The 71033-nt window shown below is 48.0% G+C and overlaps 1 protein-coding gene across 1 annotated transcript; it reads left to right on the top strand.

Annotated features, from left to right (window-relative positions):
- Positions 1–6305: 6305 nt before the first annotated feature.
- On the top strand, positions 6306–59690 carry SMOX (spermine oxidase). Its single transcript, XM_034064594.1, has 7 exons — positions 6306–6426; positions 35141–35375; positions 40867–41093; positions 49535–49708; positions 52891–53590; positions 58354–58514; positions 59241–59690. The coding sequence occupies exons 2-7, from the start codon at positions 35168–35170 to the stop codon at positions 59376–59378; spliced, it is 1608 nt and encodes a 535-aa protein (XP_033920485.1). The 5' UTR covers positions 6306–6426; positions 35141–35167; the 3' UTR covers positions 59379–59690.
- The last annotated feature ends 11343 nt before the right edge of the window (positions 59691–71033 follow it).

Below are 71033 nucleotides of genomic sequence, written 5' to 3' on the forward strand. Positions count from 1 at the left end.
ACAGAGAGCAGGGGCATAGACAACAACAGGGCTGTTTTGGTCAGTGAGAATGGCTGTAGACTGGGATCAGCCATCTGTGGATATCAGTGACCAGAGCGAAGGCATTCAGGGCTGCTGAAACTGGATGCTCTTGGAGCCATTCACTGCCCTTTGCAGGTATCCCCCCATTTCATGGGGGAAATTCCAGATCTGCAAGATATCGGCTGGAAGAGAGCTCTGTCAGCTGGAATTACTGCTGGCCAGTGATGGGGATTGAAACAAGACTCGCATTTTGCCACTGTCCTCATTGTGGTTGCTGTTGCTTGAGCTTTCCTCTGCTCCCTGCAGGGAGATAAGGCAGGAGCTGCGGCTCTGTCACCGGCAAAGCCTCCTCCCAGATTCCCACATTCAGCCCTGGTCCTTTGCACCTGGTGAGTTTTCATTTCCTGGAGTCCCTTGTGCTCAGAATAGCTGAAGTGATTGTGGTTCCATGCAACCTATGCTGAAATGGTGGCAAAGTGGAGGAAAGGTCTGTAACTACTTTAATAAGAAGGTACATTCGGTGAGCTAGGTCTGTCTCACTTATCATAGAATGGGTTGGGATGAAGGGAGCTTAAAGCTGATCCAGTTCCAACCCTGCCATGGGCAGGGACCCCTTCCACTGGAGCAGCTGCTCCAAGCCCCTGTGTCCAACCTGGCCTTGAGCACTGCCAGGGATGGGGCAGCCACAGCTTCTCTGGGCACCCTGTGCCAGTGCCTCAGCACCCTCCCAGGGAAGAACTTCATCTTTATATCTAACCTGAACTTCCCTGTTTAAGTTTGAACCCGTTACCCTTTGTCCTATCACTACAGTCCCTAATGAAGAGTCCCTCACCAGCATCCCTATAGGCCCCCTTCAGACACTGGAAGCTGCTCTGAGGTCTCCACGCAGCCTTCTCCTCTTCCTCTTTCCTTTTTAACCCTTTTCCCAAGGCTTCTGCTCTGTGCTGTGACTGGGTTCTGCTGCCCCTCCTGCTGTCTCTTGAACAGGACTTTCTCTAGGGTTTTTGAGAGACAGAGCAAGGGAAAAGAGGGAATAACGGCATGAAAAGCCAAAGCAGCATCTATGCACTCACAGCCTTCCCCACCTGATGATGGCAGGGATGAAGGTCCAGGAAGGAATTACCTCCTGAGCTCTTTCTGTCCTCCAGTACGGACAGACAACAGCTTTGACTGTACCCACTCATGTTGTTGCACCGTATACCCCAGAGTTCTGCAGCACTCACACAGCCCACGTAGGCCACTACAGTTATCCAAGCTCCTTCCCAAATCACCCAGATGCTGTGTACAAGGAGGCACTGGGACATATCCCAGCTGCAGGACAGGACAATCCCTGCCAGCACACAGATATGTGTCTGTGTATGAGACAAAGCCATCTTTGAACCTGTGCCCTGCCTGTCCTCCAGGGGATGTATCTCCAGCATTCCTAATCCAAATGGAACCAAAGGGGTATTTCAGCTACATGAACTTGCAGAAATGGAATCAAAGATGTTTAAATTTAGCAGAGAGAAGGCAAGAACAAGGTAAAGAATAAGTATTCTTTAAGAAGAATAAGAAGGCAAGAACAAGTATTTGGGACTTAAAGCTTGATGGATACAAGCTAGGAATAGCGACACATCTCAAGCATTCCGGGTGCATGCTCCCTGCAACAATTTATTGAGGAGTGCAATGGATCTTCCACATGGAGCTTCAGTTTTTCCATTGCTGAGACTGGATACTTCTTGCAGCAGCTGCATCCTTCCAGGAATCCACATAGGGAAGCGTTAGAGCCTGTGGCTCTCAGGATATTAGAAGCTATTAAATATAAGCTATTAGAAGCTATTATCTCAGGATATTGAGCTGCATCATTCTGGAAATCACCTTCCTAGAAGGCAATAAGGAAGAAACAACCCGTGAGGGGAATTTTGCCTGGGCTTGTTTCATTTCTAACCATAAAGGTGAGCTGGATGCTTGCTCTGTATCGCCATTGGTTATCGTGACAGGGTAATACATAGGATAGATCTCCTGTCAGGCAGCTTGTCAAATGATGACTGAATTGCAAACATTGCTATTACTCATTCCTATGATTTACTGCAGTGCCACTGGCATGAATGGGAGGTCACAAGGCCTTTTAGTCAAAGGGCAGACTCTCTGAAGTGACTTTTGAAACCATCTGTAGCCTGAGTATACTTTCGAAGGGAGGCTGCTGAGCTTCCAGTTTCCCTTTGGTGAAACCTTTTATTGCCTTATGGTCAGGGGATTGGGAGGAAAAGGGGGAAAACACTTACAAGAAGCAATCCTGTTTGATCTTTGCCCTTTCTCGCTGTGTTTACAATCAGTAGTTTTGCTTCAAATAGAACTTTCAGTTCTGTCTTTGGTCATAGAACCATAGACTGGGTTGGGTTGGAAAGCACCTTAAGATCATCCAGTTCCAACCCCCTTGCCATGGGCAGGGACACCTCACACTAAACCATGTCACCCAAGGCTTCATCCAACCTGGCCTTGAACACTGCCAGGGACGGAGCATTCACAACCTCCCTGGGCAACCCATTCCAGTGCCTCAGCACCCTCACAGTAAAGAAAGAGGCTTTTCTGCCTTGCAGGTAAAATGGATTAGTCACTCTCTAGTAAATAAACAGTGTGGAGGATGGAAAAGTCAGCTGGGCTCTTTGAAGCTGTTGGAATGCAATGACTTGACACTGGTGTTCCCAAACTGTACTTAGTGTACTGCTGGGGTAGCACGAGTGGCTCTGGTGTTGTGTGTCAGCCAACCCAGAGCAGGAGCCAAACTCAGCCCCTGGGTGCCCTTATGGTAGTGATTCCTGGGTTAGAAAATCAGGGGAGACCTTAGAGCAGCTCCAGTGCCTAAGGGGGCTACAGGAAACCTGGAGAGGGGCTTGGGACAAGGGCCTGTAGGGACAGGACAAGGGGAATGATTTTAAGGTGAAAGATGGGAGATTTAGATTAATTATTAGGGGAAAATAATCTTCATTATGAGGGTGCTGAGGCGCTGGCACAGGGTGCCCAGAGAAGCTGTGGCTGCCCCATCCCTGGCAGTGCTCAAGGCCAGGTTGGACACAGGGGCTTGGAGCAGCTGCTCCAGTGGAAGGGGTCCCTGCCTGTGGCAGGGGTTGGAGCTGGATGGGATTTAAACTCCCTTCCAACCCAAACCATGCTGTGATTCAATGAAAACCCTTCTGCTCAGCTTCATAGCTTGTGTTTGCTTATGATTTCAATTTTACCTTGACACGGGTCCTGCTGGATACCCGTGTGTGAGCAGATCCCCCAAAGCTCTGAGCCTGTGCCAGACTTCTGACATTCAAAGAGGCCTTTTGGCTGCAGACACGCTGTTAACGCCAGCTCCGAACCTGAGCAGGAGTGGGCAGTCTGTATAGCACAGCTCATGCTGCGGCTTGTATCAGACAGCTTGGCACTGAAGGGCTGCTGACTTGACATAGCAGCCTTCCAGTATCTGAAGGGGGCCTATAGGGATGCTGGTGAGGGACTCCTCATTAGGGACTGTAGTGATAGGACAAGGGATGATGGGTTGAAACTGAAACAGCAGAGGTTTAGATTGGATATAAGGCAGAAATTCTTTCCTGTGAGGGTGCTGAGGCACTGGAATGGGTTGTACAGGGAGGTTGTGAATGCTCCATCCCTGGCAGTGTTCAAGACCAGGTTGGACAGAGCCTTGGGTTCCATGGTTTAGTGTGAGGTGTCCCTGCCCATGGCAGGGGGTTGGAACTGGGTGATCTTAAGGTCCTTTCCAACCCAAACTATTCTATGATTCTATGACGTGGATCACAGTGCTCTCTTACCAGTGTTTTTAACTCTGAGGATGAAAAACACTGCATGAGAACAGTAAGAGGCAAAGCCTTTTGCTACTGGATTTCAGGAATGGGGGCGTTTTGGAGCATGGAGGGGCACTGCACGCTGCCTGGTTTTCCTTCCCATTCCTGCTCTCTTTCCCAGGCAGCTGGGTCTTGATTTTCCTACAGAAACCCCTTCATACCAGGCTGGATCCTCATCTTGTCTGACACTCCTAGGAAGGGGGCATTATGCTGGTCATTAGGAATCTAGAGGACAGTCCCTTAATGGCTTTAAACCATTATTTTGCTTGGCAGAAAGAAGGATCAATCCATCCAACAGATCCCCTTGGCACGCCCCCCAACCCATAAGTACAGCTTAATACAGTGTCATTGTACCCTTCTGCCCTCCTTGTACCCACCGTGAGCCCTCCTGACTTGTTTACTAGCCTCCCTTCCCCACCTGAATGTATGTGAGCTATTTCTATCTAGTGCAATAAACACAACAGCCCCTTCAGAAAGAGATCTTCCAGGCCAGGAGACCCTTTCATCTTCATGCTGATTGCATCTCTGGTTGCAGCTCGTGGCAATCTCAGGTGGGCTGCACAAGGACATCTTTCCCCCCAGTTACACTCTCTGGGCTTTCATCATTCAGTTTATGTTTCATTCATAAACCTGTAGTTCACAGCTTCTTCCCAGGAAGATGCTCTATTCACCAGGAGAGCCAGCTCTTCACGGACCAAGGGCCAACAAAACAAGCATCAGAGGCACAAAAAGGGCTCATTTTAGGATTTAATTGCTTTTCCTTGCAACTACGGCACCCACATCAGCCTTACCTGTCCTTTCCTCTTTCTTAATGCACTGAACACTGCATTAAACATGTGCTTGCCATCCGTTTCAGCTTTATTCTGCCACAGGTAATTGCATTTCTATGTAGCCTCCAAATGCCTTGCAAGGCTGCCTTTGGGCTGGCTGGGCTCTGCTGCCAAATTTAAACTGCAGAAAGAGGGTAGAGCCCAGGGGACCCCAGTTACTCAGAGCCTTCTAGATTTAGTTCAAACCCTTCCAACTGCAGCCAAGCGAGCAGGGAGTTAGTGCAGTGCTTGAGCAGGGATGTTTACTTGCTGCGGAGGAAATAGAAGTGCCATTCAGTCGGAATTGGCTCTCCAGCTTTCCCAGCTGCTGGATGACTAGCATCTCTCATGGGTCAGCTTCCCTGTGGGAACAAGGAGCACCAGTCTGTAATTCACCGTGGCTCCTCTTTGGCTATGGACGGACATGGCCTCGATTAGAGGCAGCCCCGGGGGCAGGTATTGCTCTGTGAGATGCTGAGTAAGACAGGCAGGAAAGCCCAGATTCCCATCCATCCCCTCCAGATCGGTGCTTTCAAGTTGCACCATCAAACTGAACCTGTTTCCTCAGCATCTCCGACTGGTCCGGTGGGAAAGGCTGCTCCTCCCAGCCAACATAACCAACCTCGATGCCAACTCCTCTCATTCCAGTTATAGCTGGTTTACAAGGGATATGGCTCTTTTCCCTGAAGTCCTTTAATCTGCAAAGCTCTGCTTCCATCTGTAGGCTCGGTGGAGACCCCGAGCTAAGGCTGTGACAGGGCAGAGCTGCTGCTTCTTAACCCTATTGGCACCTCACCATGCCCAGCCGTGCTGCCTGCATCCTGCAGCATGCCGGATGGGAACAGCCATCCTTAGGGTGTGTGGGATTGGGAACCACGTTTCAAACACAGTGGTTTGGGTTGGAAGGGACCTTAAATCCCATGAGCTTCTGCCTAAGAGCTCAGCTCAGCCTCCCCTCTCTTGGGCAGGTTCAAGCCATTCCCCTTGGCCTGTCCCTACAGGCCCTTGTCCCAAGCCCCTCTCCAATGTGATTTCCTTCTTAGTATTTGTTAGCATTTAATGTAATCTATTAGTATTTATTTCTTAGTATTCAGTTATCAGCCTTTATTAGCATTTAATGTAATATATTAGTAATTCTTAGTATTATCAGTATTTATTGGGATTTCTCAGTACCATTTAGTACCATTGGTATTTATTAGTATTTTATATTGGTAGCTTACTAGCATTTAATCAATTTCTTAGCATTTAGTCAGTATTTATTTGCATTTCATCGAATTTATTAGTATCTATTAATATTTAATTTACTTATTCGTATTTATTTATATTCATCCATACTTGTCCATTACTATTTCACTTCTTTATCCGTATTTATTCCCCATCACCCCGTGTTATGTATGTCCAAGGGGCACCACGGGCTACCCCCGCCCTCCCCAACGCCTTCCCCTACCAGGCCCGGCCTAAAGGAGCGGCCGAGGCTTCCTCCTCCTTGCCCGGCTCCGGCTCCTCCGGCTCCTCCAGCCCGCAGGCCCGAGGCGGCCGCAGGAGGAGGAGGAGGAGGAGGAGGAGGAGGAGCAGGAGGAGGAGGCGGAGCCGGGGCGGGCCGCAGGCTGTAAAGCAGGCCGGCGCTGGTTGAGCCCCCGCAGTGCCAGCAGCCGCCGCAGCCGCGCCGGGAGCCGCGCAGGGAGGGAGGGCAGCGAGGCGCTGAGAGGAGCCGGGCGGGCGGCCAGACCCCGGCCAGACCCCGTCCCCTCCGGCCACCGCACAGAGAGGTACGGGGGGGATATGGGGATGGGGTTACCCCTTCACCGGCGGCCACAGCGGCTCCTCCGCACGGCACGGCCGAGGAGGGCGCCATGGGGGGGGGTGTTTTTACCCCATCCCATGCACCCGGTGTCATCATCACCTCAGAACCGAGCTGAGCCCATGGGGAGCTCAGGTGGCAGCGGGAGGATGGGTTCGGCCATCCCTAATGGTGCTTTGGGGGGGTAAGGACCAGCACCTGGGTGCGGGGTGATGTGTGCGGCTGCTCTGGGGGTGTTTTCCCGTCTCTCATGTGTTTCTATCCGCCTATCGCCTCAGCGAAGGAAGGTTAGGTAGGGAAAAGTCCCCCTAACCTGGCCCGGGAGTTGGGATGTGGATTAGGGAGCCGGGAAGACCCGCGGGGGGTTCGGGTTTTGGTGCTGTTTGGTTATGCCAAGCAGCTACAGTCCCGAGGGCTTTGACAGCTCAGCCCCATCCAGTGCTTCCAGGCAAATCCATTGACTTCTCCAGGATTGCCTTTGAAACCCCTGCAGTGGGTGAGGGATTAGACCTGGGTAGCAAAATGGGCAAGAACCAGTTGCCGGTTACCAAACCTGACCTCAAAATGAAGCTTTCCAGTATCCTCAGCCATAGGAATAGAGCTGATGCCCACAGGTTCCTTACTCCCTGATCACCCCCAAGTATCCTTTGCATGGTGTATAGGTGTGCTGCCTCCAATACACGGTTGGGACCAGCTGTAATGGCCCTATTAGATGTAAACACGAGCTTTACATGAAAGTGAAACCATATGTATAAACTAACGTGTGTCCACGCTGCCATCCTGCACACCCGGAGCTCTGTCCTCAGCTCACCCTGTTGATCCACTTTTCCTTTAGCCTCGAACAGCATGGTCCTGTTCCCAGTTACCAGACAGGTTTAGCAGAGGATGAGGAATCAGCCTAGGAGTGTTTTCTGCCTGTTGTGCAAGAGCGCTGTGTGTTTTCAGCCTGTAACAACTGTTGTTTTATTGACTTAGCGATAACATTTTGCTCTCCGAGCTCCTTTTCCCCTTTCCAGATTAGCCCAGCACTTACTAATCGTTTATGGCACTGCTGTGGAACAGATGTACGTATGGTGCTTTGCAGTGAGTAGCAAGGTCTGTAGTTTCAGCTGGCTTGGCCTCTAAACCACCCAGTTCTGCCTTTCCCTTGTACCCCGGTCATGGAAGTGGGTAGCTGGATGGGAAAACCAATTTGGATGGCTACTGAGCTGGCGAAACACCAACACTCTTGGGTCTGACTCAGTTCCTGCATCCACATCGTTGCATTGCTGCTCAGATGTTTAACTGGGTAACTTTAGGTTTAGAGGAGCATCTAGCTGGTGTAGTGGGCAAACTGTATGTGGAGATAGGCACAGGGGTCTGGGTGTTTGAGTCCTGAGAATGCTGGCTAATGGCACTGTTGCTGCTTATCCTTCTCAGTCCTTTGGAGCAGCTGTACTGCTTTGTGCCACCCTTGGTTGAAACAGGAGAGTGGGTTGGAACACCACAAACACAGCACGTGTGTCCTGGGATCCCCTCTCCTAATCTCTGCTGTTGCTGAAGGTACTCATGTGTTGTCCTCTCAGGTTTTCCCTTTAAAGGGCTCTGTTGTGTCTCTCACACCAAAATGTGCTCAGTTGCTGTCACAACCGTGGTGTCTTTGAAACACAGCCTTTTCCTGGGGTGGGGGAATCACAACTGAGTTCATGGGGATGGAGAGGTTAAGGTGGAGTTGGGAAAGCTCTGTCAAATCACTGACATTCCTCACAAACAGGAGCTTAATGCTCTGGGGCTCCCTACAGGACCCTTTGGTCTAAAAGCTGTGATGGTGCTCTTGTACAGGTCTCCACTTTAGGCAAGCAGTATCAGTTGGGTCTTTCACAGTCCTCCATCCTCAAAAGGCAGTGGACTCCTGCTCCTCCTCAGAAGCTTGGAGGGGTGTTCCTGCAGGTAGGGTTTGCTACAGAAGGGGTTTCAGCCCTGCCTGAGGGGAGACTGAGCTGAGCTCTTAGGCAGAAGCTGTTCCCTGGGAGGGTGCTGAGGCGCTGGCACAGGGTGCCCAGAGAAGCTGTGGCTGCCCCATCCCTGGCAGTGCTCAAGGCCAGGTTGGACACAGGGGCTTGGAGCAGCTGCTCCAGTGGAAGGGGTCCCTGCCCATGGCAGGGGTTGGAACTGGATGGGATTTAAGGTCCCTTCCGACCCCAACCAGTCTGTGGCTCTCAAAGTGTAGCTGCCTCAGCCCTAGTTCCATCTCTTCATGTTTTCTGTGACTGTCATCCCACAGAAAAATAAGCTCTTTTAATGAAATCTGAGATTCTCCAACTAATTTCCTGCTGGCCTAAATGAGGGTCTGAGGAGAATGGCCATGCTGGCTTCTGAAGTGTGTGAATTTACTTTGTATGACTGGGTTCTATAAAAAAGAAGCTATTTTCTCTGTGCCTTTGACAAACAGTAAAATACAGCCTTGTTGTATTTCACAAAGCAAACTGCTGTCTCCTTCTCTCAGGAACCATAATTAACAGACCAGAAAATGGAAAAATGTAGAAATACCCTTTCCCAGTGGCCACAAACATTAGTCCTCTCCAGAAGCTAATGAACTCAAGTCTATGGAAACTAAATAGCTGATTCTTTTTAGCTCTGTTGGTGAGCTAAAGCGTTGTGTTAGGTTGGTAAATGATAAAGAGATATAAAGGTTACCCCTTGGAAGTGCAGTGGGTGAAGAGTGGATTTGAACTCTTCTCAAGACAGAGTCTAAACCTCTGGCTTAAGGATCAAGCTTAAGGATCTCTCCTGTTCTGCTTGAGTGGAAAAATGCATCTATAGCACAGCAGTGATGTGGGAGAGGGGTAGTGTCCCACTACAGTGGTGAGCAAGGTGCTGTATCCTGACTGGTGGAAGCTGGGGTTCAGATCCTCTTGCACACCAAGCATGCTACCAAGTCTGTGATGAGGGAATAGCAGCATAACCATATAAAACACGAATAAATGCAACTGATCCCTTGTGTTATGGACTCCTTAGAAGTGAATAGTTTAACAACTGCATGTTTAAGATGTTTCCAGATCATCCTTGTGGTGTTCCTGTTGAAGGAACATGGAACACTTTCAGCTACCTTGATGATATGTCCTGTTCTCACCAGCTCTTGATGTGTTGGCCTTGATGTACTCAAGTGTAGTATGCTCTATGTAGAGGGCACATGTATGTATAGTAACAGCCCTTGAGTTTAGAGTAGTCACCATGGAAATTGCTTCCAAATCTTTGCTTGTTTTTTAAATCTAATGTCTCTGTGGTTTCTTTTTATTGTAAGAAAAGATTCCAGGAATAGTATGGGTGGGAATATGAGCTACTTGGGAAATACAGTCATCGTAGTGACTGCAGTGCATTGTGGCACCTGCAGAGGCTCCAGTTCAGGTGCAGTGTGGCACCAGAAGAGCCTGTTGCTGTGGTGCAGTAGTTCCACCTGATGCTCTGGAGAGTGGCTCTGTAATAACCCAAGTTTGAGGTCCTGTGTTTGTGTCTGTACAGTTCTGAACATGTTTTAGGGAGCTTGTGGGGTTCAGCTCCTCCCTGTACCTCTTAGAGTCTGCAATAAAGCCTCTTGAGGTTAAGCTTGACACATACACCAACAGATGAGATCCTAGTTGTGGTTGCTTTTATAGCAACCTGTTCACAGGCTGAGCCTGACAGCAGCATGACACAGGCTTTGCTTTGGGAGGTGCACTGTATATCCTAGAATCCCAGCCTGGTTTGGGTTGGAAGGGAGCTTAAATCCCATCCAGCTCCAACCCCTGCCACGGGCAGGGACCCCTTCCACTGGAGCAGCTGCTCCAAGCCCCTGTGTCCAACCTGGCCTTGAGCATTGCCAGGGGGCTGTCAGGATGGATTTGGCACTAAAGGAACTCCTGGGCTGCTCTCAAGGCAGTGAGTTAAGCTCATCAGCAGGAATGTAGTGCAAGAGGGGTCAGAAAGCCCCTCCCTGCTGCTCACACTGGAGTTTGATCCCTGAGCTATTTCAGGGTAGTTCTCTGCTAAGAGGCCGGGCTTTAAGTCTCAGTAAAACAAGACAGCTATTGTTAGTGCTCTCAAATAGCTCCAAAGGATGGTGGCTGCAGCTTGCAGGGCCTGAGGGAAACAGATTTGCAGCCCTGGAGCAGTGATTTACACAGAGCTTTGGGTGTCACATATTCCTCTTCAGAGATATTTTCCACATCGTCCTCTGAGACCACATTTATCTCACTCCTGATGTGAGAGGATGGAGGGAGAGAGCTGGAGGCCCCATAGCAGACAGCATAGAGGGCACAGTAAGAGGCAAATTCTCAGCTATGAGAGACCTGAACCGACATAAATAAATACAATAAAGCTTAGGAGGAACCTTTGGGTTTGGTCACTTGCATTTCTTTCTGTTTAAAGGGCTGCAAAGTCTTTATAATGGCTTAAAAATGTCATTAAAATTGGGGGGTTTTGTGCTTCCTGAGTTCAAAGGCAGGAACTACCTTTTAAAGCATTTGTTTTCCTGGCTGATGAAGCAGAGAACTAAATGGAGGTGGGTAACTTCTGAAGAATGGGGAGTTAGTTATTCATTTCTTCATCATTCATTACTCTGCATGATGCCAGCTTCTTCTGGAAGTGCCTCCTCTAGGCTTAGCAGGGTGGCATTTCGCAGCGTAGGTTGTGGCATGCTTGGAATGACTGAAGTGGTGGACAGGATATGATGATGTTTGCACACTGAGGAGAGAGGGGAAGAAACCCACTTCGGTTTGGGTCATTTCTGGCTCTGAAGTACCTGCCTGAGCTACCTTGATGTATCCAGAAAATACCTTGTGCTAAGCTAAGCAGTAGTCCTGGCCCATCCCTAAACTGGGAATTGCATAGGAAGGGAATTTCTTTGCCTTTATAAGACCTCTGTTCAATTGACTGGTTTTCAAGGGCAGGTGGGGAATGGTTTTTCTCCCAAAGAGATTGCGCAGAATTGGGGCACGTTAACCCAAAGTTTCAGTTGGACAGACATGCATTTAGTCTGGAAGTGAGTTAAAAGTCCTTCAGTCCCATGGGCACACGTGTTCCAGGATGTAGGTGTAACCTCCTGCTTTGATCTGCAGTCTTCTTCCGACAGGATTTTCTCTTTTGGAATCGGTCACAGTTGTGATCCCAGAGCACTGACAGGGAGAGAGCTGGGCTGGGGCAGCCTGAAGAGGAGAAGGCTCCTGAAGGGGGGACCCCAGAGCAGCTCCAGTGCCTAAAGGGGCTGCAGGAAAGCTGGAGAGGGGCTTGGGACAAGGGCCTGTAGGGACAGGCTGGGGTTCTATGACTCTGCCAGGCAGATGTGCATCATTAGCCTGTCTGGGTAAGCCTTTGGTTGAGCTCCTTAAAGTCCTAGATCCTTTTGGAAAGCCTGTGGAGCTGGAAGGAGCTTCTATTTGCAAGACACTGGCTTCAGCAGTGAAACTGTGGGATATTTTCCCTGTTCCATCCCATCTCCGACTGCTGTTTCTTCTCTTGCATAACTCCTCACCCCCATCCCGGCATAGCCTTAAGGGTGACTTAGGCTCCTAGGGAGAAGGTTTGTCCTATTCTCATGTATGCTGTGGTGTGAGTGTGGGTGAGTGATCTCGATCGGGCAGCCCACGCTCCTGGCTGCAGATTGTTGCTTGTTTTCATTGGGTTATTTTTCAGTTGGAGCCAAGCCCTGGCTGGTCCCGTGGCTGCTGCTGTCAGCACTCCATGCACAGCCAGGGCTGTCCTCCTTAAGGACAGTGTGATCTTGGATCTAAGTATCCTGGGATAACAAGACTATGCCTCTAGATGTGTAAGTAAAACCCCAGCAGACGTGCACACATGAGTGAGTGTTTATGCCTTGGATCACTTCTGTCACCTTGCTCGCTGCGTGCTTCCATAGAATCAAGGAATTCCATGGACAGACATGACTGAGAGCAAGGAGATTTTTACAAGGATGAGCCAGGAGGAATTGTGGAGGGCACAGAAGGAAGCAAAAGCTCCTAACGCCCCTTTGCTGCTGAAGCTGATAGGTCAAGTGTTAACCCAGAGATAAAGGTTAGTATTTGGGGCTTGCAGTTTACACTCTGCTGCTTGGATGGTCTGAACTCGCAGAACACTGTGTACCCTTAATGCTTACAGAGCACAGGGCTTCCGGGACTGTAGTAGACTAAATGTGTAGTAGCTAAATCAAATGGCCCCTTTATAGTCACACCGTTGCTCCAGTTATACAATAGTATCTGCTGCCTCTGTTTTGGGCTTGGAAGAGAATCATAGAATCGTAGAATAGTTAGGGTTGGAAAGGACCTTAAGATCATCCAGTTCCAACCCCCTGCCATGGGCAGGGACACCTCACACTAAACCATGGCACCCAAGGCTTCATCCAACCTGGCCTTGAACACTGCCAGGGATGGAGCATTCACAATTTCCTTGGGCAACCCATTCCAGTGCCTCAGCACCCTCACAGTAAAGAATTTCTCCCTTATGTCCAATCTAAACCTCTGCTGTTTAAGTTTGAACCCATTACCCCTTGTCCTATCACTGCAGTCCCTAATGAATAGTCCCTCACCAGCATCCCTGTAGGCCCCCTTCAGATACTGGAAGGTTTAATGTGACCACAGCCTTCAGCATTAAGCACTGGGTCATTACCCTTTCTATTCCCTGATCCCCTTCGTGTGGGATTTGGGAGTGGGGGATAGGGATTATTAGGAAGAGATCCCAAGTTTTGATGAGAGCATAAAGTCAGCCTTGCTCTCAGTAGCTGGGCAAGGTGGTAGGAAGCACTTGAAGGCTGTGGGCCTTGATTGATGCTAACTTGGTTTTTCTGCATGAGGAGTTTATGGAGGTGGGGTTCCCGGTGGAGCAGAGGGACAGGCAGTGCTGGAGGGGAGATGGGAGGCTTTGTTGTTAGTGAAGCACAGACGTTTTGCTCAGGGCGTCCCCAAAACATGAAAGGGATCCACTTCTGAAGATCTTACACATGAAAGTGTCCCAGGCAGGAGCAGAAGAAAGGCCTGAAGAGAAGACATCAGAGAGTGGCTGCAGGGTGAGATGTGAAGGAGATAAAATGGGAGTAAAAGTGCAGGTGGGCTCCTGCTAACAGCCATCCCTGTGCTGTGTGATGTGACAGGGACTATCCCAGTGGGCAGCTGTGCTGGGGAGCTCCTGTTCTGCCCCGCTGGGTGTTTGTGTTGTATCTGTGTGGCCCCTCCAGGACTGGAGGGAGAAGTTCATCCTGTGTGATGCTGCACACAGGATCTACAGCATCGCTCTGACAGGTTACAGAAGCACTAGGGAAGCTTCTGTGCTCTGGGGCTGCTCCTGAGATGCTCTGTGTCGTGTTCCTGTTACAAGCAAGGCTGGACGGGTCCATCATAGATTGTCTAATGTGACCTCCTGCCCCAAGACTGGGTCAGCTCTGTCTAACCTTTCCCAGCAGGTATTTGCCCAGCACAGTTGTTAAAAGCCCCCAGTGATGGACTTTCCCCATCCTCCGTGGGTGATCCTGTGAAGTCCTTTATTGTTCTTAACCATTACCAGGATTTTCCTGGTTTCTGACTTCCATTTCTTGTGCTGCAGTTGAAAATTGCTGACCCCTTGTCCTTTTGTTACTGTACAGAGTGTGCGGTTCAGTGCTCTGCAGCAGACTTTGGGAATGCTGGGGCCCTGTCTTTGATAGAATCCCAGACTGGTTTGTGCTGGAAGGGACCTCAAAGCTCCTCCAGCTCCAACCCCTGCCACGGGCAGGGACCTCTTCCACTGGAGCAGCTGCTCCAAGCCCCTGTGTCCAACCTGGCCTTGAGCACTGCCAGGGATGGGGCAGCCACAGCTTCTCTGGGCACCCTGTGCCAGCGCCTCAGCACCCTCCCAGGGAACAGCTTCTGCCTCAGAGCTCAGCTCAGTCTCCCCTCTCTTGGGCAGGTTCAAGCCATTCCCCTTGGCCTGTCCCTACAGGCCCTTGTCCCAAGCCCCTCTCCAGCTTTCCTGCAGCCCCTTTAGGCACTGGAGCTGCTCTGGGGTCTCCCCTTGAGGAGCCTTCTCTTGTCCAGGCTGCCCCAGCCCAGCTCTCTCAGCCTGGCTCCAGAGCAGAGCTGCTTCAGCCCTCGCAGCAGCTCCATGGCCTCCTCTGGCCTCTCTCCAGCAGCTCCAGGTCCCTCTTGTGCTGCTGCCCCAGAGCTGGAGCAGGGCTGCAGGGGGGGTCTCCCCAGAGCACAGCAGAGGGGCAGGATCCCCTCCCTGAGCTGCTGCTCACGCTCTGGGGGTGCAGCCCAGCACACGGGGGGGTTCTGGGCTCCAGCGCTCACTGAAGCTGGGTCATGGGGAGCTGCTCCTCACCCAGCACCCCAAGTGCTGCTCCTTAGGGCTCTCTTGAGCTGCAGAGCCCCAGACCTGCCTGCACTTCTCCATGTGGTACCTTCCCCCACTGAGCTCCCAGACACAAGTGTATGACTGACTTTGAGGTATGATGGATACACTGCTTTTCTTCCTGCAGCAGCACAGTGTTTGTCATGGCAGGTTTCATTAAGGCTTTGTCTCTTTATCCTCTGTAAAAACAAGGCACGTGCTCTTCAAGTGCCCTTTCCCACAGGGATGTGCTATGGATCTTCTCAGGCTGCTCCAGAACAGAACAAGGTGAAGGGCTTTGCCAGCTGCTCTCCACAAGGCTTTTCCCTAGGACCTGCTTGGGCACTTGTGCTTCCCTGGGCTGACCTTTCAGTTGTGGTTCATAAGTGACCTTCTACCTCCCTGCGCTGGGTATGCTCTGCATCTGATTTGTACATGCTACTACTTGTTTCTGTGAAGGATACAGTTATTCCTGCATTTCTGAAGCTGGTAAAGCTGATTCCGACAGGAGAGGTAGCATTTAAACATAAAACATGATAGAAAACACAGCAGATAAGCGTTAGAAATGTTATTTACTGAGGTAAACTGGGTAACAACCCAGTCAGCATTAGAAGAGCATTTTGCTATTTGCTTGAAGGTGGTTGACTGTTGTAATTCCAGGAAGATTATCCCAAACGGTTGTGGTGTGACAGGGATGGATCTGTTCTGTGGGGGCAGTGAATTTGGGTACTGCTGCTTCCAGGTGGATAGGTGTCTGTGTTGCACAAAGCACCACAGTTTGCATTCACTGACCTTCTTGCACTCTGTTGTCTGTGTTGGCAGGTTTTAGAGGGGTCATTTTACAGGATCCTGGGGGAAAGTTTAATTTGAACTGTATTAAAGTACAGATCTATTAACACCTCTTACACTCTTTCAGTGGGAGAGAGTGGGAAGTGTGTGTGAAAGGCATGTCTGCATACAGAGAGCCTTTGTCCTGTGACAGCTGGAGAAGTTAGCACCAGAATGAAGGCTGGTCTGGACAGGTTTGAAACACCTCTTGGCATCAACTCCTGTTTACTGTGGTGGGAAGAGCAGGTAGGGAGGAGCAGCCTGGATTGTGTTTCAACTATCAGTACATATCCCCTTTGAATTCCTCATGGTTTCCTTGCAGAGCTTTTGTATGATAACTTGTGTGATGTGAATCTCCAGTTTCTCTTGTTTCAAACAGCTTTAGTGTTGCTTGCATTTTTCTCCCTTAATTACAGCTACAGGCATCTCTAGTCATGTGGAAAGTATTTTATTGGCAGCTTTTGAGCTTAAAGGACTTGTTATCACTGAACAGGTATAGGCTACTGTAGGTTACTGGGCAAAATCCCTTCCGTAACAGCCTCTTAGAACTGAGGAGTAATATGGTTTGCATAGGATATCTGGAGTTCTTGTCTGGCTTCCTGCTCCAAGCAGGGCCAGAATCAAAGGTAGGTTTCTTGTGAGTGTTTCTGATCATGTTTCAGACCTTCTCCAGGCAGTGTGGCAGGTTTATGCCATGCTTAATGCTCTCACAGTGAGGACTGTTATCCTCTTGTGTGATTTTAAGCTGAAAGATGGTAGATTTAGATTAGATCTAAGCAAAGTTCTTCCCTGGGAGGGTGCTGAGGCGCTGGCACAGGGTGCCCAGAGAAGCTGTGGCTGCTCCATCCCTGGCAGTGCTCAAGGCCAGGTTGGACACAGGGGCTTGGAGCAGCTGCTCCAGTGGAAGGGGTCCCTGCCCGTGGCAGGGGTTGGAGCTGGATGGGATTTAAGGTCCCTTCCAACCCAAACCAGGCTGGGATGAGCATTTCCCTTGCTGCAAATTAAGCCTCTTGCTTCTGTCCTTTTCTGCCTACTCACTGAGAAGAGTCTGTCTCCATCTTCTCTGGAACATCCCACTTAGCTGAAGATAGAAATTAGATCCCCTGCTAACCTCCGTTTCTTCTCCAAGTCACACAAACCCTTGTTCTCTTCTGTCATGTAGTCAGTGACCAGAGCACCTCAGTAGTGCTCCACTGAACTCTGTCCAGCTGTCAGTGTGTTCTTGGGAGTGCAGCTGAACTGGATGATGCTGCAGATGCAACCTCCTTGGTGCTAAGAGGAGGAGCCACTTCCCCAAGCTCTTGGCTCTTGTCCTTCTCATTATAGCCCAGTGTATTGATAAACCCATGGACCCTGTTTCTTTCCAGCCACACTGATGGCCATTAGCTTGTTTTTAAGCACTGTATGCTTAAAACAGATGCTAAAGCCTCAGTGCTCAACTCAGAAGAGCTAAACTCCCCATGGATCATCCCTGCAGGCTGAGTTTGCCTTTATGCAGCTGTGGGATATTGAACCTCACAATTATACCTTGACCCTCTAAAATACCAGAGCTTTTTCTGGAGTCTTTATAGGAAATTGCTCCCCATTTTTGCACTTGTACCTGTGACTTCTCTTTCTTATCTGTTCATTCTTGCTGATGTTGGATCAGTGTATCAAGATCATTTGGAAATGTAAACCTGAGCACCATAGAACTGCAGATCCTCCCAGCTGAATCATCTGATAGATTTCTGGCCATACATTCCAGTCTGTCATCCACACTGGTAATGGAAATATTGCACAGCTCTTCTGCCTGGCTGCACCCGCGTTCAGTGCTCTCCCAGTTAGATAAGAAACCATGGATAATATGCTCCAGGAATTATGTTGTCAAGCAGCCACTTGATGCTGATTACATCTAGTTTGTTTTCTTAGCTGGATCTTATGGGAATGTGATGTGGAACAGTGTCAGAGCTAATAAAGATTGCATTTCTAAATAGCCTTATCGCTTCTGGGCAGGCATATGTTCCATTTCCTGCTGATACATGCATCCTTTATTGTTCCATAGGATCTGGGTGCTAGAAGGGTTCTGAAAGGTGATGGGAGCTGCCCCTGTCCCCACTGAGGGTTTCAATGCACACCACATCCCTCAGGAGCTTTGTAACGGGACAGTTGCGATAGGACAGCGCCAGGAGATCAAGAGGAAATGAACGTGCTGTGTTTATGGGTCCCAAACAATATTAAACAATTACCTGGATCCAGCCTTCAGAGCAGCCTTTGAACGAATCCCAACCCCTTCTTCTGCAAGGGCTGGAAGATAAAGAACGTGTCTAATCTGTACCAGGTATCAGGCAGCAGTTATCGGTGCCTACGTGCTGTTACTCAGATCTTGTTAGCTGTCTAAGTGGATAATAGGCAGTACGCTTCACAACTACATAAGTAGATTAAGCTTAATCTGCTTTGGAGCAGGGAGGGGAAGATGTGCTTGGTGACAAATGGACACAGATGATGTGCAGTGGAGCAGCGGTGTAAATACAGTGCTGTGTCCTCATCACTTCAGGAACTTTCTGAAGCTGAGGGTCTGTGTCTGCAGCATTTACACTAATATGTGAGTCCCAGAGCAGGGAGCTGCAGTGCTTTCAGGCTTTGCCCATGTTAGCCAGGCAATTCCTCTTTTAACAAGTGGTTTTTCTAGTGCTTAAATCTTCCAGAGGTGTCTTTTAATAGAACATGTAGGATAACTCTATCCCTGGTTTTAAATCTAGCATGGGACTATAGTGATAGGAAAAGGGGTGATGGGTTTAAACTTAAGCAGGAGAAGTTCAGGTTAGATATAAGGCACAAGTTCTTCCCTGTGAGGCTGGTGAAGCAGTGGAACAGGTTGCTCAGAGAAGTGGTAAATGCTCCATCCCTGGCAGTGCTCAACACCAGGTTGGATGGGTCTTGGAGCAAGCTGCTTCAGTGGAAGGTGTCCCTGCCTGTAGCAGGGGTTGGAGCTGGATGAGCTTTAAGGTCCCTTCAACCCAAACCATTCTACGATACAGCAGAGAGGGAGATCCTGTGTGTGTTACACCTGGATTTTGCAGTAGGTTCCTAATCCTAAAGCCTGTTTCCAGTAGAGTGAAGATGCCCAGTGGACAGGATCAGAAAGCTTGCACAGGGCTTGGTGTGACCAGTTCTGTACATGGAAGGAAGAAGCTGTTTGGAACTGGATGATCTTCAGGTCCTTTCCCACCCAAACCATTCTATGACTATTGAAATACCCTCCTCTTTCTTTCCTGGGAAGATGCAGTTACTGCATTTACCCATCTTAAAACATGTGGAGAGGGGACTGACTCTTTCCAAAGACCTAATGAAAACAAAGTCAGACTCTTGTAGGTGGATGTTTCTATTTTCCCATCAACCAGCTTATTTATTGACAGCCATGTGCTCAAATCCACAGTTCCTGAGTTGTCCCCACCCATTATGTTCTCAGGAGAAGGTATCAGCAAGGGACATTGCTGGGTATGAAATCTGCATCTGCCAAAGGGATCTTTAGCTCAAGGTAATGGGTGTCTATGTGAAACATTCCCTGTCCAAATGTTGTGTGGGGTCCCTTGGGATTGATGGAGGGGTTTGACACAAGGCTCAAGCTGAGCCCAACATTTGGCCTCTTGGGTCTTTCACTTATAGCCTGCTTACCTCATCTGAAAAGCATCTTCAGCTTGTCATGCTGTCCAACCTCTGGCCATAGTAGTAAGCAAAGACAGTAGCAGACCTCTTAATCTTTAAGTGTCTTAAGCAAATGTAAACTCTATTAAGTGTGTTTGTCACTGAGCAGCTCATTTATATGGGAAGCTTAGAGGATTCTCTGATGCTTTCTGTCTTGACATCTGTGAGTTTGAGGCCAGCAAGGGTTAAGAGGCAGGCACTAGTTCATGGGAGGAACGGATTCCACTGTAAAGTGGGGTGTGAATTTAAAGCATGCTGACTTTCCCATGGAAAATCTGATTAAATAACAAAACCCCTTAAATCACTTTTATATTGGATGAAGAGAAGGGATTGCAGGGGAGCTGGTTTGCTCCATTTCAGTGGAGACAAACTTCCAAACCACCAATTTATTTTAGAGGAACTAGAGAATAGCTGTTGAATGTAGAGGAGTTTTTATAGCTTATTACAAGGGCCTGTAGGGACAGGCCAAGGGGAATGGCTTGAACCTGCCAGAGGGGAGACTGAGATGAGCTCTTAAACAGAAGCTCTTCCATATGAGGGTGCTGAGGTGCTGGCACAGGGTGCCCAGAGAAGCTATCCAACCAGTTTGATTCTATAGTTAACCCACACCTGATGTAGTACTGAACTAAGAGCATGACCAGCAGGGAAAACCCTGTTTTTTCCAAAGGGAAGTTCACATTTAGCATCTAAATTCCTGGGACAGGCTCTGGGGAGGGTCTGTGTCCTTGTTTTCACTACAAAGAAAGCCTCTCCTCCTAGCTGAGGCACTGGTGATGGATAGCTCCAGGTAAGTGTTCCCTTCTGCTGCTGTGAGTCTTGGTCACATTTCAGTTAGAGGCATGCAGAGAGTGCTCTGGTACAGATGGTCTCCTCAAGGTGTAAATGAAGTGACAGTTGCATGCTTGCTGTAGCAATATCTATAATAGCAACTGATAATACTTTTATCTCCCATCCCAATCTGCTGTGTATTGAAGTAACCTCCCATAGTCAATCCATTATCAACTTTGAGTTGGGCTAGGCATGGACCTATATTAAAGGGTGAAGAATGCTCTGTCATAGGCAGTTGATAAGGGAAGTCAGAAATAAAAGGACTATATAAATTGCCAGTGGCCCATCTTTCCCTTTAGCTGGAAAGAGATAATGGTGGAGGTTGTTTCCCTCCTCCCATGTGGATGATAGGAAGACATGCACTTGAGACTGCTTTTCAAAACCAAGACCACCCTTATGGTGGTCTTGTCACTGCCTGCTGCAGCTCAAGCCCACAAGCACTGCTGGGTTGGGCATTAGTGTCTTCTTTACAATGTGTTTAAGCTCCAAACCAGATGTGCAATGCTGTATGTTTTCAAGAGGACAAGGTGGAGTGATACAGAATAGTTAGTGTTGGAAAGGACCTTAAGATCTCCCCGTTCCAACCCCCCTGCCATGGGCAGGGACACCTCACATTAAACCATGGCACCCAATGCTCTGTCCAACCTGGCCTTGAACACTGCCAGGGATGGAGCATTCACAACCTCCCTGGGCAACCCATTCCAGTGCCTCAGCACCCTCACAGGAAAGGATTTCTTCCTTAGATCCAATCTAAACTTCCCCTGTTAAAGTTTTAACCCATCACCCTTTGTCCTATCCCTACAGTCCCTAATGAAGAGTCCCTCCCCAGCATCCCTGTAGGCCCCCTTCAGACACTGGAAGCTGCTCTGAGGTCTCCATGCAGCCTTCTCTTCTCAAGGCTGAACAGCCCCAACTTTCTCAGCCTGCACATCTGTGATGCTTTTTGGCTCTTGGGGAGGATTCATCTTGAGGCTGCAGCTGAGCATGGATCCCACTGTGTTCACAGGGTGAATATGTCACTCCAGGCCTCCATTAGGGTCTGTAAGCACTGTTTTAAGTTGCCTGAGCCTAAGCCCTAGGCCCTACACTTGACATCTTCTGTCTGGAGTCAAGGCATTGACTGTGGCAAGCAGCCCTTTGGAAAGCTGTGCAGAGACCCTCGTGTCTGTCAACCCAGTGGCCTGTGCCTCAGAAAGGGCCATTGTGAGGAGGAGAACAAGTTTCACATCACATGTCCCCCAGCAAGTCCTGTCCTTTCGCTAGGAAGCCTGGTTGGAGAATGTTAATTGAGTCCCTTTTTCACTGGAGGAGGCTTTGCTTCCTTCCCAAGTTTTCACAACACATTGTCCAAATACACAGCCTATGCTTCATTCAAGTGTAAATCCTTTCTCTTTAACCTGGAAGTTATCCCAGAAAAAAAAGCCTTTCCATTCACTGCAGGACAGATCCTTGTGCTTGCAGGGGAAAAAAGAAGTGGATCAAACTGTCCAAACAGGAAGGGAGTTAAGAAAAGACTTAGCTCAGTGAGTCTTTGCTCTCATTTAAGTTTAAATGGTTGTCCTGTAAACTCCACTTTATCTCTCTGTTGCTTTTGAAGCATCATACAATAACCCAGGTGTCTGCTATATTTAGAAGTGACATTTTTCTTGCTCTATGGATTTCAGCTTGCATAGGATGGATGCAAACAGTGAGTTCAGATTTACTTCCTTATCTCTTCTTTCTTCCCCATAGCTCAGTCCTGGTGGGTATCTGATACTTCACACTGATTCCTTTTCAGTTGAGAGCATTAATCAATCTACTTTTCTGGCCCAGGTAGGTGCAAATGCTGCTCTACATATGGCAAAGCTGAAGTATTGAAAGGATAAAGCATGATGTGCTGCACGAAACGAGCTCCCATCTAAATGCATCACAATTGTGCTGTATTTTTAGCGAGTTATGGATAGAGTTGTCATTCTTTTACCCCCAGTCACATGGGAAGGCTGTGGAAGAACAGATAAATCACCACTGTCACAGTTCCTCCTTTCTGCTGTTTGCCACGTGGCAGGTTTTCCTGCTCTGAAAAATCTCATGGATCTAAAATCTCTCTTCCCCCCCCTCTTTTAGCCAGTGCTATTTAATATTTCTCTTTCCAAGCAATGTGTTACCTCCATTCTGTGAAGCTGTTGGAGACAGTTTCCTGCAGAGCAGCAATGCAACATGAGCATCCCTTTGTTTCAGTCAAATGGCTTGATTATCACAGAGAAGAAACGGCTTTGCGTTGAGGAGGAGTGAAAGGCACCTTGCAGAAGTGATAGTCCATCAGTTGTGTGGCACTCCAGGCTGCTTTTAGCAACCTCAAAGCACAAGAAGTCAACTGGAGGAGGTTTTTATGTTGGAATCTCCAGGCAAAAGCTCCTTGGGCTTTGTTTTGAAGGTTGCAACAAGGGAGAGACAGAGCTGAAGGTGTCACCATTGTGTTTTCATCTCCATCCTCTCCCACCCTTCTCTTTTTTATCTTTCATGAGCTATTTCTGTTCTCCTCTCTGCCTCTGTGTCCCTAGCACTTAGGAGGAGGAGGATCACTCAGCAGAGTGAATTGCTTCTGTTGCCTTACAGCAGGGGTATTATATTTATATATATAGATATATGGGGGTGTGTAGAGATATATATGTGTATATATATGGGTGTGTGTACATATACTTATCTACATATATATAAAGATATACTATACAGGGTCCTCCTGTACAAGATGTTGTTTGTAGCAGTTGCTGATACCCTCTGGGTATCACTATAGATGACCTGAATGCAGACAGTGATCAGTTAGGAGAAGGTGTATGTATAACACCATACCTCAAGCACCTTGGGGCAAACATCTGTCTCCTTCAAGGAGAGCTTCTGATGGGTAAAAGGCTCAGAAAGGCAATCTGCCAACCATGATCCAGACTCCACAGAGATCTAAGGACATGCTTCCCAAGCTGAATTCCCCTGCCTTGGGCTCTCGTCTGAGGTGTGAGGTGTAGTGGGATGGAGAAAGGTGTGTGTAGTGTAATGTGCCATGTTTATGTGTCTGCTGCCTTAAGGCTGGAGCGTGTGGTTTGCCTTTTAATGTGGAAAGCACAAACCCAGGAGAAGCTCTCTCAACACAGCTCCACCTGAAGACACATAGAATCACAGAATGGGTTGGAAGGGAGCTTAAAGCTCATCCCATTGCAACCCCTGCCACAGGCAGGGACCCCTTCCACTGGAGCAGCTGCTCCAAGCCCCTGTGTCCAACCTGGCCTTGAGCACTGCCAGGGATGGGGCAGCCACAGCTTCTCTGGGCACCCTGATACTTTCCCTATATCCTTTCCCTGGAGTCCTGTCTAGTCTGTTCCAGGCTGAAGCCAAGCCCAGTGACTGTGGGAGTAAATCCATGTGGTGTTCAGCTCTTCTAATTCTGCTTCTCATCTGTTAATGTTTCTGTTGTCTTTAAGGATTTTCCCTGTGGCTTGAATGGTAAAGATGTGGTAAGTGCTCGGGCATGGCTTGAAATCAAAGATTCGGTATGGGTGTTGCTTTCAAAGAGAGAACTGATGCTATTTAGAGAGTGCTGCTGCTATTTCAGGGCAGTTTGTTAGGTCTGGCTTCTAAGAAGTGGTGAGGAAAAACTAATTGCTTTTGGGCTAGCGTGTCTCATATGGTGTGTCCTGAAATGCTCCTCATGTACGCATTGCCTTGGAAGCAGTACTGAGCCTCTCTGCGTGTGGATCCATTCCCTGTCTCACCCTCCTATTACAGAAGATGGGAGGAGAGGAAAAGATGCCTGTTGGAACTTTGCTCCCAAAGCTTGCTGCAGTGAATTTAAAACTCCAAACCACAGAGAATTCCCAAGTGTAATATGGATCCCAGTGTTTATTTGACTGAGACCTGATTGTCTTCGGAGTTGTGCAAACATGGGCATGGATCCTATTTAATTCAGCTGCTTTTATCCATTAAGTTGCCCAAACAATTGGAGCAAGAAGGAGGGTGGTGAAGATAAGATCACCCAGTTATGCAGATGGGACAGGGTACAGCTCTTCTTGGCACTCGAGACACAAGTTCTACAGGAAACGTGTTTGCAGCATTGTTCTAGCCATTATGCTGGTGTTTTCAGTTTATAACCTCTTTTTTCTCCCCATAGTTTACTGTCTGTATCTCCTTCCTTTTACAGTCCTGAAAGCTTTGCTTCATGAGAAACTTATCAGATATCTCCTAATACTGAATGTGAGTGAGGAGCTGGAAATAAGGGGAATATTCCCACCCTGGGGGCAACCAGAGCTTGGAAAGGCTGCAAAGACACAGGGGAAAGCAGGCCAGCTTGGGCTCATCTCAGTCTCCCCTGAGGCAGGTTCAAGTCATTCCCCTTGGCCTGTCCTTCCAGGCCCTTGTCCCAAGCCCCTCTCCAGCTTTCCTGCAGCCCCTTTAGGCACTGGAGCTGCTCTGGGGTCTCCCCTTGAGGAGCCTTCTCTTGTCCAGGCTGCCCCAGCCCAGCTCTCTCAGCCTGGCTCCAGAGCAGAGCTGCTCCAGCCCTCACAGCAGCTCCATGGCCTCCTCTGGGCTCAGTCTGTGATGGTCAATAGGATGTGGAAACCAAAGGTGTTGGCATTTTTGGCTGGTTCACAGTCTCTGTCACCAGGGTTAAGATATGAATATCCTATTCTCTGCAGCACAGTGAATACCACCCTGGTTTCCCTGTTCGCTCCAGCTTCTTCTGGTGCAGTAGAGGAGTGTTCTGGCAGCATAAGCTGCCTCTGGTGATGGAGTAGAGATATTGTGAGATTCTTTCTAGGTAGGTGGGTCCTTGTACCTATATCTGTAACCTTCCAAATGCTACAGCATATGCATACCCTGTCTTTGGGGGGTGTGGAGAGCAGCAGATTTACTGGCTTTGCTCCTCTGTTGTGCAAGGAACATGCCAAAGGTCTGCTCTTTGTCACTGCTCTGAAACTCCTTTTAACTGTGTCCTGTGTAATGCTGTGGCCTCTGGCACATGAACCACAGCATGACAGTGGTCTGCTCTCAACTAGCTGCATGGGCAAGGAGCTCTATAGCCCAGACTGCATGGCACAGGGAAGTCATTGTCTCAGCAGCAGAACTAACCAGCTTTGTGTGACCACAAGAAAAAGGGCATGGAAGAGACTTGTGCCTCCAAGACTGTCCCAAAAGCTCTGTCTGACCATGAGTTTACCAAGGGTGCCCTTGCTGTGTGTTTGTGAAAGGCATTCAACTTCATTCTCAGCCCATTCTTCTGGGAATCACTTGGGGATGGTGGCTGCTTCCCAGCACTTCCATGGAAACTTCTGGTGGTGAAGGCAATCGTTTTAGTCTGTAATTCTATACTGCAAATCGAGATGCTGACCCACTGGCCAAGGTGTATGCCAGCAGGATGACAAAGGTGTTGCTTCAGTATAGGGAAGATATGGACCTGTGGAACAGGTTCCAGAGGAGGCTATGGGGATGCTGCAAGGAGCAGCTCTGCTCTTGAGGCAGGCTGAGAGAGCTGGGCTGGACCAGCCTACAGAAGACTCCAGCAAGACCTAATTGTGGCCTTTTAGTACTTCAGAGGGACCTATAAGAAAGATGGGGCGAGACTTTCCCTGTTTATTGCAGGGAGCTCGGACTAGATGACCTTAGAAGGTCATTTCCACCCCAAACCATTCTATGATTGTATGATGTTCATGGTAGAGGAACCCATTTAAGAATCAGCCAATTATTTTGATTCGTTTTCGTTTCCCTCAGATGAGGATTTGAAACCCACATAATGGTGCATTCTATCAGTTTGGAATGGGGTGATTCATCCCCTGTGATCTTGGCATGATGTTCTTTGGTTTCTTTTTTGGATATCCTTGCGTTCTGTTAGTGCCAAGCACTGTATGGATGTGCCCCGTGGCAGACAACCTGCTCTACCCATATGTTAGCTTTAAAAAGACCCAGCTCGGAATAGGAAGTCTTTATACTCTGTGCCAAGATGCTTGGGGCTTGTTAAATACATTCTACTTGTCAACAACTACCCAGTTGAAAAAGTAGCCTTGGTGTGAATCAGCTTTGAACAAGTTCATTTGACTCAAGGGATGTTTGCAGGCATTAAACCAACTTGGATCGCTGCCGTAAATGTGCAGTGGTTTCCTCATCAGAAGCACCCCCCTTTTTGTTGTGTTTTTGCTTTAATCTCCTCTAAACACTCAAAAGGACACAGTTTTTTCCCAGTTAGCATGGATTTGGTGACTTGGGAATGAGGAGGAGGCTTATGGAGCTGCTTGGTGTGTTAATGGATCACTTGCAAACCAAACGTGATGCAGGGGTGTGGGTGTAACAAGGCAAAGCATCACCGGCTGGGTTGGGTTGGATGGGAGCTTAAAGCTCCTCCAGTTCCAACCCCCTACCATGGGCAGGGACACCTTCCACTGGAGCAGCTGCTCCAAGCTCTGTTAACCTGGCCTTGAACACTGCCAGAAATGGGACATGATGAGCAAGGTGAACATGGTCACCTCTCTCTCATCAGGGCTGGTGGGCAAAGGTGTGGCACATGGGATAACTGGGTCATACTGGTGGTGTGGGATGCAGTAGAGAGGGTGCTGCAGAGGTGGTGGAGATGCTGCATTCAAAACCTGTTGTGGTCCAGGGAGAATTGCTCACTGGGGCTCTCCTGTGCCCATGCAGTGTTGGCAAAGGTCCTGGCTCTGGTCAAGCATGAAGAGGTGATGAGGAGCAAGGGAATGACATCACACTGATGGGAAAAGCAGAGATTTGGGTTCTATCTTACTTGTTTTAAGTACTGGAAAGCACTGCATTCATGGAGACTATGCTGGTGATGGTCCTCCTTGAACCAGGATGGAGCAGGGATCACTTCAGGGGCTGCTTCTCACCAGTTCCAGTGTCACACAACAGCTCATCACCACCAAGACCTGCTGCTGGCCCATGCCTGCAAAAGAGGGCAGCAGGACTGGTGTGGGGCTGAATGATGTGTTCCAGTTGCCCACATCCAGCTGCCAAACCTGTTTAGACTAAAACACTTGAGTTGCATAAAGCCAAACATGAGGATAAGGATGAAATGCTCACTCTTTAGGTGAGTTCCCAGAAGGCTTAGCCCTGGTTAACCTTGATCTCACTAGTGCCTGTGCTGTCATTGACACATTTATGAGCTTGGGAAGGGCCCTGGTATGTGCATAGATGGCTGCAGACCATTATCCTGCTCCTGCAGCTCTCCAGGTAGCTGGGTAAATGAGGTGTGTCTGCTTCTGATGCCTTAAGCCTCACTGCTGTTTGCACAGCTACTGCACAAAGGCACTTTATAACAGCAGGTTTGGTTCACTCGCTGACTGACGTGGAGCACTTAGTTCCATTAGTAACACTCCTGCCTTATGTGGATAGGGCGTCCATGCTTAACCCATGCTGGTGGGAATGGGGATGCTGAAAGGGATTTTGGAGTGGAACCTGCTGGATTAAAAGGGAGATAGGCAAGGATAAAAAGAGACACATCTTCCCCTTTGACGTGTTTACAGCCTGGAGAGCTTGGAAAGAGCATCTTGAAGTAACAACAATAAGAATTAATGTGCTTGCTTCCGAGAAGGCTGTTGAAAAAGGGGGAGAAGTTACAAAATGCCTGTTTGTTGTGCCAGGAGCTGCAGAGAAGCACAGCAACAGGAGGCATTGGTGACAGACATCTTCCTCTTCACTTCTGTATCTACTTGGAGATAGGATCTGCTCTGTCCTGTGCTCAGTGGACAGCCTTGAGTCTGAAGCCTGCAGAGGTGTTAAAGGAGATAAAATTGCTCCAGCTCGAGTAATGGTCCAAGGCACTTCTCCTTCAGCTGGAGAAGAAAAGTGCATTAGAGATGATGATTGAAACTGTTGGTGCTGCAGTTGCTCAGCTAAAGGTTACTCATTACAGCCGTGCACTAGTACAAGTAGTGCCAGACTGAGTAATGAGGTAATGACCTGAGTGCTGGAGTGTCCTTATATCCACTAAGTAAATCACCTTTCCGGTGTGGAGCTTTTGCATATGGGTTCTACTGACAGTGCTTTCATCTTCTGTATGCAGGGGATGAAATATGAATCCCAGAATGGTTTGTGTTGAAGGGACCTTAAATCCCATCCAGCTCCAACCCCTGCCATGGGCAGGGACCCCTTCCACTGGAGCAGCTGCTCCAAGCCCCTGTGTCCAACCTGGCCTTGAGCACTGCCAGGGATGGGGCAGCCACAGCTTCTCTGGGCACCCTGTGCCAGCGCCTCAGCACCCTCCCAGGGAACAGCTTCTGCCTCAGAGCTCAGCTCAGTCTCCCCTCTCTTGGGCAGGTTCAAGCCATTCCCCTTGGCCTGTCCCTCCAGGCCCTTGTCCCAAGCCCCTCTCCAGCTTTCCTGCAGCCCCTTTAGGCACTGGAGCTGCTCTGGGGTCTCCCCTTCAGAAGCCTTCTCTTGTCCAGGCTGCCCCAGCCCAGCTCTCTCAGCCTGGCTCCAGAGCAGAGCTGCTCCAGCCCTCGCAGCAGCTCCATGGCCTCCTCTGGCCTCTCTCCAGCAGCTCCACGTCCCTCTTGTGCTGCTGCCCCAGAGCTGGAGCAGGGCTGCAGGGGGGGTCTCCCCTGAGCACAGCAGAGGGGCAGGATCCCCTCCCTGAGCTGCTGCTCACGCTCTGGGGGTGCAGCCCAGCACACGGGGGGGTTCTGGGCTCAAGTGCTCACTGAAGCTGGGTCATGGGGAGCTGCTCCTCACCCAACACCCCCAAGTCCTTGTCCACCCAGCCTCTGTTCGTGCTTGGGATGGCCATGACCATTGCAGAGATAATTGCATCTATTGTGCTCCATCTCTACACCACTGCAGCCATCAGATGCTATGTTAATACCACATGTGCTCACGGACAGATCCGTACCATGGTAGATCCCTGAGGGCAAAGGCCACAAAGTTCCATTGTGAAAATCTTCCCATGTCCATCGGATATGCAGGAGCATTCCCACCACCGCAGCCCTGTCTCCTGGGGTCTCATAGATGTCCATGAGAGACTGGATCCTGGTTTAAAAGCTTCAAGCAGCATCCTCTCTGTGTTTAGGGAGAAGCATTTCAACAGCTGATTAGTGCCTCTGTTAACAATAGACATTTCTGCTCTGAATTCCTCCAGCTTCTGCCCTTGGTTGCTCAATCTCCCTTTGTCTCTGCTTAGATTGAATTAATCTTTGGTGTCAAGGACTCCCTGTTTGCAAACACTCGGAGGTTGTGATGCCAAACCTGCGTTATAAACACATGTCTGTGCAGTGCCCCTTCATGTGTTGATAGCATCTTGAATAGCACACTTAAAACAATAATAAGAGAGTAGTGTGTTTATTTCTTGTGCTTCCATTTAGTCTTTCAGCTGAAATGAAGGCTTCTTTTCATCCCAGTTCCTTTCAAGCACGCACAATGTTGTTTAGGTTTCTGGTTAAGGATGATGAGTAATTGCCATCCATTGAAAACCTAGAGGGAATAAAGTGATGCTGGTGCCTTTTGGCTGGTTTATGCTGGAGCTGCTTGGTCTGTGTGGTCAGCAGGGTGTTTGCGTTGATGCATTTCTTACCTTCCAGGCTGGCTGTTGATGTGAAGACTGTCAACTCAGCTCTCTGCACAAGGACTACAGCCTTCAGGCCAGTGGTGTGGTTAGGAAGGAAAACTGGGGTCTTGTACAGGGGTCACAGAAGAGCATGTGGGAATACAGCCTCTTCTGGAGGCGCAGCTCATCTCAGCCTCATTTTAGGTGTAAAAAGCCTTTTCTAGATCAGTATTATGAGGTGATAAGTCAAGTGGAAGAGTCAGCCCTGAGGTTCCCAGTGTGTGTCCCTGGAGCCTCCAAGTTGGACTTGCTGTGCTCTGGTCTCATAATGAATACTTCTTAGTGAACTGGATGCATTTTCGTTCTCCTGGAGTGCATCTTCTGGTTTAGATTCATCTGTAAGGGATGAAACTGGTTGCTTTGATATCACTGCACAGCGTGAATGAAGGCATAGGAATCACAGACTGGTTTGGGTTGGAAGGGACCTTAAATCCCATCCAGCTCCAACCCCTGCCATGGGCAGGGACTCCTTCCACTGGAGCAGCTGCTCCAAGCCCCTGTGTCCAACCTGGCCTTGAGCACTGCCAGGGATGGGGCAGCCACAGCTTCTCTGGGCACCCTGTGCCAGCGCCTCAGCACCCTCCCAGGGAAGAGCTTCTGCCTAAGAGCTCAGCTCAGTCTCCCCTCTTTTGGGCAGGTTCAAGCCATTCCCCTTGGCCTGTCCCTACAGGCCCTTGTCCCAAGCCCCTCTCCAGCTTTCCTGCAGCCCCTTTAGGCACTGGAGCTGCTCTGGGCTCTCCCCTTCAGGAGCCTTCTCTTGCCCAGGCTGCCCCAGCCCAGCTCTCTCAGCCTGTCTGAGGGATGATCCTGAAGGGATGACCATTGCCAGAGGGTTGGAACTGGATGATCTTTAAGGTCCCTTCCAATCCAAACCATTCTGTGATTCTATGATCAACTGGGGTGAAGGTGGGTCCCATCAGATATGACCATGGTTGTGGTCTGTTAAATGCTGGGAGCTCACATCTATGCCTCCTGGCTATAAAATGACCTACAGGGTGATATGAAGCCCAAGGGGTGAGGAAGGATGCTTCTTTGTAAGACAAGCCAATCCTGGTGGAAAATACTCCAAACAAACCCCAGTCAAACTAGAGAAGCCTTTACCCACCCAAACATTGTTTTCAGTATGTTGCCTTCCCTAAGTCTTTGTGTCATCACAAAGGATAGCACTAGAAGAGTGTTTGAGCTAAGAATAGCAGATTTCCTTGAGAAATGCTCTTGTTTATTTTGGTTTTGTATTTTGAAGTTGCTGGAGCCTTGGTGACCTTTTCCTTAAAGGCCCTCAAAGAATAGCCTGGTCCAGAGTATTGTAATGCAGAGAGGAGTTGTGGAGTGCCTGAATTCCCTGGCTTCTTCCTTGTGCCCTGCAAGGCTTTGTTGACAGAATGAGGGGAAAATGCCATGAAGAGGATGTTCCTCTGAGCTTTATTACTGTTTCTGCTGGATTAAAGGTAGGGACGGGTAGGGTAACATTTGCATTCATGCTCTTTCTACGTTGTTATTGACATAAGTAGAAGTCCCTCTATATAAAGGAATATATGCAGAATATATATCTTTAATAATAGGATGAAACATAAGTATCTGTTCAGTGTTATTTGTCAGTTATTGCTATGGTAGTGCTGGTATTAAGTCCTGTTCACAGATGCTGATGAAAAGAGCCATTTCCTTTGGAGCATAACTAAGATCAGTAGTGAGGAAGGGATGGGGAGCTCATGGGATTGAAGGGTACAAATGCCAGGAATGGAAACCCATGATTCTGGGTTGGTAGAATGATGCCCATCATAGAAAATACATCTCTACAAAGATTTGTCTGCTGGAAAGCTGTTGTGCTCAGGGGCTTTTATGGGCAAAGGTTGTTTTGAAGGCCTTTTTAAAGGTATATTTTGAATCAAGGGAATGGGCAGTAGTGAGAAGGGATGAATGAAGGGGGAGGCAAGGGCAGGCTGGTGATAAAGACGGAGAAAGGGGAGCAGATCTGGAAGAAGTGATTAAAATATAATGAGGCACTGGTGCACAAGAGGTAAGAGGCTCAAAGCTGTATTTTTAAGACAGAAAGAACATGTGTATTTGGGTATTTCTTTCTTGTGGGTAGCCAGTGCCTGTCAGTGGTCTCACATGAAAGCTTTAAGCGAGACAAAGTGAAGGGGAGTTTTAGCGCAGCTGTGATTTAGGTCTTGGACCCAAAGTCAAATCACAGCCTCAGGGAGAGTCACTGTACAACACCTCACACACTCTGTCAAGAAGAGAAGAAGCAACCCCTTTTTGGCAATCAGAAAGTCAAAAGACTAGCTGTGTGTCAGAGGGCCCGGTAATACCGGCTCAAGCCCTGGCTGGTGGCTTGGCATGTATTGAGGCAGAGCATTGCATCTAATGTGTTTTATGTGCTTGTCTTATAAGCCTTACAGAGTGTATAATTGATACTGAAATCAAGTGTAGTGGGGATTCGTATAGTTATATCATCTCTTCATTCCACATGGAGCATGGATCCTGGTTGGAAAGCTCAAGCTCTTGCTCAGTTTTAATTGCCTTCCCCTGCTGATTGTGCAGTGCAGGCTGTTGGCTAAGCAAGGGTGGTTTCTAAAGCAGGATTCTGTACACACAGAATACCCTGGTATTGTCTCATCTGTCTGGACAAGCCACCAAAGCCAGTATTAAAATGCTGAAACAGGCAGGGAGAACAAGAAATCGAAGCTTTGATGTGAAGAATTCACACAAGTTTGCCAAAGCCAGGATTAGGAAAGCTGTGCTTAAAGAGCTGAGCTAAACCCATTCCATTCTATAGGATATAGATGGCATAAAAGATGTTTCTTTACTGTGGCAATTAAAATACATGGATCAATGTGTTTCCTGGAGACTGGCTGAGAAGTGGAGAGTGTTGTAGAATGTCTATGGGTTGTAATAAGTCCTGAAGAGATGAACTAGATGATCTTAAGGTTCTTTCTAACCCTAACCATGCTGTGATTCTAGTAAGAGTCATTTCAGCTGTGGGTTTGTAATGGCTCACAAAGGACTAGCCAGGTTAAGATTTATTTCTTCCTGAAACAGAGAGGAGTAGGATCATCTATGAAAGTCCTTAGCACCACAGAGAATATGAACAGGGAAGGAGTGTTCAGTGTTTCTTCCACCATAGTTTTGGGGGATGTCCTCAATTTTCATCACATAGCAGTGTTGAAACCACCGAAGGAACATTAATGTTTGCATTAGGGTAATAGACTGTGGAGCTTCTCACCAAAAATGGGTATGAAGGCCAAAAGTAAAGAGGGATTCAGAAAGGAGTTGGCAAATGCATGGGGGAGAAGTCCATGGGCTTCTTAGGCTCAGAGGTCCAGACATTAGTGCTGCCTTACAGCATCCGTATTGGATTCCTTACTGCTGGAAGAGGGTCATTCCTCTTTGAACCAACCCCAGGCTCTCCAGTAGGACTTAATGTGGCATTTCCTCAGTGCCAGGTAATAACTGTGCTGCTTTACCCTTCATATCCTGGTGATGGACTTCCCTGAAGCTTGGAATAGCAAGATCCCAATATTTGGGGCCCATAATAAAGATCTGAACGCAGAGAAACATCATTTCTTAACTAGTTAGATTAAAAGTCAATAAATGGACATGCTTGGAAAGGGGGGTAAGGGACCAGTGATGGACAGAGCTCAAGCAAAGTCCACAAGAGGAATGAATCAGCATCAAAGCCAAGTAGAGCTTGGTCTTGAGGTGTCTCCAGCTGGAAACTTGACCAGCTTGCTGTAGGGAGGAAGCTTTGCATCCTCCACCTCTCTGCCTGCTCCAGATCTGTACTATTTCTTGTGGAACAGGGTGGAAATCATTCACTCCTGTCTCTTGTTGTATTGCTTTCAAGTCCAGCTTGCTCAGAAAACCAGTGCCTGGGTTTGGCTGCTCACAGCTTTTCAGCTTGTCAGGCTGACAAGAGTCGTGACTCTTTCCCTATGGACTAGAAGGCATTGGAAGCTTCACACACTTGACGTGAGCTTGGAAATAACTCTGCAAACACTAATGTCTGGCTGCCGATGACAAGGATCTGCTAGCTGGGATGTGTTGGCCAGGAGATGAAAACAGTGAGATGATTGATGCCATTGCAGGTAGAAGTTTATATCTCAGCTGCAGCCAGAGCTGGCTCAGTGTCACTTGTGTTGTTCAGTGACAGTTGGGACTGTGTTGGCAGAAGCAGAGTTAGTTACAGGGCCCTGCACTGCAAGAGAGACATTGAGGGGCTGGAGCAGGGCCAGAGAAGGGCACTGGAGCTGGTGCAGGGCCTGGAGCACAAGAGAGATGGGGAACGGCTGAGGGACCTGGGGGGTTCAGATGGAGAAGTGAAGGCTCAGGGGGGACCTGATGGCTCCCTACAAGTGCCTTACAGGAGGATGGAGCCAGGAGGGGCTGAGCTCTGCTCCCAAGGAACAAGGGATGGGACAAGAGGAACCGGCCTCAAGCTGCACCAGGGCAGGTTTAGATGGAGCTGAGGAACAATTCCTGCCCCAGAGGGTGCTCAGGCATTGGAACAGGCTGCCCAGGGCAGGGCTGCAGGCACCGGCCCTGCAAGTGTTTAAAAGATGTTTAGATGAGGTCCTCAGTGCCGTGGGTTAGTGGTGACCTTGGCAGTGCTGGGAATGGTTGGACTGGATGAGCTGAAAGGTCTCTTCCAACCTGGTTGATCCTATGATTCTTTATATAAAGAGATCCTACACTGCTGGTTCCTCATTAAGGTTTAATCTTAACCATGAGCTAAAATAACGTGATGGGACCTGAGAGCTAAGGATGTACATGAACAATAGGATACTGCTTGGAATAGCAGTTGGACACATTGGGTAGGTGGACGTAGAATTGGAATAGTGAGGGCTGGTATGGGTTTGAACCACTCTTCATCAAAGACTGAGGCTGATCCTGATGTGGCAGGACAGGACCCTCATGTGGCTGAGTTTTTGAGCTGGCCCTTGTTGGCTTTCATCAGTTGAGGCATTTCTGTCTGTACCATTTCCATAATGACTGGTTTGATCTCTGATCTCCATGCTTTGAGCTAAATCCTCTTTACCTAGTTATCTGATCTGCAGCTTATGCTTTGTGGTTGCCACAGAGGCAAAGTGAAGCTTCATCCCTGTGTTGTGGGACTTGTCAGCACTGGGCACGTGGTTTTCTTTGTCTTTGTCTTTACCACAAAATTGCCACTTTTGGAGGTTATATAAAGAGATGGGAGCTAGAAAATCCTTTGACTTCTCCTCAAATAGTCTACATGGTACAAGAGGGTGGAGATGTCTGGAGCCTCCAGTGCTGTTGCTCCAGTGTAAAGCGTTGTTGCATCCCTGTTTGACCTCAGTTATCCTTATGCATCCCCCTTTGACGGCTGGGTTTAATTCACATGTTTCCTTTCTTTTCTGCTCCACTTCTTTGATTTTTGAACTGCAGATAAGTTTGCCCTGAACAAAGCCCTTGTTTGCTTCTTCCCCTTCAGGTTCCTTAGAAAGAGAGCTTGGACGGCATGCAAAGTTGTGACATATCTGCAGACAGCACGGATGATCCTCTCAGTAGTGGCCTACGGAGAAAGCGACAGCCTCGAATAGTGATCATTGGTGCTGGGCTTGCCGGCCTCTCAGCAGCCAAAGCACTCCTGGAAAGTGGCTTCACGGATGTAACTGTCCTCGAGGCGACTGACCGCATCGGAGGCCGCGTGCAGAGTGTGAAACTTGGTAAGAGCAGCCTCTGGGGGGGTTTGCTTTGCTCTGCTCACAGGGTTTAGTGCTGTCATGAGGTTAATTTCACCTTAGGAATGTGCTTTCCCAGGCGGAAGAAGGTTGGTTGAGGTGGGATGTTGGTGCTATTGGAGGTGGGTGGTGAGTCTGAGCTGTGCATCTCTTTGGAGGGTTGTGCATCTCTTCAGTTTGTGCATCTCTTTGGAGGGAGGGCTGCTCCAAACCCTATGAAATAAAGATGTCAGTGACTTATCACTGATACAGGCAGTGCTCTGTTTAACAGGTCTGTGATTAACTGTACTGAGACAGTTTCCACCAGTGGTTTTGAGCTTGGCTTGCTGAAGAGCCATCAGTAAATCTGGCTGGTGAAGGGCTGGTTCTCTGTGACTTCTATCACTTCCACAGGGGCAAGCTCCAGGCTATTCTGTTTCACAAATAGCCCCATTCATTTCCCTAGGACTAATTTAGTGTGTAGGGCACCACCCACTGTGAACCCACTGCTGGAAAAACCTCTTCAATATATCCTTTCATCCTGGTTTGCAGTTTTCCTACCTCTGGAGCTTCCTTTCTCAGTGTGTAATAAAGGTGCAGACACTGGATATTTGAATCCAGCATCAGTTGGGTTTGTCAGATCTCTAAATGCAAAACTACTGGGACAAAAGTTGTACTCAAGGAGACTTTCCCTGCTATCTAGAAGGGCATTGCCTGTCTCTTCTCTGCAGGAGGCAAAAAGCTCTTAGCTTCTACTGAGTTGCCTTCCTGATTTCAATTACCTAGGTCTGTTTCTGATCCCACTCCCTGTGTTGTTAACTCTGGCCTCTTGCTGCCCTTCTTTCTATTTATGTGTAGGTGCTTGCATCACTGACCTTGTTTCACTCAATAACAAACAGCAGTGTCCTATGAACTTGCAGAAGGGAAATGAATGAGAAGGCAGTCGGACAAATCTAATCTCCAGGGTTGGAAGAGCACTTTCCGTGCTGCCGAGACTTGGCATAGAGGTTGGAATGGGAAGTGTGTCCTTTACTCACAATACACTGGATTAAAAATATCCTGGATCGTGTCTGCAGGAGGAGGGAAGTGTTAAAGACTGGGAATCATGAGGGAAAAATAAATCGTGTTGTCAGTGCACCTGTGAAAATAGTGTTGTTGTAGTGGTATTGAGAGCTATTCTCTCACCTTTGCACACCCTCATGTGTAACTCATGTCTGTACTGGGAATATACCTCCTGTTTGTTAACTAACATGAGGCAAGAGCAGCCTGGTGGAGATCTGGCAGCTTGTAGATGTGATTTGTAGAGCGAAGGACTGGAATCCAAAGTCTTGATCTTTCCATGTCTTTCTTAAACCCATCTGTCTTATCCTCTACAAGCGTGCCCAGCAGGTCGAAGGAGGTGATCCTGCCCCTCTACTCTGCTCCTGTGAGACCTCACCTGGAACATTGTGTGCAGTTCTGGTGTCCTCAGCATAAAAAGGACATGGAACTGTTGGAACAAGTCCAGAGGAGGCCACGAGGATGCTCAGGGGCTGGAGCAGCTCCTGTATGGAGACAGGCTGAGAAAGTTGGGGCTGTTGAGCCTGGAGAAGAGAAGCTGCATGGAGACCTCAGAGCAGCTTCCAGTGTCTGAAGGGGGTTACAGGGATGCTGGGGAGGGACTCTTCATTAGGGACTGTAGTGATAGGACAAGGGGTAATGGGTTGAAACTGAAACAGCAGAGGTTTAGATTGGATATAAGGAAGAAGTTCTTTACTGTGAGGGTGCTGAGGCACTGGAATGGGTTGCCCAGGGAGGTTGTGAATGCTCCATCCCTGGCAGTGTTCAAGGCCAGGTTGGATGAAGCCTTGGGTGCCATGGTTTAGTGTGAGGTGTCCCTGCCCATGGCAGGGGGTTGGAACTGGATGATCTTAAGGTGCTTTCCAACCCTAACTATTCTATGGTTCTATCAGTTACACTGTGGGTATGGACTGCAGTTCTCTCCCAAGGTGGGTTTGTGTTCTGGACCTTTGTGTGCTTTGCAGCTTCATGTGTCCTTTAGTTAAACAGTCTTGAATCTCTGTTGGGTGGTGATCTACACAAGCATCACAGACTCGGAACTTCTGTATTCCCTGGTGTAAGGGCAAAAAGGGCAGCGTGGTCCTGTGGTGTGTTCTCTTCTGTGCTACCTGCTCATTTCTCACAACTGGCTAAAGCTTTCAGAGTCCTTTTATAGAAGTGGTTCTTCCAGGTCTTCAACATAGGACCATTTTGATCTGCTTTTCTGGGATACTAGAATCCCAGGTTGGAAGAAACCTCAAGGATCATCCAATCCAACCTTTTTAGGCAAAGCATCACCTACACTGGATGTCCCAGCACCCTGTGCAGCCCAGTCTAAACAGTGTCCAATGCTGGGGAGTCATCACTTCCCTGGGAGATGATTGCAATGGTTGATTATTCTCATTGGGGAAAAATATTCCTCTTGGTTCCAGTTGCAGTCTCCTCAGCAGGGACTTGTGCCCATCACCCCTCATCTTTTCCATGGGACTCCTTGTAAAAAGGGGTTCTCCATCTTCTTTGTAGCCACCCTTTAAATACTGGAGCATGGTGACAAAGTCTTCCCTGAGCCTTCTCTTCTCCAGGCTGAACAAACCCAGCCTGTCTAAATGTCATTTAGAATCACAGAATAGGGTGGGAAAGGACCTCAAGATCATCCAGTTCCACCCCCCAAATGTTAAACACTGAACATTTAAATGTTAAACTTTTCTGGCCTGTCTGCACACTTGACTAAAGAACTGATTTAAATCTTCAACAGAGCTATGGTAGCACCTTCCTGGGGTTGTATCTTGGCATTTCCACTCTCACTGAGCCATGCTGTGTCTTGCAGGGAGCAGGATTTCCCCTCAGCTGCATGGAGCATGTCCCTGTGCTATCAGCCCAGTTGTGGCAGCACTGGTTTAGGAGGGGCAGAGCCCTGGTGCAGACCCCATTAGTTACGAGACTCATAGAATCACAGGATGGTTTAGGTTGGAAAGGACCTTAAAGCTCCTCTAGTTCCAACTGGATCCACTCAGCACAGGGGAATAGTTTGGATCTTCAGAGGTTTGCTTCACCATTTCTAGCTCAGATGAGGCAGAGGGTTGGTGTGTTTGTGGGGTCTGTTTCTTGTGCACGAGGTAAAGCACCTGTATCCATGATATTTCATGACAGGATGCTCAAGGGTTAGTCAGGGCTGCAAAGTGAAATGGGAGAATTCCAGAGTCCTGATGCACAATCTCTGTGTTCCTTTGGAAAACTGCTGGCATGTCTTGTTGTGCATAGGCCTGTTTTGACTGCTCTTTGTGTCTCAGCGAGGATTAATAGGGTTTTTTCCCATTCCTTGTTGTATTGAAGGATTCAGTATCAGTAGATTTGTATTGAGGCCAAAGTCTTTTTAAGGCCCTGAAAGTAAATTAGTTATCTCTATTTTAAAAGATGTTCTTCAGTTTTACACTTCAATAATTCAGCGTGTAACTCACACCAGGTACAAGCATCTTATCTGCCTTCTAGCAATGCTCCTGAGCTTCTAAGTCTCACAGCTAAGAATGACTATTCCTAATGTATTGCTATTTGCTTGTATTCCACACTGAAAACAGGAGGACTTGGAATGCAGCATAGTTGTTACCAAGCACCAAGAGAGGAAGATTTCTTACTTCCAAAGCTCGGGTACCCTGTAGATAAAGAAAAGGAGAGCAAGCTGACATAAAGCAGTATTGCTGCTGCTGATCTGGCATGTGAGGACTCGCAGGAGGATTGCATTAACAAGTGGCTGCCAAATGCAGTATTTATGAGCTCTGTACCTTTGGCTGCCAGGGTACAGCAGTTGTTTCCATTGGGCTGGGTGCTACGGGAGTATAGTGGAGCTTGTGGTACCTTAAATGCTCACACTTGATGCTGTTTGCTCGGAAGCACATGCTTTGTTTTAGGGACACGTAGAAATCTTGTGCTCCCCTGACCTATAATGCATATTTTGAAGGGAAATAAGTGTGTTCCTTAATGGGGAGGCTTGAAAAACAAGACACATGGAACTTCCCTTGGAGGCAATGTCTCAGAGCAGCATTTCCTGGAGCTCTCACCCCCATTACTTGACTGCATTACAGCAGAGTGCTGCAGTGTCGTTCTGCCTGAGCATGTATTTACATGTTAAGTAGTATGTGATGACTGGTAACTGCATGATCCTTTCTTCATCAAGCAGGATCCTACTAACTGTAATCAGGTATTCACACACCTGGGCAGTGAGTGGCATGGTGTGGTGCTGGCTGGGATCCTGGGAGAGCTCAGCTTTGGCAAACTTGAAATCAGCTTTGGAGTTCTGAGGACCTAAACTGTGGGTGGAAGACATGACCCAGGCTTAGTTTTAGCATCTCCTTTGTGCTCCTGAACATCTCCCCATCCAACCTGGCCTTGAGCACTGCCAGGGATGGGGCAGCCACAGCTTCTCTGGGCACCCTGTGCCAGCGCCTCAGCACCCTCCCAGGGAACAGCTTCTGCCTAAGAGCTCAGCTCAGTCTCCCCTCTCTTGGGCAGGTTCAAGCCATTCCCCTTGGCCTCTTCTTACATGCCCAAAGGGAGAGAGTGGGGCTGACCAAACTCCCTGTGTTTTGCAGGCAGAGAGTGTAGGTGATGGAGGCTAAATGCCTTTGATGTTCATCCTGACAGTGCATCTTTATAAAGAACCTGATTTAAGTTTTCAAATGCATAAATAATAAAATAGAACCTATTTACTCATCTGGGGAATGGAAACGCATTTTTGTATTGCCATTAATCTGGGGTATACATGTAAATAACATCCATTTTTAATCCCAGGACAAGGGTCAGTGTGCAGAGCAATGATGCTATCCCAGGGCAACTCAAATTATCCTGCATCTCCCTGCTGTAGATGTTTTCCTTCCCGTGTCTTGGTATCCATCCCTCCTCTTGAATACAGTGTTTGAAGTCTTCAGGTACTCTGTTCTTTCCCTACAACTATAGTATTTATGCAAATATTCGTGTATGCCCTTTTTGCAGCAGTGCAGTGAGGTTTCTTAGAGCCTCTTCTTTTTTCCTTCCCACTAGTACAGGGCTTGTGCTGCAACATGATCAGTTCATCCTCTGCTCTCTGATCATGTTCTTAAGTGCAGGTTTGGAGAAGATGACTTAGGCCAAGTAGTAAGGATAAAGCAGTTAGCAATGACCATGCTAAGCACTGGGAACTAGGAGATTCTGGATTCTGCCTTAAGTATCAGAGACGTGTCACTGTGATGTGTCTTTATTGAAAATGTCCTATCCTTCTGGCACTACCTGGACTTGTTTCCTGAAGGGAAGGTGTGAAGAACACTTCATGTGTTAGACACGTCTAACAGAGGAAGATCCCTCAAATGATGCTCAAACTTGTGTTGTCCTTGGTCTGCTATTGCACAGGGACATCCAGGGTTGAGTGTAACCAGCTTTCAGGAAGCTGGGCTTCACTGACTGCTTTGCTTGCTTTACTCTCCTGCAGGGCACGCCACTTTTGAACTGGGAGCTACGTGGATTCATGGTTCACATGGAAACCCAGTCTATCATCTAGCAGAAGACAATGGTTTACTTGAAGAGACCACTGATGGCGAGAGGAGTGTTGGCCGGATCAGTCTTTACTCCAAGAATGGGGTGGCTTATCATCTTACCAACAACGGGCAAAGGATCCCGAAAGATGTGGTTGAAGAATTCAGTGATTTATACAACGAGGTTGGTGTTCAACTGCTTTGTCAGGTTGTAGATTTGCCTGAAACAGTAATAATCCTTGCGAGTTACAGTGATCCAGGTACCGGACAAAGGTAGAAAACCAGCAATGCCTTTAATCCACCCTTAGTTTGCTCTCATCTGCTTGACTGTACCCCATTTGATTGTGATATGGGATTGACTGTTGTTAGGAAAACAACCTTTCCACATTTGTCATCAGTTTAATCACTTCCAAGAACTATTGCTGAGGAGATCCAGTCATTTACTCTAGAAAGTTGCTACTCAATTAGAAGAGTAGAGGAGGGATCAACTTACTAAACAAAGTAGAATGCAAAACCTTAGCAACAATCAGCTAAATATTGTAGCCCTCTGACATGTTATTGATGTTATAAATACCATAGTGTGCTGTGAAGTGTGCCAAAGGCAGTGCTGTGTCAGAGGAACTGCAAGTTTAGTTGCATCAGAAGGAAAGGAACATGTTTTCTGGTAGATTCAGGCCAGTGTGGGCTTCAGTTTAAGGTTATTTTAACGTCTTCTGATCAACATTCACTGACGTCCTCTTCAGTTCAGTGTAGATAAGGGCTTCAGAATGTGACAGAAGAGCCAAATGGGAAAAGAAAACCAAACAAGTACAAGCACAGAACCTAAAAATACTAAGTAGAAGACGGCAAGCTGGAAATGAAAATGCATGGGGAGTGGAAAGATTAACCTCTGCTTAAAAAGCAATGAGGAATATTAGGCAAAAAAGGCCAAATTTACTTTCATGTAGCTCGGCCCTGCTGCTGTCATGCTGGTAGTTCTTTCAGAGGAAACATGGGGTTTCTTACTGGTTTGAGTGTTAAACACATGTGAAAGGCTGGTATTAGTTCTGTCTGCTTTCAGTAGGAAGATTTGGCTTTAGGTAGAGTGGTGGAAAGAGGCTTGCCAAAGTTAATTCTGATTAACCTTAGAGCAGCTCCAGTGCCTAAAGGGGCTGCAAGAAAGCTGGAGAGGGGCTTGGGACAAGGGCCTGTAGGGACAGGCCAAGGGGAATGGCTTGAACCTGCCCAAGAGAGGGGAGACTGAGCTGAGCTCTTAGGCAGAAGCTGTTCCCTGGGAGGGTGCTGAGGCACTGGCACAGGGTGCCCAGAGAAGCTGTGGCTGCCCCATCCCTGGCAGTGCTCAAGGCCAGGTTGGACACAGGGGCTTGGAGCAGCTGCTCCAGTGGAAGGGGTCCCTGCCCGTGGCAGGGGTTGGAGCTGGAGGAGCTTTAAGGTCCTTTTCAACACAAACCAGGCTGGGATTCCATGATAACTGTTTCCTACCTTTTATTCATGTCACTTATGAAGTACCTGTGGGGGGTCAATGCAGAATGTTTAGTCCTCCAGGTAATGTGATCCCTCAGTTGGTTATAATGTTGTTTGGTTATAAAGTTGGTATAAAATAGAGCAAAACACTGTGATTTTCATCATGCTGTAGCCATGCCTAAAACCTTCAGATTTTCATCTGAGAGTGAACTTAGAATCATAGAGTAGTTAGGGTTGGAACTTCACCAATACCTGATGCTTGGCTAAGCACACCCTAGATTCAGGTTACTGTTGCATACTTTCTGCTTAAAGATATGCCTATGAGCATTTGGAAAGCCATTAACAAGTCACTGTAGCCTATAAAGGATTACCAAGAACTGAACAGGGAGCAGAAATGGCTTTTTTGTTTGTTTGAAAAGACTTTTGATGCTGTCCTGGGTCTCTGAACTGGAATCTGTGATGGGATGGCACAAAATCATTCCAGTTTGAGAGAAAGCTTATAGGAATTTCAAAGGAACCTCATTATGGAAGGAATTTAGCAACCCATGGCAGGGAGGGAATTCTTGGACAAAGGTGGAGAGAATTCACCTGAACATCTGATTGAAGACAGAACCAGGTACAGCCAGGGGAGACATAGAATCATAGAATGGTTTGGGTTGGAAAGGACCTTGAGATCATCCAGTTCCAACCCCCCTGCCATGGGCAGGGACACCTCACACTAAACCATGCCATGCAAGGCTTCATCCAACCTGGCCTTGAACACTGCCAGGGATGGAGCATTCACAACCTCCCTGGGCAACCCATTCCAGTGCCTCAGCACCCTCACAGTAAAGAATTTCTTCCTTATATCCAATCTAAACCTCTTCTGTTTAAGTTTGAACCCATTACCCCTTGTCCTATCACTGCAGTCCCTAATGAAGAGTCCATCCCCGGCATCCTTATAGGCCCCCTTCAGATACTGGAAGCTGCTCTGAGGTCTCCACGCAGCCTTCTCTTCTCCAGGCTGCAATGGAGCAAGATGATCAGCAACTGAGAGTAAAGAGGAGAGAAGGAGTAAGTGAAAATACTGCAGTGGGCAGCATGATTTATGTAAATGGAACACCACCAACTTCATGTACTGCTTGGTGAGCATCCTGCCTCAAAGAGGGTAGGCAACTCTCCAGCAAAGGGAAGGTGTAGAGGCAAGTAGACTGAATTGGGAACACAAATATGAGAGCTAAGTAGCTTTGAGATACAACTGATGAGATAAAGGCTATAACAAGGTGCCCAGTGTTGGAGAAATTATGAATTTGGTAAATCTACCCCTTCTTTTAAAGCAAGAGAAAAGGGGGCAGCCAGTGACAGGAGAGAACACCACATTAAAAGTTAATCTTCTTTACACAACACACTATTAGCTTATCATTGGTTATCTTTATCACTAGGAAATAGAAAAGGCTTTCACATTTATGGGTTGTAAAGATGTCTTCAGCTACTCTCTGTCAAAAAATATGTAAGGAACAGCTTAAGCCAAGAAGAGGACATCAGCCAATTCCTAATTGTAGTTAGGAGGTGCTTCCACTGTCTTCCTTCCAAGTGTGCTGGTTGCAAGGCCAGTTGAGCTTCTTGTCCCAGCCTCTTTGGGGTGTCAGACTGGACCCTCTTTATTGATTGAAACAGATGGTGGTAGTTTCTTCCCTGTGCTGCATAGGAAAGGTAGGATTAAGGTGAGCTACATGGTCTCCTGAACATCTCCAGTTCAAAATGACTGTATGAAGCACAAGTACCCGTGGGTACTTGTCAGGAGCATGTGCTGCAGGCACATGTGCCTTTGGGGCCATTTTCCTCTGGCATAAAGTGCAGGGAATGTTTCTCTTTACACATTCTGAGTCTGCCTGGTGCATTTTTGGTTTGTTTTTTGTTGTCCCCCACTTCCCCAGCATTTCTTCTGGCATTTTCATTGAGTCCATTCCATCATTTCTTGTTGCACCCTAGGTGGCCAATGCTCTTTCTTGAACTGGTGATGAAATGAGTGCTGGGAAGTAACAATGGGAATTTAGTCTTCAGCCTGTTTCTAGCCCCAGTTATTTTGTCATCTGGACACCACATTCAGTGAGTGCCAAGTGCAGAGGGTCTCCCTTGAGGGTTTCACTTGGGTATGTGGAGTTGCTGATGCTGGAGCCAGGAGAGGTCTCTGTGTGTGCTGAGTTTTGCTGGTGTGAAAGGCAGAGCTCCCCAGTACCTCCATCCCTTTTCCTCGCTAGTTCATTTGGAGTCCTTGTGCTTTTTCCAGGCACGTGTCCAACCTTTTTTGGCTGCTTCCTCTACTTCAAGTTTGGCTCCTTTTTGTTTGCAATAGCCTGAATGTTAATAGCTGTAGGGATGCTTCACAGGAGCCTTTATTTGGTTACATGGAAGCTGAGCAGTATAAGTGTTCAGCTCTTCTCTGTAGCAGGAAGTGCCCTACAAGAGGCTGTTGCACTGCACTGAAGTCAGTCAAGATCTATCAAGAGCTTGTGTATAAGGTGGCTATTCCTCCATATGAGAGCACCAGCAAACTGAGCAGTGCCTGTAAGGAAGGTCTCTAGTCCTGCGGAGCTGTGTTTCCAACCACACATTGGCAAGTGATGCACTATGAGAAACAGCATCGAGCCTGCTGTTGGCAGGACAGCTCTCCATCCACTGCTGGTTTAAGATGATCCTTAGGCTGTGTACTGTGTGGGGCTGGCACTGATCAGGGTCCCCATCAGTTCTTTTAGTGAGTCTCTCAAAGGAAAGGGGCACCAGCACTGGAAGCTTCCACAGCGATGTCCATGCCATGTATTCATAATCTTCCCACATTCCTCATCATTCCTGCCGGGATAACTGGGGGAAGGAATGCCCAGAGAAGCTGTGGCTGCCCCATCCCTGGCAGTGCTCAAGGCCAGGTTGGACACAGGGGCTTGGAGCAGCTGCTCCAGTGGAAGGTGTTCCATGGAACTGGATGAGCTTTAAGATCCCTTCCCACCCAAACCATTCTGGGGCTGGGGGAGAATTTGACCCTCTGCCTGCTTGTGCCACATCTGCACAGCCCTCAAAGTGATGGAAATGTTATCTTTGAGGGTAACATCTGCACAGACATCAGTGTCTGTGTGTGCATAGAACTACTGGGAAAACGTGAAGAGGGATGATCCATCTCCGGGTTGTTCTTCTGTCCCTGCTAAGTCCTCATGTCTCCCTCCAAAGAGGTATTTCAAGCCAAGTCCCAGGTATTAGTGAAGTGTGGGAGGGAAGTGGTGAGCTTGGTAAGTTAAATGCAGTGAAACCCCCCCCTGCTTTGCCTACCCAGGAATGTCAGAGTCCATCAGCCAGCCCGATACAGAAAACCTGCCTGTTTTTACTTGAGCTTTGCAGTAAGGATGAGATCCCTAAAGACCTGCTCCACAGGAACCCTCCCTTGAGCAATCAGCTTTCTCCTGTGTGCTGCACAGCTCCTGGGGGCAGTGATGCAGCCAAAGAATGACCAAGTTTCCACCCTTCTCCCCCCCACCCTGTGCTGGGCTTTGTGCCATCCCCAATTAAGCTCCAGTGCCTTGTGTTATCATCGAAAGCAGGACCAAAGGGCCACCGAGTGTCACTGTTCCTTCCCTGTCCCTCTATTGCACTGACAGATGTCTGGCCTGGTAACAGCATGGACCTATCTCCAACAGGGCTTTTTGTACTGACCGGGGATTAAGTCACTGCAGGTTTTAAGCCAAGTGTGAAAAAGACAATGCTGTGGATCGTCAGCGGCGCCGACAGGAAGGAGTGTGGATTGGGATGTGCTTTCCTGATCTCCTTCAGTGCTTAGAAACTGCTTTATTTAGATTTGCTCTTCCTAAGAGCCTGCCTCGTCCCATGGCGGAGGAGCACGTATGTAGTAAAGACATTGTAGGTGGAAGCCTGTAGGTAACAGAGAGGATATTGTTAGTGGGACCCAGGTTCTCTGCAGAGAGCCTGGTGGTGAGATGCCCCTAAAGCTGGTAAGAAAGAAGATGAAGGATGCGATTAACTCCTTTGAATTTCTGACATTCAGACCCATTTCCCTGTAGGACTGTATGGGAACCCTCATAATGAGAGAAGGAAATCTGCTTGGAATGAACAGTCATTTGAGATGTTCTGTGTCTTTTGCTTCTGTGGGTAGTTCTTTCAGAGAGGCTTCTAAGGCCAGTTGTTCTGCCCAAGCCCAGAGGAGCGTTAGGGTGAGAAGCAATCAGGTCATTGTGCTTGGATGTGTTTGCCAGTGGTGGCAGCTGGGAGGTGATGGAGTCTGTCCTTTTTTACCTTCCTTCTTGTGTCAGGTCTGTGATACTAGAGAAGGGGGATGAGTCAGGGCTGTACATGGTGTAGATCTCCTTGCCAACGGGCACAGCACTCTCAGTTTGGATGCATGGATATTTACAGGGTTAACTGGAAGATCAGCACGATCTTCCAGGTCATACTCAATGCTACATTCAGCAGGATCCTTGAGATAAAGCCCGCTTGAGCAGTCTTGGGATCCCTTCTGTCATCACATCATGATGAAATGATGGAAGGAGAATGTGTTTTCAGATCTCACAAATGCGGTTTCCAGTGACTTCAGAGATGGTCCATAGACATGATTATGGTTTCTGTTACGTGAGCAGTTCTCCACCTAGGGAAGGAAAGCCTAGGTAACTCCAGCTCCAGACAGTGCAATTCTGCTCCTGCTTCATTGGAAACCTACCTTAAAACAAGGCTTTTAGTGAACCTTTCCCACAGTTTCTTACATAGGATGTGTTTGCTGCATGTGTATATTCATACATATGGAGTGTCTTTTTGATTCTTTCATTATGCCAATGTATCTCTTAATGTAGGACTTGCTGTTGTTTCTCCTTCTGCTTCCTGCCTACAACAGCTTTGCCTTCTGTTCTTCATCAGATGGTTCAGCACCCCCAAGAAGAGAAAAGTAGTGAACTGACAGGGATTCAGAGAGAAAATACTCAATCCTAATGATACCTGCTGTCTGATCAATGGGATGACAGACATAGGAAAGCACCTGATGTTTACAGCATGGATAACTCTGCATTTGTGCTCTTTCCTCTGTTGGGCAGTGAAGAATACAGGGGTTAATAAAACCAAAAGGCTCACTTTACCTTTTGCCAAATGGGAGCTGGATTTTAACACAGCTTTGCTTGTCTTGTGAATTTGTTATCTGCTTATAGCATGCAATCAGCTTATGGAAGCTGAGCTGTATTGTGCTGACGCAAGGGTCTATGCACCTTGTGCCTGCAGCAGGTGGTTTGAACCTCATAAATTGGTGGACCTGAGCACTGTGAGATATTAAATTGCCAAAGAGCTCTTGGCACTGAGGAGCAGAGAAGGTTCAGTATCCTTTCCTTTGCCTGAAGGCCTTCCTTTCATGTAGGGCATTGGTCTCCACCTTTCTTGTCTGACTGTTGTGTCCCAGTCAGTGTCTGCAGTCCTGTTCACCACTTCTGTTCATTTTCCTTGTGATTATTTACTTGGTTTTGTAGTTTTCCCCTTTTATTTTCATTCTTTCACTTATTTTCTTCTTCAGTTTCCTCTTCATCCCTTACTTGTCCCTTTCTACTCACCTTCCTCTTTCCCTTACAGACCTGCTTCCTCTTACTCCTACCACTGCCATGCATTTTTCCTCACCACCTCCTTTCCTCATCATCCCTCTCTTTTGCCTCCTCAAATTCACGTTATTGCTAAAGCCCAAGAGAAAATCAGGCTTCTGGGAAGCATCAGAGCAGGAAGAAACTAACCTGTGGTGGATTATCTATATCAGCAGAGAATGGGAAACCCTGGAAGCATTTGTAGGAGGGGCTCCCATGGCTTCCTATCAGGCATTTACTTTTGAGTTGAACTCAGTGTGCCCAACTAATCTGTCTCCATAAAAAGGATTATAAGCTGTAACCAAACCATCTTTGATAGGAAGAACTCACCAAGCAGGGATATTGCCTCTCTCTTTGTACAAAGAGTACTGTACACCCGAGTGCCATGATATAAATGAGAAGTTGACTCATTCTGATCACTAATGGCATGAGTTGCACTTCTGAGAGGCAGCTTTTAAAAGCTTTCCTGTGTTAAAAGATTCCTCAGAGGTTTTTCCATGGAAATGCAAGGCTGTGATTCCATCTCAGGCTCTTCTGGTGATATCACAGGCAGAAACAGTGATTGCTTCAGACAGCCACAAGCAGATGGCCAAGGTGGATGGTGGTTTTCTTGCTTTGAAGTAGCTTTTAGGGTGGAAAACTCGGGTTAAAAAGATGTCAGGAAGATCTTACAAAGAGCACTGATTTCTTAGAAGGGGATTTTCCTTGTGGGCCCTTCTCAGACTGGTGGGATATGTCATTGTTTTCCATGTATCTATACCTTTCTTTTACTCAACAAGTAAAACCTGCGTGCATACATCATTCCTTTGCTAAGCCCATATGTGTTGCTTCCTAATTGCCAGTTGCCAAGAGAAAAGCAACTATAAAATTGAATTCCTGGTGGGTTCATGGGTATTATTCCTAAATAATGGAGAGTGTGTAAGGGCTGGTTTCAGGTTAGAGCAGTCAAATGTATGGGCTAGGATCGCATCTGAGACATTGAACTGCAAGAAGAGCTTGTGCTTCATTGTCAGATGTGAGGAAGCACATGGCTCCTACTGCTTGAGTTCACTCCCAGTAGGCTTTGGATGGAGACTGGTGGCTGTGATACTGTTCAGCAGAGCCCAGAATCACACTGAGCAAACCCAAAGCTGTTCTGCTGAGGTGCTCTGCAGTCTGCACTTGCTTGCCTTGCAAATGCAATTGCAGCACCTAAACATTTGGTTGAACAACATGGTTTAGCTACTGGGAATGGAATTAAGACCTCAGTTGGTGTTCTGCAAGTGATAGGATGGGCATCCTTGAATTAAATAATAACTCATACTAAGTTAATAGTAACTTAATCATAGTAACAGGGCTATTGCAGGTGAGTAAGGGTGGTTATCTTTGCCTGCAGGGAAATGTTGCTTCCTGCCTTCTTATCACCATAGCTATGGGTGCAGCTTGACATGGTGTTGGTGCAAGAGTGCACTATTAGAGTTGGCAAGAGGAGGTGATGAATGTGCTGGGTTTGGATGGAGGAAAAAAGCATCCTGCTTGGGTTCTGCTGTGAATTACATTGTCCATCTTTCTGCCCTGTCTCTTGCAGGTCTATAACCTGACTCAGGAGTTCTTCCAACGAGGTAAACCAGTCAATGCTGAGAGCCAGAACAGTGTGGGTGTCTTCACACGGGACGTAGTGCGCAAGCGGGTCAAGGCCGACCCGGATGACACAGAGGCCGTCAAGAGGCTGAAACTAGCCATGATCCAGCAGTACCTTAAGGTATGTGTGTGTGCATGCTTTGTTTGAACTCAGAACAGACAGTTCTTGAACCTCAAACACCTTGCTAAGCCTTGGCCATCATTGGGGAATAGCTTTCATCTCTTGCAGCTGGGGTAACTTGTGTTTATATGGACAACTTTTCTGCTTGAGGTGTATCCAAAGTGTCCTGCAAGAAATAATACCTTTATTCTTTTATCCTCTTACCTTAAACTTCCAGCTTTCTACCCACAAGGGGATTTCCTAGGCCCTGTTTTCTGGTGTGATTTAATGTTTTCTTACTACCTGAAGCTAACCTGACTGTCAGGTTCTTTTAGTAATGCCTTGTGCCTTACACCAGGGACCCCATAATCCTTCCTGAATGTTTTTCATTCCCTTCCACATCTGTCCATATCTCAGAGGTGAGAAGAAATGTAACTTTGATACTGGTAATTTGCTGAAGGAATCCCTAGAAAGCATTTTGAAGGTAAAGCAATAAAATCAAAGGTCGATTGTATCAACCCATGTCGTAATCATTTTTCCTCACAGCTTCCTTAGTTCTTTTTATCTCCTTGATGCTTTGGCCTAAATGAGATCTCTGTGGGATGGGGACTTCAAGTAAAGTGTAACAGTCGTTCCTATTTCAATTATAATGACTTAAAGGTTTATCAAATGAGGCAGGGGAGGCAAGGAACATGTGTGTGATGTGGGGAAGTGTCTGATATTCACTACATACAGGTAGGAAGCTGAAATAAAGAGAAAGATCTAAAGAGCCTCACAGGGGGATGTGATAAAGCTGAGATTTGAACTCAGGCATCGTCAGTGCTGTTCTGGTATCTCAGTGTCTAACCCAAGAGCTTGGGTGTCTCCACAGCTGCCACATAGACTAGCGATTGTGTTATCCATGGAACATCACCCACACAGATGATGTTAGTCTGATCTAGCTCTGGTTTTCCTGGTGGTTTCTTCTGTGGTTGCTACAGGATGCCACAGCCAGAGACTTTTCTACAGGCCTGGCAAATCCATTCTGATGTGTAAATACCTGAGAACAGCAAAGCTTCTGGTGTTTGAGACTATCAGATTGGGGCTGCCGAGAGCATGAGGATTAACTGGTATCTCAGGCAAAGTATGGTCTTGGTAATCCCCTGATTTTCTTCCTGGCTTTTGTCCTTTGTGGTTGAAAGAATCAAATAGCAACCACTGTTTGTTGTGCTCGGCATGTGGAGTGTCCTGTTGGAGCATCCAGGCAGGATGAGTGGCCTGTTGAGTGACCCAGGGTGTAGGGTTTGTACTGTGGACCAACCAATATGACCTTGGGTGAGTGCTGTGAGTGCTTGCTCAGCACTCAGATGGGGTGGAACCACAGCAGATTCAGAGAACAGGTCTTCAAGAAGGGATGTGGCCAAAGAGCTGTGCCTGGAGTCAGGGGCAGCAACCAGGATGGGGCAACCCCTGTTTGTCACTACAGCCACAGCCTGTGAACTCCTGAGAACAGCTTTGACTTGGTTGCTTAGCCCAGCACAGAGATTCCTGCCCTGCACCAAGATGCTCCACAGGGAGAGGGGTTTAAGCTTGCCAGGCTTCCAAACCATGGTCATTAATGTGTGGAAAGGCCTTGAAAATTGGCCAAAGGGTAAGGCAAGGAATTGTAATGTAATGTAATGTAATCTGAGCCTAAAATGCTTAAAGAATTGAAGCGTGCAAATCATCGTGACTCCAGTGATTTGAGGATTTTCAGATCACTGTGTCCCATGCATCAGTATTATCATTAGAAACTTATCACAGGGCAGACCAAACATCCTGCCTTTGTTCCAGGGACTGTTGGAAGCTGCAGCTATGCCTGATACTCCTGCAAACATTAACCAACAAGTCCTGGATCTAAAGCTTTGGTAATCGCATCAAGTGAATCAAACACAGGTCCCTCGTATCTCGGCATTTCCCTTTTCTGTCTCCTGCAGTTCCTTCTGTGTTGGGTCCTCTCACCTCTGGCAGATTGCTAGCTTGCTGATTGCTGTATGACAGCGTGCTGAAAGCTGCAGACAGCAGGAATAGCTGCCAACAGTTTTCCATGGCTCCTCATGGGAACATTTATTAACATTGGATTAACACAGCTCCAGCTTGTGTTGTAGGAGCACCAAGAGGCCAGTCTCCGGCCAGTGAAGTGGGGTTTAGATGATAGAAACCAGTCAGAGCTTTAACCACAAATCATGTAGAAGCAAAGACGTCATCTCTGAACTCTGGATGATGCAACTTTGGCCAATGCAGCCAAAACTGATGCAGCTTCTTACCATGACAAAATGCTTTCTCTGGTTGGAAAGAAGGCTGAGGATTGTGTCAGGTCCTATGGCCAAACACTGCTTTAGTAGTGAAAATAATCATAGAATCATAGAATAGTTTGGGTTGGAAAGGACCTTAAGATCATCCAGTTCCAACCCCCTGCCATGGGCAGGGACACCTCACACTAAACCATGGCACCCAAGGCTTCATCCAACCTGGCCTTGAACACTGCCAGGGATGGAGCATTCACAACCTCCCTGGGCAACCCATTCCAGTGCCTCAGCACCTTAACAGTAAAGAATTTCATCCTTATATCCAATCTAAACCTCTGCTGTTTCAGTTTGAACCCATTACCCCTTGTCCTATCACTACAGTCCCTAATGAACAGTCCCTCCCCAGCATCCCTATAGGCCCCTTCAGACACTGGAAGCTGCTCTGAGGTCTCCACGCAGCTTCTCTTCTCCAGGCTGAACAGCCCCAACTTTCTCAGCCTGTCTCCATACAGGAGGTGCTCCAGCCCCTGAGCATCCTCGTGGCCTCCTCTGGACTTGTTCCAACAGTTCCATGTCCTTTTTATGTTGAGGACACCAGAACTGCACACAATGCTCCAGGTGAGGTCTCACAAGAGCAGAGCAGAGGGGCAGGATCGCCTCCTTTGACCTGCTGGTCATGCTCCTTTTGATGCAGCCCAGGATACGGTTGGTTTCTGGGCTGTAAGCACACACTGCAGCTGGCTCATGTTCATTTTCTCATTGACCATCACCCCCAAGTCCTTCTCCTTGGGCTGCTCTGAATCTCTTCTCTGCATGATGTGGTTTAAGAGTGGGATTCAGGACTCCCAGCAGCAGCTCTGTGTCCTTGTGATGCTGTGCTTGAAGCAAAATGAGTTGCTCTGTGGCAACGTTGCTTTTGTGTTGCTTTTCCCTCAGGTAGAGAGTTGCGAGAGCAGCTCCCACAGCATGGATGAAGTGTCGCTCAGTGAATTTGGGGAATGGACCGAAATCCCTGGAGCTCATCACATCATTCCTTGTGGTTTCATTAAGATCGTGGAGCTCCTGGCCCGCTCCATCCCCGAGTCTGTCATTCAGCTCCGCAAGCCGGTCAAGTGCATCCACTGGAACCAGTCGGTCAGCAAGGAGATCGAGAGGGTGGCTGACCACAACAGTGACCTCCCCGAGGAGGACAAGGGCTCCAATGTCTTCGTAGAGTGCGAGGACTGTGAGTTCATCCCAGCTGACCACGTCATTGTGACCGTGTCCCTGGGAGTCTTGAAGAAGCGCCATGAAAGCCTGTTCCATCCCCGCTTGCCCGAGGAGAAGGTGATGGCCATTGAGAAACTGGGAATCAATACGACTGACAAGATATTCCTGGAGTTTGAAGAGCCTTTCTGGAGCTCTGAATGCAACAGCATCCAGTTTGTCTGGGAAGATGAGGCAGAGAGTGAGAGCTTGACTTACCCTGAGGAGCTGTGGTACAAGAAGATCTGCAGCTTCGATGTACTCTACCCACCGGAGAGGTATGGCCATGTCCTGAGCGGCTGGATCTGTGGAGAAGAGGCACTGATCATGGAGAAGTGTGATGATGAAACTGTGGCAGAAACCTGCACCGAAATGCTCCGTAAATTCACAGGTCAGCCATGCTCTGGTTCCTGTGGTGAGTGGAGAAGGGAGGGAGATGGGGCTCTGGGGTGTTGAATAGCCGCTAGGAAGGAAATGCACGCAGGTCATTTTTAGTTCTTTGGCATTCTGTATCCCTTTGAATGGGCTGTGTTTGTTGCTTCCAGCATCCCTCCTGCTCGGGTGTGCCTGAAAGCTATTTATAGAGGGGCTGATAACCAGCTCAGGAAGTGGGGGGCAGAAGTGCTTGAGGATTCCACATCCTCTGCTCTGTTTAATCACAAGTAACTCTTCAGCAGCTGGAGCTGTCAGGCTCAGTCCTTCCCAGGGCTGATCTCAGGGGTGGAAAGCAGCACTTTGAGAGCCAGTGGAGTTGATCCTATTGAGATCAGCTGAGATGTGGTGGTTGAATCACATCCCCGACTTCCCTTGAACCTGAGGCTATATAGAAATCTCTCAGGCCTGAAGCTCAAAGAATCCATTGATCTGAAGAGTTCCTACATTCCAGTTACCTCACTTAAACTTTCTGGCCTTCACAGGCTTCACATTTACTGGGCACACATCACATTAAGGGCAGCAGTTGGAGCAAGGCAGATCTTAAATGTCTTATACTGAGAAAATCCAAGATGAAATCACTAAAAGTAGTAATGCTGGGCCTTAGTTTGCCTCCAGTCACTGCTCTAGACTTGCACAGCTTCCCATGGATATGGCTTTTTGTATCTGTGGGGTCTTTGAGATCCCCTTATGGAAGGCCCTGTACAAGCACAGCTGTCAGGTAGCAATGCTGAAAGAAACAGTGGTTGACTCAGCCTGGAAATAAGGACTTTGAACTTACACATAGTTATGAGCAATCATAAGAGCAGCATCCTCCAAGATTAGATGTATTTGAAGCTATTCTAGAGACGAATCCTGTGATTAAGCTATTTATATCTGCCTGTTGCCTCGTGTTAACCAAATCTCAACACTCAGTGGGTTTCCAGCCTTACTTCTTGTCCACTGAAGAAGTTTGCCTTCACAAGTGTAGCTTTCCCCTGTGCTTACAGACCATTTGCTGAATGCAATGTGAAGATCTAGAGAAGGGGTTCTGGAAGCTCAGGACTACCTATGTGGCTTGCTACTGCCAACAAAGGTTTTATTACTCCCTTCAGAATCCATAGGATAAGCACTAGGTTCAGAAACCTCAATGCAGTGACCAAAACTGAATCATGTTTCAGCTTATTCAGTGTTGGATGATGAACCTGCAGCCCACAGACAAGTAGAATGAAACAGTGAATGCTGGATCTGGGCAGCTTCTGTTTGTTTTCAGTGGTGTTGGGTATCCCTACGTCACGTTGCACTGTCGGTACATACCTCTTTCCTCCTGACCTCAGCAGCCCAACACAGGCAGAACAGGAGGCTCCTCTCTCCAAGGCCAAGTTGTTCCAGTGCTGACGTCTCCCAGGACATATAAACAACTTGGTTTGTGCAGCTCTTCTTGCTTAAGACCTTTGTTTTTTTTAAGCCATCCTGATTAATTAGTGGGAATTTGGCTCTTTGGGTCTTTCTGTGGCAGATGGAACATAATCTCCTTCTTCCTTTTTGGGCTCCTTCATTGTTGTTATTGTTTGCATGTGTTGGATGTTCCTCTCTTCCTCCAAGGATGGAAATCTGTTGGCAGTGGCTCATGGGTATGTGCTGCAGTTGCTGTTCCAGCTGATGCTGCACCTGGTCACTGTCCGTCAGACTCGGCAACACTCCAGGCTCTGCCTCAGCCCTCTGCTAATCCTGGGTTATCTAACCCTGGAGAATTCCAGACTGAACTTCCCAAGGCCTTGCCATGCAGTAATCATTGTGTGCATAAGGTTGGCCTCAAAACTGCGAGCAGAAAACCTGTTCTTGGAGCACCCATTACACAACATGTTCCACTTTCTGCCCCTCAAAACTTGTTAGTTTATAGAAAACCTTTCCGTAGATCTTCCAAGATGGCCTTGCTAAGGTGCCTGGGTTTATCCTGTTGCCTTTGCTCCTCTTTTCCCTAGCAGGCTCACAGAAGCTTTCCATGCACCTGATGTCTTCTCCACTCATCTGCTTCATTGGGAGCAGGAGAGTGGGTTAGTCCAGCCAGGGGATGGTTGAGGGGGACACAAAGCAACCTTCTGTCTTCGAACCCAGCTTTTGAGGCATTTCCCAGTACCCAGCTTCATGTAAGTCAGCTGTGTTGGGAAACCAGTCCTCCTAGGGTTCTAAGCTGACTGGAAAGAAAGACTCTTCCATAAGGCAGTTCAGATCTTCCACACCTTGCTTGGTGCTCTGTGACATCTTCTGAAGCAGCTTTTTCTATGGAGTATAAAGAGAGCCTTATATTCAGTGATGAAAGCAGGTAGTATGAGCCTTTTAATGTTCATTTTGCCTTTTGTAGCTTCCATGTTCTGGGTCTAAAGTCCCCCAGGTTCTTATTTCTTCTTCTATTAAAGAATAAATGCACTACCAGGTGGGTTCCCATCTTCAGCTCTGTTCTTCTAGTCCATTGCTCATGGAGGCCTTTGCTCTGGCTTCAGAGGACGTTAAATCCTATTCTTTAGACTCACAGTGAGAGGTGACCTTACATTTCACATGCAGGTCAGTGCTGTGGATGATCTGGCTTTGCTGTGGGAAGCTCTGAGGATTGTTCTAACCCAAGGACCATTGACAACTGCTGCTTTTCACATCTGAAAAGTGGTGTCCTCTAAATCTGATCAAATGGGCTCTCTGTGAACAACTACAAGCCTTGCTCTGCTTATATTGTTGGCTGAGCTCAAGTGTTAGAAGGCAGTAGTTGTCCTCCCCATACCCCAGCTATTTCTCTAGAGGGGAATGGCTCTCTTTTAGGTTCTGCATCACATCTACCAGCCCCATGGGATGCCTGGGCTACCCTAATGCCTCTCTGGTGGCTGGAGACACTAATGTGTGTGTAGAACCACAGGTCTCTCTTTGCCTGGATGGGCTCTTAGATACCCTGCTCTCAGGTAGGCAACTGGATTTGGGTGTCTAATTTAGATCTGTGAGCTGATTTTATTATAGATAGATATTAAAGGTAGCTGGATTTATGCAACTGTTGATTGGGCTGATGACTCCACAAATCCTTGTGCTAACAAATACCAGTCTTTTAGCTGATCTGTGACCTTACAGGCTGAGAAGCCCTCATCTCATTGCTTGTAACACTGTGAGTTCCCAGTGTTAATCCCCTTTTTACCAGCATCTTGTTGGCTCCTGTATTGAAAATCTTCTGGGTTCCTTAGAGGAACATGAGAACAGGCACCAGCCACAGAAGAGACCCCACCAGCCCACTGCAGAGACTCCTTTTATGTGCAAAGACATCGTTGTGTGGTTGGTTCTGTGTCATGCCATGCGATGTGATGGATGACTGCTTCATCCCTGGTTGGTGCTGTGTTATCTGACAGCTTTCATGGTGTGTTCTCCTGGGCTTTCTCACAGCCCTTCAAACTAAAATGTGATAAACTTGCTTCCTTGCCACATCTGAGAGCTCCTTGTTCTCACAGTCCCTTGGGCTTTTCACTTCCATCTCAGGCTTTGAAGATCCTTGCAGGAGTATTTAGAGCCTTTGTTATGCTAAGTTGTTATTCCTGAAGCAGCATCCAGTTGTAGGATGTGTTTTGTTTGCAGGGTGTATTTATTTGCTGCTCTGTGCCACTACTATTTTGAGCTGGGGTTAGTGGTTACACAGTGTTCACAGTGTTCTTTGGCGAGTCAGCCAGGTGCCTTTGCTCTGCTTCAGCCTTGGACTTCATAGCTGTGGTTGAGACAGGATGTTCCTCAAAGCAGTAGCTGACCCAGAGGTGTAACCTGCTCCTGATTGTAAGGAATTGGAGGCATGACTAAATAATTGTGGAGCAGAAGTAAGTGATGTAGTACCTGATGAGTCTGTACAGTTGGGTGTCTCCCTCTCCAAGCTCTGAGGGAATCTGGATCATCTTCATAGCACGCTGAAGGGCTGCAGTCAGGCTCTGAAGCAGGCACAGGAGCTGTGCAAGATGCAAACACGTCTCAGTACTCTCATTTCTTGTGCTGACAGTCTCTGACAGTCCTAGAATCAGTCATTTAGGTTGGAAAAGACCTTGAAGATCATCAAGTTCCAACCATTACCCCAGCACTGCCAAGGACACCACTTACCCATGCCCCAAAGCACCACATCTACGAGTACCTCCAGGGATGGTGACTCCACCACTGCCTTGGGCAGCCTGTTCCAATGCTTGACAGCCCTTTCAGTGGAGAAGACTTAGGCTCAACCCAAATAGCTGAACCTTGCCTGGATATGAGGTTGCTCCTGTACTCTTTGGGATGGGAACAGCGGCCCTACCACTGGTGCACTCCAGTGCCGCTCACCTCTAGGTTCTCCATCCTCTTAGAAGTGGAAATCCTACAGCAATCTTGAAATCCCACTTCCAGCCTCAAAAGCCTTATTTCTGTGCCATGTGCATTGCACAGAATGGGTTTGTTGGATTTTAGGTTCATTCGGGGGGCAAGTGGGTAGCAATTGGAGTGAATAATACAGGTTCTGAGAACTTCCTGACACCTTTTCCTATCCCCCTGCATAATGAGGATTTGCCTTCTAAGAACCCTATCTCTGTTCCTCTTTGGAGGCACACTTCTCACCAGGCTAATAATGGTCTTTCCCCAGTGGAAGCCAGCAGCTGAGGTTAAAGGGATGCTGTTTCTGTTGTATAGATACCATGCACAGGCATTGCTGTGTTTTCTCCTGCACATGATCTTACTTCTTGTCTTCTGCTTTCCACCCAGGGAATCCAAACATTCCGAAACCTCGCCGGATCCTGCGGTCCTCCTGGGGCAGCAATCCCTACTTCCGGGGATCCTACTCTTACACCCAAGTTGGGTCTAGTGGGGCTGATGTAGAGAAACTTGCTAAACCACTGCCTTACGCTGAAAGCTCCAAAACTACTGTAAGTATGGCCCAAATGAGTTGTGTAGCAGTAAGAGTAACATGGTGTTGGGTGGTGGGGTCTCAGGGAGGGAGGGCAAAAGAGGCAATCTGTGGCTAGACCTCCAATAATGTGTTTTCCAGGTTTTTTAATATCTGGACAAATGATGTGTGTAGGATTTTACCTCTTTCATTGTTTGGAATGCCAACATCTCAGGGATTCCCGTGTCTCTGAGATTATCAAGAGCTGCTCACCCATGTGGCTTTGGAATTGTGATCTCTACATTAACAACCATTAGCCTGTAGGGACAGGCCAAGGGGAATGGCTTGAACCTGCCCGAGGGGAGACTGAGCTGAGCTCTTAGGCAGAAGCTGTTCCCTGGGAGGGTGCTGAGGCGCTGGCACAGGGTGCCCAGAGAAGCTGTGGCTGCCCCATCCCTGGCAGTGCTCAAGGCCAGGTTGGACACAGGGGCTTGGAGCAGCTGCTCCAGTGGAAGGGGTCCCTGCCCATGGCAGGAGTTGGAGCTGGATGGGATTTAAAGTCCCTTCCAACCCGCAGTGTTGTTCTATGTTCTATGGCATAGGTAGAGGTGTGCTGTGCTCTTAGTGCACCACACTGGGAGGTCAGGAGCCAGCGCTCTCAAACACCACCATCAGCTCATGGGGACATGGGAGGACACAGAGTTTTGTCTCCTTTTAGCTTTCCAATGGGCACTGCTGAGCTTTCTGCTTCTCTTCCCCTCTGCAGCCGATGCAGGTGATGTTTTCAGGGGAGGCCACTCACAGGAAGTACTATTCCACTACCCACGGTGCTGTGCTTTCTGGGCAGAGAGAGGCCGCTCACCTCATCGAGATGTACCAGGACCTCCTGCAGTGCCGGAGCTGAAAAGCCCCATGTTTGTGACCACCACCAACTCCCAATCCCTTGTGCAGGTGTGGGGGATTCCTTTTTACTTTCAGTAGAACAGCCTTTTATCTTTTTCTATTAAAGTCCTATCTGTTTAAAGAGTTAGTCATCAGTAGCTTCATTTCCGTGTGCTCTATTGTTAACAGGGAAGGGTGCTCCTTTTGTCTGGTAACCTGTTTCTTTGTCATCTGAATTCTAACTTCACTTTTGGTGCCTATCCTAGTTGGCTTTTTGTTTCCTTTCTGTATTGTAAGTGCCTTCTATACTCAAATAAATGTTGTCATAAAAACACTGGGTGCTTTGGTACTTCCTGGACACTTCACTCAGTGACCTGCAGCTCTTTCATTCATTGTAGAAATAGGGATTTTCTCCCTTCCCAGAACACTTGGAGTAGGAGAATCTGAAGGTAAATGTGGGTACTCAATGTTCTACTCAATCTTAGTTCACACAAAGAGTTCTACCTTAAAGCCACAGCGATTTCCCTTGTCCAGACCAGCACAGAAACGTGTCTCATGCTATCTTTAACTGTTTGTCACCTGCCTGTCGGCTCCTGTGGGCCTTTGTGCTTTAGGAAGTCTGCTTATAATTTCATGGAGGACTTTATCTTCCCTCTGGGCTCCCTCAATGCATGGGAAGCTGTTAAAGGAATCACAGCGCTGCAAAGCAGAGAGATAAAACAGCCTTGATGAAAGCGGCATTGGAGACAATGTCCCTGTCTGGTCTGGGATAGTATCTTGGATTTGAAGGGAGTGCCCCAGTCATTGCTCTTTAAAGCTTGATTTGGGCCACAACATGGTTTGGATGTGTGGGAATTAAGCTTCTCTCTCAAGGAAGCTAAACCAGGAGAGCTCTGGGAGCTGGTGCGGTCTCTAAAGGGAACATCATATTCCAACCATCCTTCAGCCACAGCCACGTTGTGGAAGGAGTGTTCATGTCTATGCACAAGATCAAAGTGCAAAGTAAAGCCCCAGAATGCCTTGGTAATGCAGATAGAGCTGTAGTGTGCTCTACACTGGATTGGGGCAGCCAATCCAAGTGGAGAAAGCATGCAGAGTGGGAGTGTGGACCAAAGGAGAAGCATGAAGCAGCCTCTGTGATGAAACTCCATCTTTTGGACATCAATACCCAAAACAGGTGAGGTTTTCACCCCCTACTTCCATAAAAGAAGGTCCAACATCACCACTGATATTGAAGAGTTTCCACAGGGTGATCAAAACCATTCCCATTAGTAAGGAATTCTGAAGGAATGTGAGAGCTGGACTCAATCCCACTACATCTGGGTTAAAAACATGTTTCCATGGAGCCTCCCTGTGCTACCTGGCATGGCCTTCAATTGAAACTGCCTAAATGCACGCATCCCTCATTTATGCTTAGTGCTAATAGAAGCTGGGTTATCCCTGAAGAGACCTTAGGATACAGGTTGGAAAGCTCAATTTCCCTGTGGGATGCTATATCTCACCCTAAAAGGATTTCTACTGTGTCTGGGAGGAGCTAACAGCCCAGAACCTCTCATACACACTGTGTATCCCAATGTTCCTTCCTTTGTGTTCACATTGGGCCTAGATAGTGTATAAATGTGCTTGGTTTATCAGCAAGGCTCCTTCTTAAGTTAAACTGTTTCTGCAATAAAGGGAAAGGCTGAGGGACACTGAGGGGACGGTGAAGGCTCATTGAGCTGATGTCTTTGCTTGCGTGGAAGCAGCTTCTCATCCATGTTTTGGGTATATTCAGTGCTGATGAACTACAAGAGGACTGAACAGCAGTGCCAAGGGTAAGGAATACTTGTCAAGGTCTGTTCATGAGCCTTCCAGCTCCTCCTTGTGTGATCTGGAGAGCACATCTTCATCTGAAGAGCATCTCTGGTAGGGACACCACTTGCAATGGCTGAGAACTGCTTGAAAAAGTGGCTATGAGTAAAATGGATGAAAAAGGGGAAATGAGCAGGAAAAATCCCTGAAAATTATCTTGGGATGAATGAATTGAGATCATAGAATCCTAGAATGGTTTGGGTTGGAAAGGACCATAAAGCTCATCCAGTTCCAACCCCCTGCCACAGGCAGGGACACCTTCCACTAGAGCAGCTGCTCCAAGCCCCTGTGTCCAACCTGGCCTTGAATTCCATCACATAAATGGTGTTTGTATGGCAGAGTCTCTCAGACCTGGAGTTATCCTGTTCCAGCAGCATGCTCCGGACCACAGAGCACTGCTTAATGCAAAGCTGATGGGACCGTGTTAAATGGGAACCCATCGTGTGCTGCGTTCACACCTCAGTTTGGTGGCAGAATTCCTCATTGACCCAAATAGGCTTCCTGAAACTCACTTGTGTGGGATGAGATAGAAAGCTTTGGATAACTCCTTCTGGCTCGGAGGCGCTGCCCACTGTAGCAGCCACAGCAAAGGCAGAGCGTGCTCCTCTGGATGATGGGATCCTGGAATGGTTTGGGTTGGAAGGGACCAACAGCAACAAGCCCTTGGCCTCATGCACCATGGCTCATAATGCACTGCCATATGTACCAGGTTGGATGAGGCTTGGAGCAGCCTGCTCTAGTGGAAGGTGTCCCTGCCCATAGCCAGAACTGAGGTCCCAGCAGCCAGATCTGTTGCAGAGTGGAAGCACAGGAGAAAACCAAACCTTTTGGGCTATAAGGCTGTGAACCAGGGCAAGCCAAAGGGTTGCTTTCTCCCATGGCTTGTCATGGGACATGGCAGACAAGCTGCTGTGCTGGTAAGCAGGGTCTCAAAGCTCCTATTTCTGCTCTGTGCAGGCAGTAAGATGGGTTTGCTAAGGAGGGATCTGTGTCAGTGCTCACTCAATTGATACACCTCAAACACTCAGCGTCAAATCTCCTTGGACCATGGCTTTTCATACAGGGTTTTCTCTCCATGGCTTGTTTCCCTCTGTGCCCTTCAGCTCTGGGTCCTGGTGTACACCCCATGAGCAACACTCACCCTATGGGTGCTGTCCTGCTCTTATGGATCTCCCAATCCTATGGACCCACCTTTGCCTGGTGTCTCAGGCTCAGCCTTGCAGGACAATTCCACCTCTGCCTCCATCACCACCAATCCATCCTTTACAGGAGGCTCCTGTTTCTCACAGATGCTCTAAATTGTTTGCTAAGAGGTGCTTAAAATCAGCATCAAAAGCCACTGTGAGCATGTGATGAGGAGAGGTGGCATCATCCCAGGGCTCTATGGACAGCCTCTGGTGGTGACCTGTCCCTTCTCCAAAGCCTGCAGCAGCATCTCTCCAGAGCATCCATTGGGAACATCATCGGGATGAAGGCTGGTACAAAACAGATGTGGTGCTGCGATGGTAAGAGATCTAATAAATGCTATTCTATATCTACAAAGAAGATGGAGACTCCCTTTGGAGTCCCATGGAAATGATGGGGGGTGATGGGCACAAGTTTCTCCTGGGGAGATTTCCAACTGGAAACAAGAGAGAAATGTTTCCCAGTGAGGACAACCAATGGAATAATCTCTCCAGGTGACTCCCCAGCATTGGATACTGTTAGGACTGGGCTGCACAGGGTGATGGGACATCCAGTGTAGATGATGCTTTGCCTGGAAAGATTGGACCCATTGGATCCTTGAGGTCCTTTCCACTGGGATTCATGGATTCTGATTTCCCAGCAGTAAATAGAAGTTGGGAATGCAGTGGTGGGAAGGGCAGGGTGCTGGTGGAGATGTCTCCAAAGCCCCATAGGGGATGATGCCATGGAGGGATGTGCACATCTATCCCAGGCTGCCCAATTCCTGCTGATCCTTGAACTCAGCAGCAAGAAACAGTTCGGAAGGGGTTGTTTGAGCAGCTGGAATGCTCAAAGGCTCTGTTGCAGTGGGAGGGGGTAATGTGAACCCCCATATGTGACCACACTGTGTCACTGCCCTGTCTCATGTCTATGCCTCTGCTCTCAGATCTATGAGGCAGCTCAGGGCTTCACCTCCTCTTTCTGAGCCCCCAAATCCCCTTGTGGAGGCTTTTTTCCTGCATGAGGATGGGAAACTGGGAAAAAGAAGGAAAAACCCAAACAAAACCTTTCCTGGGGTGTCCTCAGGGCTCATCTGCATGGCTTAGTGGTGGGCTTAGTGGTTGGACTCGATGATGTTAAAGGACTTTTCCAACCTGGTTGATTCTATGATGCTGTGAAGTCCTGCACACTAATGCCCATGCACAGCAATACCCTTGGCCTTCGGTTGCCTCACCTGCAGTGCCTAACACCCCTCAGCACATCCTGGCTCCTCCAGCACCTCAATGCTGCAGGGTGGAATGAGGAGTCTCTGGGTGTCCAAACCAGGCTTAGAGTCACTTAGGAGGTATCAGATGAGTGCTCGAATGAATGATGGACCAACAGCAAAAGCACTCGCGATGCGTGGATGCTGTCATTGCAAACGGTGAGGTGATGACAAGCGTGCGTCCTGGCTCTGTGCTTGGGGGGGTTTGGGTGTTTGCTGACTTCTCCATAACTGGAGGTCGGGGGACCGAGCACGAAGCAGGGAAAGGTGATTTTCTGCTGCCATCTTGTGGCATTCAATATTAACTTGAAACATCCATAGGATCCCAGCCTGGTTTGTGTTGGAAGGGAGCTTAAAGCTCCTCCAGCTCCAACCCCTGCCACGGGCAGGGACCCCTTCCACTGGAGCAGCTGCTCCAAGCCCCTGTGTCCAACCTGGCCTTGAGCACTGCCAGGGATGGGGCAGCCACAGCTTCTCTGGGCACCCTGTGCCAGCGCCTCAGCACCCTCCCAGGGAACAGCTTCTGCCTAAGAGCTCAGCTCAGTCTCCCCTTGGGCAGCGGCGAGGGCTGAGCTGGAGCAACCCCAGGAGCGCTGGGGATGCCGAGGGGAGGATGAAGGAGGCGGCAGCTGAGCAAGGAGCGGGCGCAGAGCCTGCGGTGGGAGCGGGGTGCAGGCAGCAGCGCAGTGCTGAGGATCACCAGCTGAGGGCCTTGGATCTCCGCAGATCAGTGCAAAGCCTCTTCCCTGCTCCCTGCCTTACAGCACAGCTGGAAGCCCTCCGTTAACTGCTCACACTGGAGCAGGCTTCAAAGCCCGAGCTGATGTTTCCTCCCTGACCTGGGGATGTTCAGACCACCATGATAACGGCGGGACTTGATATTATAGAGTCATAGAATAGTTAGGATTGGAAAGGACCTTAAGATCATCCAGTTCCAACCCCCTGCCATGGGCAGGGACACCTCACACTAAACCATGGCACCCAAGGCTCTGTCCAACCTGGCCTTGAACACTGCCAGGGATGGAGCATTCACAACCTCCCTGGGCAACCCATTCCAGTGCCTCAGCACCCTCACAGTAAAGAACTTCCTTATATCCAATCTAGACCTCTGCCATTTAAAGTGCAGCAGCCTGCTTATTCCTGGTTATGGTGCTGTATCCCAGGTGAACGGGTGGAATTTTCCCCTCCTTTTGTGATGTCAACCATTGTGTTTTTCTGTGGTAGGAAGGGAAGAGCAGAAGCTATGCCCCTGTTCAGTCCTATATTGCTGCCTGCTCTGATCTGGACCATACCTGCCTGCTCCTTCCTAACCTGAGCATATCTATAGGGACAGGACAAGGGGAATGGCTTGAACCTGCCCAAGAGAGGGGAGATTGAGCTGAGCTCTTAGGCAGAAGCTGTTCCCTGGGAGGGTGCTGAGGCGCTGGCACAGGGTGCCCAGAGAAGCTGTGGCTGCCCCATCCAGCATGGATAATGAAGGGGCTGTATCCTACAGGAGCTGCAGTCGCATCCTGCCTTTTAGGAATGTCCCATCACATGTCTGAGCATGACACATGGCTGCCATTGTCATGAGTTGGGCACACACAATGATGTGTGTTGGTCCCTGTGATGGGGCTGCACCCATCCTGCTCATCCATCACATGCCAAGGCTCTGTCAGATCCTGATACCTCCCTTCTATGCCCAGGCCCATCACCTTCATTACAGGACCAGGACTCATATATACACCAACAGGAACATTTGTGCACCATTTCCCCCCTCTCAAGCAGAGCATCCTTTTTGCATCCTAAAACCAAAGAAACAAAGGTTTGTTCCTCCAATTCCTGTTGCCCTTTGGATTCAAACACTGCGTTAATCCCTATGTAACTGCCTTCAGTGGGGCTCCTGGCAAGGGCTGGGTCCTTCAGTGATGCTGAGCCCAAGGAAACCATTCCCCTATAACTGTTAAACAGCAGAAAACGTTCCCATCCCCAAACAATAGGATCATCAAGCTGCCTATTGCCACAATTGGCTCTAAATGGGCCAGGCTTTCAGCACAATCAGGACAGAGGAATGACAGCTTTTCCCTGTAACACCTTTTCAGACAAGGATTCACATCAGGTCTGGATGCAATGCAGTTGCTGTATTGTGTGTAGCAAGGAACAGCTCCTCTGGGCAGACCCATTTCTGGCCTGCACCTCATAGAGCCACATTTTTAGGGGGAAAAACTGCATTTGGGACACAGCACAAAGCCTCCTCTATGAGAGGATTGCTATGGGATGCCCATCTTCAGCTGAATTGTCCTCTCTGGTAATTGTGAATGAATAAGAAGCAGCAGGGTAAGAAGAGAGATGGAATAGATAAAGGCAGGTCAGAGGTGGGTGGAAAGGGTGGATGGGGATAAAATGCCCTTAAAGTTATCTGGGCCTGTGCACAGTTATCACTGCAGCTGAGTCACAGTTGGATTTCCTTGAAATAAAGCATCTTGATGAATATATATATGTATAAAATATGTTTAATGTATATATATATATACATATAAAGAGCCAATATATTCATATAGAATCACAGACTCATAGAATAATTTGGGTTGGAAAGGGCCTGAACATCATTTAATTCCAACCCCCTACTGTGGGCAGGGTCACCTGGGATGGAGCAATCACAGCTTCCTTGGGCAACCCATTCCAGTGCCTCAGCACCCTCACAGTAAAGAATTTCTTCCTTATATCCAATCTAAACATCTGCTGTTTCAGTTTGAACCCATTACCCCTTGTCCTATCACTACAGTCCCTAAGGAACAGTCCCTCACCAGCATCCTTATAGGCTCCATTTGGATACTGGAAGCTGCTCTGAGGTCTCCATGCAGCCTTCTCTTCTTCAGGCTGAACAGCCCCAACTTTCTCAGCCTGTCTTCATATAAACTTATGTATTTTATACGTATATTTATATTTTAATATATATTTTATTTCTATTTTAATCAATATTTGTTTTTCATATATATTTATATGATTATGTATTTGGATAATTTGGTATTTAGATATGTGTGTGTTTGTATATGTATATACACATATGTATATATATATATGTGTATATATATAATTGCCATGACCAGCAGTGTGTGCTCACAGCCCAGAAACCAACCGTATCCTGGGCTGCATCAAAAGGAGTGTGACCAGCAGGTCAAAGGAGGTGATCCTGCCCCTCTGCTCTGCTCTGGTGAGACCTCACCTGGAGCATTGTGTGCAGTTCTGGTGTCCTCAACATAAAAAGGACATGGAACTGTCGGAACAAGTCCAGAGGAGGCCACGAGGATGCTCAGGGGCTGGAGCAGCTCCTGTATGGAGACAGGCTGAGAAAGTTGGGGCTGTTCAGCCTGGAGAAGAGAAGCTGCGTGGAGACCTCAGAGCAGCTTCCAGTGTCTGAAGGGGCCTACAGGGATGCTGGGGAGGGACTGTTCATTAGGGACTGTAGTGATAGGACAAGGGGTAAGGGGTTGAAACTTAAACAGCAGAGGTTTAGATTGGATCTAAGGAAGAAGTTCTTTACTGTGAGGGTGCTGAGGCACTGGAATGGGTTGCCCAGGGAGGCTGTGAATGCTCCATCCCTGGCAGTGTTCAAGGCCAGGCTGGATGAAGCCTTGGGTGCCATGGTTTAGTGTGAGGTGTCCCTGCCCATGGCAGGGGGTTGGAACTGGATGATCTTAAGGTGCTTTCCAACCCAAACTATTCTATGTTTCTATGACCCTCACTCCCAGGCCTCTCCTAAGCAGAGTCCATCCCATGCAGTGAACTTCAAAGTGTCTGCCTGACCTTGAACTCATTGGAACTCCCTGAACTCATTGTCCATGAGGATCCCTCCCCATGGCAGCTCCAGCCCTGCACTCACCACCCTCCTCCCTCCAGCCCATGCACTGTGTAATGCCTTTGCTATGCGGTAGCATCACTGCAGCTCTGCCTGCTCCAGGACAAACACTTCCACTGGGAAAGGCAGGAATGGGAGAGAAGGAGCTTTGTTGAGCCAAGTGAGGCTCATTGCCCATTGCTGCTGCTCTAAGGATAACTGAGATGTGTTCTCATCCTAAAGCAACCCACCTCAGTTCATCCTGGGTTGGGATCATCCTGGTTCCCTTGTGCTAGAGGATATAGGTTGGGATGGATGTAACCAATCATACCAGGGGACACCAAAGGTGTTTCTCTGTAGGTAAGTGGAAAGACAGACCAAACAGTAAGATGATGTAGGAATGTTTCCCTATATCAGTGTTCCAGCATGGTTTCTGTGATGAGCTGGCTCACTCTTGGCTCTCTGACAGTCTTATTTTGGGGTTAAATGTAGATGAAGTGGGCATGTCACACATCTGCCCTCTAGACCTGCCTTTTGACCATCAGAGAGAAACCCAGCCATGAGCTACAAACATCCCCAGATTATCTCAGGAGGCTTTTCCTGGGGTCAACGTTGTCTGGGTAGGCATTTTTAAGCAATTTAAATAGGATTTGATTGAATTTTAAGGAAAAGAAGCAGGCACAGGATATAGGGAAGGTTACATCTATATTCAAAGAGCCTTAAGGTGAGACTGGGGGAATTAGGGGTCATCCGTCCCTATACATGTCCTTTGGAAATTAGATGGAAATAGTTTTTAAAAGCAGGATAATGATGTTTTAGGGAGATGGCTCTTGACAGAGCATGGGCCCAGCAGCTCAGGGGTCGTGGGATGAGAGGGGAACTATTGCCATGGGTCTACAGCTCTCTGAGGAGGAAACAAAGAGGATTAAATGGTCAATTATGGGACAAGGTCACAGTTCAGCGCTTAGTCCCAGTCATGCTGTGCTGGTTAATGTGCTGATATGTGGCTTGGAGATAGAGGCAGATGAATCTATTGATGGCACAGAACTAATGTAAGTAGTCAAAGGCAAGGAGGAGCTTCAGAGACACCTGAACAAGCCATGGGAGTTAGCATCAGTGTAGCAGAGGAAATTAAGTACTGATAAAATGCAGATTAGCACAGAAGAGATAAAGCAAACCCTGAGCTGGATGGGATTCATAGAATCACAGAATAGTTAGGTTTGGAAAGGACCTACCCCCTAATGAACAGTCCCTCCCCAGCATCCCTGTATCCCCCTTCAGACACTGGAAGCTGCTCTGAGGTCTCCACACAGCTTCTCTTCTCCAGGCTGAACAGCCCCAACTTTCTCAGATGTTGTATGCTATGAAGCATCCCTTGGAAATCCAAACCAGAGCCCCATACCAGCTACAGTAAAGGAAATTAATGCTATCCCAGCCGAACCCAGCACACTGGTCAAGAGTGACACCTCTGTATCAGGACAGATAGCTCAATCCAAACCTGTTTCCACTCTATAGCTGCAGTCAAGAAAGCCAACAGAAGAGTAGGTTTCATAGATGCTGGGATGCTGACTAATACTGATGGTGCCTTCACACGAAAATCAATGCATGGTCCTCAAACAAGTAATGACAAGGTCACCCAGATTTGGTAACTGGAATCCAGGGCTTAGATACAACTCACAGGGAGACACTAAAAGCATTTTTGTGATTTCCAACACAAATAAAGGGGTATTTTGTGAACACACATGAAATAATGCAGACTGTTTGGGGTCACAGGATGCTGAAGAGTGCTGGGACTTGGTGTCTCACAACTTACAAACACTGATGGTAGCAACCCCTATGGATGCCTATGTCTCCTTGGTCCAGCCTGTTTGCTTCTGAAGGCTGCAAAGACATAGAAGAGCCATAGAAGTTCCATTCTGAAATGCTTGGTCATAAACACTGTCCCTCTTCCAGAAAATCAGAACCTCTGGTAGGAACAACCATATGAAACAGCTTCTCTGCATGTTTTAAGTCATTCCAGAGGGATAAAAATGCACTTTTCTGGCTCTTTCTTTCTGATGTAGGCACTTAGTGGTGGATCTGCTCTTGATTTTGTCCCTTCATGTGTGATTATTTAGCTTCCTTCACTGATGGATTTGGGCAGGGAGTTGGACTCGATGTTCCTGATGGCTCCTTTCCAACATGAATATTCCATGATTCTATGTGGGTGCAATCAAAATGCTGAAATCCATCTCACGTACTTGACAGGGAATGCAGCAGTTCTGGCTTAATCTGGTGGCTTTTTGTGATGTCCATGTCACATTGGGTCTTCAGCAGGTCCTTGAGAACCATGTGTGTCCAACAGAGACACAAGACAGCTTTCCAGGTCCTGGAACTGCTGTATCCTCTGGTTTCATTCCACTTCTGTGCCAGGGCAAGAGCAGAGATGCTTGGATTATCTTTGCTCTTGAGCTGGAAAGATACCCAATGTGCATGGGTGATGATGGGGAGATTCCTCATGTTAGGAAGGATCCCAGAAGGGCTCATCAGACCTACTAATGCCAGTGGGATCACCTCTCTCAGGGGATCACACACACCTTTGGGACTTGGAAGGGTGGTTGTGTCCATGCTCATCCAAGTTATCCATGAGTTTCTTGGGCTGTGGTGCAAGGAGACTATAAGTCTTTCAAGGCTTAATGAATTCCAGGTCATTAATGTGGTGCTTAGGGAGGGATGGTGGCCTGGAGCAGATGGCTTTGCTATGGTGGAGGGACAGTTAACTGACATGGTGGGGAAGGGGGTTTGGGAATGAGGAGGTTTTCCCAATCCCTGCATGAATTAAGGGTACTCTGACCACAATCAGGATTGTTGAAAGGAGGTAGAGAGAGGAGGATTGATGCTGATGGGGTTCATACCACTCCTCGGTAGGAGATCTGAGCCAGCTGCAACTAAGAGATGCAAAGCATTAGGAGAGATCAGCTGCAGGATCAGTGGACTTCAACACAAGAATGCTCAAGGCAACCCTCCAGGCAGATCAGAACAACTGTAGGTTTATATCTGTTTCCTTTGGAGTTGATTTTGCCGCTGTAGAACAAGGAGTTTTGAAGTTAAGTGTGTTTTGCACTCAACCTTATTAAACTACAACTGTTTTATGTGAGTTTAACAGCTTTCCAGTACTGGCAACTTTCTTCTTCTGTGCTCAGAGTCACGAAGGAGGAGGATGAAGAGAAGAAAGCCATGAACAATGAAGTTGTGCATTCAGCAGTGAGGCACAATCAGTGTCACCCCAGTCACAGGTGACCAGGGACAAGGCAGATGGAGATGTGGTACCCACCTGAGCCAAGCTCTGCCTTTCTGCAGCTGAGCAGATATCTCTGCTTTGCTTGAAAGCAACACTTTCCAAGGGGAAAAGAATGAGGAGAAGTCACAGAGAACAAAAAAGGGGGAGAAAACAAGTCTTTTTCTCTGAATTGCTATGTACATAAAGAGAACGAAAGCTCTTTTATCATAAACATCAGTGACAAGGAGTAAGACCCTTATGCATACTCCCTGAGGAGGGTTGATGAAGATGTATCAGCATGAAAGTGACTCTCGTGAGTACA

The sequence above is a fragment of the Melopsittacus undulatus genome, chromosome 7 (assembly GCF_012275295.1).
Source record: "Melopsittacus undulatus isolate bMelUnd1 chromosome 7, bMelUnd1.mat.Z, whole genome shotgun sequence".
Lineage (NCBI taxonomy): Eukaryota > Metazoa > Chordata > Aves > Psittaciformes > Psittaculidae > Melopsittacus > Melopsittacus undulatus.

Excerpts from the sequence above, each read along its gene's own strand:
- SMOX (XM_034064594.1), top strand. The coding sequence starts at position 35,168 with ATGCAAAGTTGTGACATATCTGCAGACAGCACGGATGATCCTCTCAGT. Across the intron at positions 41,094-49,534 it reads TCAGTGATTTATACAACGAG|GTCTATAACCTGACTCAGGA; the intron begins GTTGGTGTTCAA and ends TGTCTCTTGCAG. Across the intron at positions 49,709-52,890 it reads TGATCCAGCAGTACCTTAAG|GTAGAGAGTTGCGAGAGCAG; the intron begins GTATGTGTGTGT and ends CTTTTCCCTCAG.